Source organism: Neltuma alba, unplaced genomic scaffold (assembly GCF_004799145.2).
Source record: "Neltuma alba isolate B1F8T4 unplaced genomic scaffold, ASM479914v2 tig00011794_pilon, whole genome shotgun sequence".
In the NCBI taxonomy this organism is placed as follows: Eukaryota; Viridiplantae; Streptophyta; class Magnoliopsida; order Fabales; family Fabaceae; genus Neltuma; species Neltuma alba.
Genome location: NW_021636415.1, coordinates 116,184 through 188,272, shown reverse-complemented (window position 1 = coordinate 188,272; position 72,089 = coordinate 116,184). Strand labels below are relative to the sequence as shown.

The 72,089-nt window shown below is 34.2% G+C and overlaps 2 protein-coding genes and 1 pseudogene across 2 annotated transcripts; 1 reads left to right on the top strand and 2 right to left on the bottom strand.

Annotated features, from left to right (window-relative positions):
* Positions 1 to 25,164: 25,164 nt before the first annotated feature.
* On the bottom strand, positions 25,165 to 34,831 carry LOC114718038 (uncharacterized). The gene is made up of 9 exons (XM_028903287.1): positions 34,723 to 34,831; positions 33,434 to 33,891; positions 32,352 to 33,185; positions 31,181 to 31,933; positions 30,239 to 31,078; positions 27,753 to 28,478; positions 26,696 to 27,583; positions 25,700 to 26,422; positions 25,165 to 25,608 (listed from the first exon to the last, which is right to left on the bottom strand). The coding sequence occupies exons 1-9, from the start codon at positions 34,829 to 34,831 to the stop codon at positions 25,165 to 25,167; spliced, it is 5,775 nt and encodes a 1,924-aa protein (XP_028759120.1).
* A 453-nt stretch (positions 34,832 to 35,284) lies between these two features.
* LOC114718036 (probable disease resistance protein At4g27220) lies at positions 35,285 to 37,427 on the bottom strand. Its single transcript, XM_028903286.1, has 2 exons — positions 36,474 to 37,427; positions 35,285 to 36,367 (listed from the first exon to the last, which is right to left on the bottom strand). Exons 1-2 carry the CDS (start codon positions 37,425 to 37,427, stop codon positions 35,285 to 35,287), a joined length of 2,037 nt encoding a protein of 678 aa, XP_028759119.1.
* Positions 37,428 to 55,771: 18,344 nt separating this feature from the next.
* Positions 55,772 to 58,505, top strand: LOC114718035 (probable methyltransferase PMT15; annotated as a pseudogene).
* Positions 58,506 to 72,089: the final 13,584 nt, after the last annotated feature.

Sequence of the window (72,089 nt, the reverse complement as noted above, 5' to 3'; positions counted from 1 at the left end):
TCAACATTGGCGTTTGGTTTTTGACAGCGGAAAATTTCTTTGAACTTACTACAACCCACTCGAAGCTTTTCTAAATCGGGAAGTGATCCCTTTTGAAAGAGTTCGTATGGAAATAGAGTTCGTATGGAAATCTATCTGAATCCTCATGGAAGCATTGCAATATGAGAAATTTCACCCTCTGAATGAAGTTTGCCTCACAATTTCCTTGCCAATCAATATTCACAATGTCTGCCTTGTTCAATGACTATTGCTGTGGGGGTTGGGAACACCCTAGTAAAAACCAAATATCAATAGACAAGGAGAGAGCAATAAGAGGATCTATTTTAGATGATTTCTTAAATTAATCAGTCACATGACCAGTATACAGTAGTTTCAAGTGGGGAGGGAGAAAAAAGCTCAGCTTTTGTTTAGGACAGGCCAAAATATAAAATAAAAGACCAAAATGACAACTATCTTGCCATATAAAATTGAAGAATTAACATATGGAAGGTGGGAAAATACCTTTTCGAATGAGACAATAGCTTCCACATCAAATGGAACACGATCATGACCCTGTGTTGGAAAGATTCTCAATTGATCGCAATGATATACATGAAATACCTTTAACTTTGGCCATTCCAGATCATCTAGTTTGGGAAAGATGTACTTGAGCTGTGGCAAATTCCATAGATACAATGTGGTTAAATTGGGAAACATAATTGAGTTTGAAGCTGTCTCTCTTAATACTGTTTCATCTTTTGCAATAATTTCTACCAATCCCTCACAACATTGCACTTCTAGAAATTCAAGGTTTTCAAGTTTGCGTTGGGACATCGATGCTGTAAATAAGCTCTTGAGGCTTTTGCATATATCGACATCCACATGTTGCAGAGATTAGAAGTTGAGAAATTCTTGAGGGTCCTCGTTCCAAATGTTCTCCAAAGGAGGAAGTTGTTGGAACTCAATGATTTCAAGGGAATAGAGAACGGGAAAGACAATATTCCACTTCAAATATTGCCTTACAGAATCACAATTTCGTACTCGTAAATGTTCCAAGTTACTCACGCAGCCAACCAAACGAAAAGGGATCACATAATTTGATAAAAATGGGTAATCATCCACTATCAAAGTCTTCAACTTGCTGAAACCTCTAATGGGAACTGGCATTACACCATGCCATATATCTCGAAGCTCATGGTAATCTCTCAGCTTTAAATACTGCACAGCGCATGTAAATTCTACAAGCTGCTCCACCAAATTAAACATATAAAATGTTACACAAAAAAAAAGCTTTTCACAAAACTCGTTCGAAGGATAATTTTTGTTAAAGCAGATTGAGATTTTGTTTGGTATTTCCACAGGGTTTTACTTAATTCTAGGACTACTATGTTTTGAAATTGAAGTTAGATTATTGATTGTATAAAATTTTTACCAATATATCTGAACATGACAAATAGTCATGAAAACATTTTATATATGAAGTTACAAATATAGGGAACTACTTGAAATAGAAGACCAAAATGCAAGTAGCTAATGTAAATATGATTTTGTGTGCGGTACAGTCATTGTGGGAAAATAAAATTTCACCTTTACTTCATTTTGAAAGAAGAAGCTTCAATTTTATAGTTCATTTAAAATAAAGCCACAAGAAGGTTGCCCTTCCCAATCATAGGGCGAATTTTGTTTAGAGAAGTCAGAATTCTCTGATATTTTAAAATTAAAATGTGACTGAAAAGAATACAATGGTAACACAGAATGAAAGAGTATGAAAAATGTTTCCTCTCCTTTTGCTTTTCTTATGCTTCAAATGTAATTTATCTCTTGTTTTTTTGGATCAATTTTATCTTTTGATCTGACTTTAGATTAGTATATGGTCGAACCTTATTATAACAGCTTTACTTTAAATCCTTATCACTAGTGTAGAATAATTTCCATCCAATCGACTAGGTCGGCCTAATAGATTAAGGTGATGCTTGAATATGCAGTAGGTTCTTACATAAGGGACTCTTGTAATTGTAAAAAGAAAATAGCTACGATAAGAATTATCGGAAAAAATGTAAGTAGTTGAGCTTCTATACACAAATACCATTACCCAATCAAATTAAGATGCGTGTAATTTCTGTGCCCTCAGACAAACTCTATGTTATAATGAATTCCAATTTACTCTAACAAAGTCAAATAAATAAATAAAGTGTATTGTGTAGTGTGAAATACCAAAAAAATATTAACTAATGACACATTAGATTCATATCACACTTTTTTTTTGGGAAAAAATGTTAAGAAAATTAATGAACACCTAAAACGAACTATAATATAATATAATATAATATATATATATATAGGTATAGCTATGTACGCGTCTATATATTATTGCATGTTCTCCGTTAGAAATTCTTATCTCAAAATAGAAAGTTTGCATGTTTTTAATTACGATGTCTTAAAGAAAGAAATGTAGTATAAAGACAATAATAGCATGATGCACAAACGCACACGCAGTTTTTCTTCTCTTTTCTCGTATTTCATTCTTTCCCCTAACATTTTCCAATTTTTTTAAAATTTATTCTTTAATTTTAGAAGAACCACAATAATTAAAAAAACCACATATAATAACACACAAACAAAGTTGTTCAAACCAAATAATTTCTTATTTATCCACCACTGCCATCTATACTACACATCTCAATCATTAATCATATTTTGAATGGTCTTGATTTAATATTTTATATAATTTTTTTAGTTTTCCATTGCAGTTCTAAATTACTTAGATCAAATTTTAGTAATTTGAATTTATTTACTTATTTTCATAAATTTATATTTTGATAATAATGTTATAAAATATTAAATGAAGAAATTTAAAATAAGATATAATGGTTAAAAGGGGTAGATGAAAGGCAATGCCGCAATGGAAAGAAAGATAAACGGAAAAATTTACAACAATTCAGTATATATCTCAGGAGGATAGGGATGTGCCAAAAAGAAATATTACCAAAATATATTTGTTAAATTTGAAAAAATATTGTAATAATCTCATTTCCGTATCTAAAATATTTTCCCATGATTTGAGTATACATACATATATATTTTAGTTTTTTTTAAAAATAATAACAATGCGTCTAATAGAAATTAGCAAATATCATATCCCAATACCTAACACATAACTCGGCAAATTAAAAGGAAAAAAAGAAATGGGATAACACTTACCTGTGAGGCGAAAAGCAAATTTATGGAGGCATTTAGATTCAAGCAGCAATGTTGTAGAGGAAAAATTGTGTATTTGGTAGGGCTACTTGAAAATTTCATATTCTCTGTTGAATTTATGGCTCCATGAGAGAAAATTCTCATTTTGGGACAATCATGGATAGTGACAAGTTCCAAACACGAAAAGTTCAATGTAGAATCCCCAGGGTGAAAGCAACTGAGTCTTTGGAGAGACACAAGAGACAACGTTTTGAGCTTGTCGAATGTTATATCATCTTCGTCAGATCCATCTCCGTCTTCTTTGGACACTATTTCTTCTATAAATGCACACCTTACAATGAACAGCTTCGCAAGTAAAACTAAGTTCCTTGCAGTTGACAATGCGAACAAATATGCCACTCCATTACAATCATATACATGCAATTCCCTTAATTTTGAGAAAGACACATATGATGGTGCCAAGTTAAACAAACGATGACAATATTGCACTCCAAGAATTCAAGGTTTTCAAGAACTGGGGCAACCCACGATTGCTCTAAACCAATGGATTCGAGACATGGCAGAGAAAATAGTTCCAATCCTTTGAGATGTGCGAACAATATATCATTGTCAACATCGGCATCTGGTTTTTGAGAGCTGAAAATTTCTTTGAACTTACTACGACCCACTCGAAGCTTTTCTAAATTGGGAAGTGATTGCTTTTGAAAGAGTTCATATGGAAATCTGTCTGAATCCTCATGGAAGCATTGCAATATGAGAAATTTCACCCTCTGAATGAGGTTTGCCTCACACTTTCCTCGCCAATCAGTATTCACAATGTCTGCCTTGCTCAATGACAATTGCTCTAGGTTGGGAACACCCCGGTAGAAACGAAATTATCAAGAGACAAGGAAAGAACAATAAGAGGATCTATTTTAGATGATTTCTCAAATTAATCAGTCACATGAACGATGTACAGTTTCAAATGGAGAGCGAGAAAAATGCTCATGCTTTTGTTTAGGACATGCCAAAATATACAATGACAACTATCTTGCCATATAAAATTGAAGAATTAACATATATAGAGGGGGGAAATACCTTTTCGAATGAGACAATAGCTTCCACATCAAATGGAACATGATCGTGCCCCTGTGTTGGAAAGATTCTCAATTGATCGCAATGACATACATGAAATACCTTTAACTTTGGCCATTCCAGATCATCTAGTTTTGGAAAGATGCATGAAGTTGAATTTCCTTTTGATTGTCGCTTTGGGGTCACTCCAAAAATTAACCGAATTAATGCAATATAGTGCACAACTCGGGTCGTTTCACTTTGAGGAGCCGAAAACGAAATTAAACCCTAGAAAATAAATGCAAGTAACCTAAACTATAAAAAGAGATTTTTGATTTTGAAAAGATGTTAATTAAATACTACGAATCAAATTGAAATAACTGAAGATAAAAGAAATGAAAATGAGACACACAAATAACACTGATAAAAATCAATCCTCCAATTCAACAACGCAGGCAATCATCACTCTAAAAGATGTGAGAGTTAAAAACAATGAATTAAGAATTATAATTAAGCTTTTAATCCAACAACCGAGCCACCTCGAGTTGCCACGAAATATTTTCCTAAAATCCCAACTTACTAACTGCAACCAGAATAGTAAAATGGGATTAAGGATGCTTAAAAACCAATGCTTAATTAGAACTCTTAAATCCAAAAATAACAGAATTAAAGCTAGCAAGAGACTATATGATCCAAATTCTAAGCCACCTTAGAAAATCACAATATATTAATTCCAAAATCAATACAAATGTCATAACCACAACATTATAATTGAGATCAAAACTATAAACAGTCCAATGTCAAATGCTAAACAATAATCTAGTCACAATAATCCCCAAATATAATCAGATTAACCAATACAATTATCCCAACAATCAGAAAAACTATCCTAAGACCTAGGAATTGTTAAACAATTATTGGGTAAGAAATTAAAGCAACTAAAACTCTCTTTTGATGATCCAAGCTCCTGCCATTATTGTTGAATTGGAAGATTATGAAATCAGCCACGCACAGCCATGAGAAATACTGTGATTAACGTTCTGTTACAAGGCTCCATGGGAAGAAGGACGGAACGCGAGCTGGGTGGCAAGGAGAAGATGATCGCCGTCGCTGGTCTCCTCTGATTCAGTGAAGAAGACGTTGATGCAGTAGTGAAGAAGGAGAAGATGACGTCGTCGACCTCTGCCTCTCTCCCTCTCTTCCGCTCGTCCACGCTGGTCCTTATGTTGCTTTGTTTGTCTCCGTCGCACGCCCCAACTCTGTTTTTCCTAGAGACCCCGCGCTGTCTGTGCTCGTCCAGCGTTTCTCCTCTGTTTCGTCCCAGCTCGTGTTCAGCTTCCGGATCGGCTCGCTCTCAAGCTCGCTTGGCGTGTTTGTGCTTCGGTCTCCCGCGCCTTACTCTGTTTTCAGCTCGTGTCTTCCGCCTCCAAGCTCGCTGTCGCACTCCTCCAAGCTCGCTGTCGCACTCCTCTCTGCCACCAGGAGGATTCAGCGAAGACGAAGATGGTGGTGATGGAAGACTCTCGTTCGTGCTTCGGTCGGCGTTCAGCTTGTGGATCTCCCCTGTTCAGCTCGTTCGGCCGCCGCTCTCCTCCCCCCCTCTCTGTGTGTTCGGGCTCCCAGCTGAAGAAGATCAATATTGGATATTAGGTTGGGGGAGCAAAACGCAACGTTTTGCTCCCTTTTTTTTTATTTATTTTTTTATTTTATTTTTTTATTTAATTTTCATTTTTATTTTTAAATCTCCCAAAAACCTGCAAACAAAATTTAAGGATAAGGTAGCAATAATTGTCCTCAAAAATCAATTAGTCCCAATTAGACCAAAATATGACAATTTTGCCCCTATAAAATAATAATTCAAAATAAAATAAAATAAATCAATTAAGGCAAAAAGAGAGCAATTAAGCTGACAAAACTCATATAAAAGATACCAAAATATATGAAAATAATTGAGTTTGTCAACTCCTCCACACTTAGCCTTTTGCACTCCTGGGCAAAATTTCATTAAAGAAGAATTCAATAGAGAGACTTAATGCAAGCAAGCATAAAACTAACTAAGCATGAATGTGCAATTAACTCAAGTAACCTTTATTCTTAATTAATCAACAATCATAGATACTTCAGTGCAAAGAAATTAACACAAGAGACATAGCAGGATAAAGGAAGAGAAACACAATAGAGCTCACATAAGGTACAAGTATTTCACTCATCTCTCAAATGGGAAAAATTTCACTCAATCCACCTAGATTAGCACCTACCATAAGCTTGTAGAAATTCTAATATCTCCACCACTAGCATACCTTAGATTCATGATCAAGGGGACTTGAAGGGTTGTAATGTTGGAAACTATGGCCAAGTGAATGAATGGACTAACAAGTGAAATGCATGAGTAATAAAGTATCAACTCAAAGTGAGCTTAAGTACAATCATAAAAGAACACCAAAGTGCAGATTTGAAACTTTTGAAACAGAAATCCTTGCTCTTCAAACCACCATTGAATGCTTTATTTCAAATTTATTCTTTTGTTGCAACTTATTTTCTTTTCTTTTCTTTTTTTTTTCTTTTTTTTTTTTCGGCATCCAAACCCAAAAAAGCAAAGATATGGACTTTAATGATGTACTTTTCAAAATGAAAAACCAAATGTAACTCATGCAAAACACTTGTTAAAAAAAAATGAATGGAAAGAAAGTGTAGGCTCAAAGGGGTGAACAAAGGTTAAATGAAGTGGTTTGTGTTTGGGTAAAGGGTTTAGAAATGAATGCCCCTATCATCTTCATAAACTTAGGTATTAATGCAGCTTTGAAAAAGAATCTAAACAAGTTCTAGAGGTTAGCCAAAACTAGGTGAAAATCACACAAGATGAGAAAATATATGGCTCAACAATCCTTCCATTAAGGCTTTCTCCAAGATGTTTCTTCCTTATGGATCAAGCTATGAAACAAGGTTAATAACACTGCACCAAAAGTATTCTACTATGCTAATCAACTAAGAACAGAATTCACTCGAATCAAATGCAATCAAACTCAGCCGTGCAATATTCACAAGCATTGTTCAAAAAGATTTTAAAAGAGATGCCCAAGGATTACAAAAGTCAAGAGTCAGCAACAGAGAGAACAGCAACTCGCCCATACAGCAGTGCAGAACACTGAGGCGAATGAAAATAGGAGGACACAGAAACCAACAACAAAATTCCTAAGCAAGAATTACTCTCAAATCATGTGATACATTTCAGAAATCAACCAATAAGGCAAAGAAGAGAGCAATTATAGCAGCAATACTTAGGAAACAGGAGCAAATCCAAAGGCAAAAATTTTTTTTTTTTTTTTTTTTTGAAAACAAATCCTAACAAAACATAACACTTACTCCCCCACACTTAATCCTTGCATTGTCCTCAATGCAAGTTTAGACTAAAGATATGAACAATTGGAAGCTCAAAATGTGCAAGGACAAGGTAGGAAAAGTACTGCATGCAACTAATAACAAACAATAAAACAAAACACAAGCTACCTTTTACTACTGGCTATGTCCCTCCCCCACACTCATCTCACAAGACAAGCAAGTAATTCAAAAGATAAGAGTTAAGGAAGGAAAGGGACAACCTTTAGAACGAAATCTCTTCAAACTCTTGTAGGAGAAGTTCTCATCCCCGATGAGAAACATATATATCTTTAGTGTGGTCACTTCTCCATTGACATTTCTTGGTGGTGAGGGTTCCTGCAAGGGAAACATTGAACAAGCAGCAGTATCTAGTCCAAAAAGAAAAACTTGGAAAGATCTAGAGTAGCATAGGTATATCTGAGTGGCAAAATCTTCCAAGTAAATATCACACCCAAGAAAGTCAATAGGATTCCTTTCTATAGGAATCAAATAATCAGAAATATTTTCAGAAATGTCTTGTGTATGCAAAGCGAAAGATGAAGAATCCAACTGACAGTGGTTGGAGTACATCACATCACTTTTACTAACACAAGAAGTGGGTGAAAAAAGAGTGGAAGAAGAAGAAGATTCATGCACAATATGATTATGCAATGCAATATTATTATTTACATAGCTACTTAAATCGGGAGGCAAATCACAAGACAAAACTTGTTGGAAAGACTCATCTACATGCATAATTTTGTCAATCAAAATTTCAGAGTCTTTCTCAACAATACTAGAAGCTACTAACTTAAAGGAAATATCATGCACTTGGTTCTCAAGGCAATGATCATTCTCACATTTGTCATCAATAATTGCACTCAAACAAGATTCAGCAACCTTAATGTTCTCATACTTATCAATAACAGCACTTCCAACACTAGGAAGAGAAACATGGTTGGCATGTGAATCATCACACAAAACAGCATCTTCATCCAAATCACTACCACTAAGAGCAACAAGATGAGTATTAGCATGTTCAAAAACATGAGGAGATTCACAGACAATTTCTTCATCCACCTCAATATCACTCATATTATCAAAAGCTTCAACAGGAATAGTAGTTATAGCACAAGGGTCAATCTCCTCAAGAAGAGGAGCAATATTACCTGATGTAAGGCACGAGTCCTTGCGAGTTTGTGGATGTTCTTGCTTCATCTCAGTCTCTTGCATAAGTGAATTTGGATACTTTGATTCATCCTTCCCCATCCCAGATTCAATTTGCGCTATATCACTCAAGAACTTTCCCAATGCACTTTGACATTCTTCTAACTCTTCCTCTGATTCCTTAGAAATTCCAGATATTTCTACCTCTTCAAGTAATCCATGGTAATATGAATTTAAGCGGTCGTAAGCTTCTCTTAAAAATTGTATCTGTTCATTCTTAGGAATAGTGAGAAATGGGTCAGGTTCACTGAATTCATGTTCATAAGATTGGGGAAGGGGTTGGTATATGGATTGGGACAAGGGTTGGTGGTGGTATTCATATGGAAAAGGAGGTGGTTCTTGGTGGTGTGCATATGGTAGAGATATATGATTAAAGTATGGTTGGTGAGGTGGGAGTGATGGGTTAGGTGATTGATGTGGAGGATGGTTCATCCAAGAGGTGTCATGAGCATAGATGTGATTAGGTGTTTGAGACTCTAGCTGAGCTTGGAAGGAGTCCAACTGTTGTAACAACTCGTCAATCTCTTGAGAATATATTTTTTTTTTTTTGTCGTAACCATCCGGTATCCAACCACCACCTTTTCTGGGCCCCAGCTCATTGGCCAGATGTACCCGAGTGGCTGACTAGTCCGGATTCGGGGTGCAGGGCGCGCCCCCTCCCCAGGTACCCGTTGGAACGAGGAATCGAACCCCTGCCCTAGAGCAGAGGTGCGACCCTTGTGCCTGGTGCGCTACCACCAGACCAGGCGCTCCTGGGTTGAGAATATATTGAATTAGAAGGTGCTTCATTCCACGTACTATTTCCTGCAAAAAATTGAGAATGTGAGAATAGATCATGATTGCTATTAAACCAAGCCATGAAAAACAGAAAACCAAAAACAAATGCAAACTACTTAAAAAAAAACTAACATAAATAAAAACTAAAAAGGCTCAACAAATGAACCCCAATCAAGGCTACTTGACACTTAATTACTAGGGAACCAATTTCTTGGCTCCCCGGCAACGGCGCCATTTTGAAGTTGAATTTCCTTTTGATTGTCGCTTTGGGGTCACTCCAAAAATTAACCGAATTAATGCAATATAGTGCACAACTCGGGTCGTTTCACTTTGAGGAGCCGAAAACGAAATTAAACCCTAGAAAATAAATGCAAGTAACCTAAACTATAAAAGAGATTTTTGATTTTGAAAAGATGTTAATTAAATACTACGAATCAAATTGAAATAACTGAAGATAAAAGAAATGAAAATGAGACACACAAATAACACTGATAAAAATCAATCCTCCAATTCAACAACGCAGGCAATCATCACTCTAAAAGATGTGGGAGTTAAAAACAATGAATTAAGAATTATAATTAAGCTTTTAATCCAACAACCGAGCCACCTCGAGTTGCCACGAAATATTTTCCTAAAATCCCAACTTACTAACTGCAACCAGAATAGTAAAATGGGATTAAGGATGCTTAAAAACCAATGCTTAATTAGAACTCTTAAATCCAAAAATAACAGAATTAAAGCTAGCAAGAGACTATATGATCCAAAATTCTAAGCCACCTTAGAAAATCACAATATATTAATTCCAAAATCAATACAAATGTCATAACCACAACATTATAATTGAGATCAAAACTATAAACAGTCCAATATCAAATGCTAAACAATAATCCAGTCACAATAATCCCCAAATATAATCAGATTAACCAATACAATTATCCCAACAATCAGAAAAACTATCCTAAGACCTAGGAATTGTTAAACAATTATTGGGTAAGAAATTAAAGCAACTAAAACTCTCTTTTGATGATCCAAGCTCCTGCCATTATTGTTGAATTGGAAGATTATGAAATCAGCCACGCACAGCCATGAGAAATACTGTGATTAACGTTCTGTTACAAGGCTCCATGGGAAGAAGGACGGAACGCGAGCTGGGTGGCAAGGAGAAGATGATCGCCGTCGCTGGTCTCCTCTGATTCAGTGAAGAAGACGTTGATGCAGTAGTGAAGAAGGAGAAGATGACGTCGTCGACCTCTGCCTCTCTCCCTCTCTTCCGCTCGTCCACGCTGGTCCTTATGTTGCTTTGTTTGTCTCCGTCGCACGCCCCAACTCTGTTTTTCCTAGAGACCCCGCGCTGTCTGTGCTCGTCCAGCGTTTCTCCTCTGTTTCGTCCCAGCTCGTGTTCAGCTTCCGGATCGGCTCGCTCTCAAGCTCGCTTGGCGTGTTTGTGCTTCGGTCTCCCGCGCCTTACTCTGTTTTCAGCTCGTGTCTTTCGCCTCCAAGCTCGCTGTCGCACTCCTCCAAGCTCGCTGTCGCACTCCTCTCTGCCACCAGGAGGATTCAGCGAAGACGAAGATGGTGGTGATGGAAGACTCTCGTTCGTGCTTCGGTCGGCGTTCAGCTTGTGGATCTCCCCTGTTCAGCTCGTTCGGCCGCCGCTCTCCTCCCCCCCTCTCTGTGTGTTCGGGCTCCCAGCTGAAGAAGATCAATATTGGATATTAGGTTGGGGGAGCAAAACGCAACGTTTTGCTCCCTTTTTTTTTATTTATTTTTTTATTTTATTTTTTTATTTAATTTTCATTTTTATTTTTAAATCTCCCAAAAACCTGCAAACAAAATTTAAGGATAGGGTAGCAATAATTGTCCTCAAAAATCAATTAGTCCCAATTAGACCAAAATATGACAATTTTGCCCCTATAAAATAATAATTCAAAATAAAATAAAATAAATCAATTAAGGCAAAAAGAGAGCAATTAAGCTGACAAAACTCATATAAAAGATACCAAAATATATGAAAATAATTGAGTTTGTCAATGCACTTGAGCTGTGGCAAATTCAGTAGATACAATGTGGTTAAATTGGGAAACATAATTGAGTTTGAAGCTGTTCCTCTTAAGACTGTTTCATCATTTGCAATAATTTCAACCAATCCCTCACAACATTGCACTTCTAGAAATTTAAGGCGTTCAAGTTTGCGTTGGGACATCGAAGCTGTAAATAAGCTCTTGAGGCTTTTGCATCTATCAACATCCACATGTTGCAGAGAATGGAAGTTGAGAAATTCTCGAGGGTCCTTGTTCCAAATGTTCTCCAAAGCAGGAAGTTGTTGCAAGCTCAATGATTCCAAAGGAATATAGAAAGGGGAAGACAAGGATCCCACTTCAAATATTGCCTTAACAGAATCACAATTTCGTACTCGTAAATGTTTCAATTTACTCAGGAAACCAACCAAATGAAAAGGGATCACATAATTTGATAAAAATTGGCAACCATCCACTATCAAAGTCTTCAACTTATTGAAGCCTCTAATTGGGACTTTCATTGCACCATGCCAAATGTCTCCAGGCTCAGGGTTATCTCCAAGGTTTAAATATTGCACACCTGTAAGTAGCACAAGCTGCTCCAAAAAATAGTCGATATATTAGATGGTTATCTATTACTTTTTTGAGTTTCATTATATGCAAATGGAAGATAAATTCCAAATGCACTATGATATATTGTAATTGCAACATTAATTCTTGAAATTGACGGAATTTATTATGTTTGACACATAAGAAACCATTTTAATATTTTAAAGAAATTCTAATATTTTAAGATTGAAGATCCATTTGGAATTTCGCTAGAGTTTAGCCCATTTTTTAGACAAATATTCTTTAAATTGATTACTATACCCCACGATGACTCATTCAGTTAAACAACACGTAATATTATCTCTTAATATTAACAACATGCAAGCTAGAACATAGACCAGGCCACGTGTCAAAGTGTAAGCAACGAGAAACTGATCAGCATGTTATGCATAAGATACAAGTTGAGTAGTTGAGATGGAGGAAGGAATTATAACTTTTCTTGTGATTGAAATTTTAGAGAAAAGTTTTACCAAACTGTTATTTTTACCAAACTGTTATAAGACTGATAATGCCACGTGATAATGAATGTTTGGCTTTGATGCTATATGTTGTAAAGAACAATGGGCAAGTGACAGGAGCCAAAAATTAGGGTAGTTGAGATTAAGGTATTGAAATGTATGTGGGGTTCAACAAGAATTGACATGATAGAAAATGATTATACATGAAAAACTTTTGGCTAATTAAAATGGCAGAAAAAACGTATAATATATATGGTTCATTATAATAAGTTAATTTAAAAAGTATTAACAATCAATTAAAACTAGAAATTAAAAAATAATTTCGGTCGCGTGTGTGTGTGTTTTCCATTGAGACAAAAGGGACATAGAATGATATGTTGATGCACAAAAACCACAAAAAATTCTAGCCACAGCTAAAACAAATATGGGGAATGAATAGGTACCTTCTCATTGAACAATTTCTGCACTGTGGTGTTGATATCATCGCAGTTCAGCCAAACATAGTCGTTAGTTGAAGTATATGTTGCTACAAGGTTGGGCGCTCTTATAACTCCTTGAGAGAAACATTTAATCTTTGGGCAATTTTCTATAGTCGGTGTTAACAAAGCTGAAAATTCTAAAGTGGCATTCCCCGAGTAAAAACTCATTAAGATTGGCAAATGACTCAAAGTTATAAACTCAAGCCTTTCAAATATTATCTCATCTGAAGCTGATTCCTTTTTCTCATGGCTCACTATATGTGTTATTGATCTACATTCAATTACCTCCATTTTATGAAGTTGCACCATACTCTTGGCCACTGAAGATGAGAATAGAGAAACTAACCCTGGCATCGCCTTATTTTCAATTTTCCCAAATTGCAAAATGATACTGTAGAAGAAGACACCAGAATATTCAAATGAGGACAATCACTTATTTTCAGGACGCTGGATTCTTACGAACTGGGTCCACTCAGGAGTTACCAAACCCAATGGATGAGACCAAAGGCACCGATTCTAGAACTAATCGTCTCACTTGCGCAAGTACACTGATGATATGATCAATATCCTTGGGGCATTGAGAGGGGAACATCTCATGTAGTGCATTGAAATTCCTTATCATAAGAGCTTCTAAATTAGGTACCTTCTCAAAGAATTTAAAAGGCAAAGTAGCTCCTCCTTCATAGGAATTACCGAAGCACAACTTCAGAAATTTCAGTTTCTGAAGCAAGTTATCAGGAAAATGTCCATGTGATAACATCATCTTTTCTTTTAGGGTTAAAGATTCCAAGTTCGAAATAACCTATTAGTGAAAGCAGACAACAAAGAATAAGAATAAGGATTAAGTAGATTGATACTTCGTCTTCACAATACAAGGGAAAAAGAAAAGAAAGTAAAGGAATGATGGAAATGAAGATCACATTGCCTTTTCAGCCGTGAAAAGTGATTGTCTGCTAGTTGCAATATTAGCTTCATCCTCACATCCTACTGCTCCTTGACGGCTTTGAAAATCAGGTGCAAATATTTTCAACTCATTACAATTAAACAAGCATAGATTCTCCAAGCTGAAAAATTCCAGAATGTTTCTTCCAGGATAAAAGGACTTGAGGATTGGTAAATGACACAGAGTCAAAGTAGTTAAATAATGGAATTCAAATTTTCCGCTAGCTCCCTCTGAATCTAAAATATTTTCATAATAAAATATACGAAATTTTTTTAAAAAGATGCATAAGATTCCAGAATATAGTTTGTCAGTTATAAATAATATAATTTTTTCGGTTTGGAGTTATTAAAATAAGTAAAAAATAATAATAAATTTAAGAATTAAATAAAAATTCAAAAAAGTTATACTATTAGTGCGATGTAAGTAACAAATTGGAAGAACCATATGAGTAATATTATATTACATATTTTTCGTGAATATTTAATATTGCCTTTACGAAAATGTCTCTTATAAACATCTATCGAATTTCCTAATTTATAACAGAAACTAATAACTATGGTGGGTCCATGGACAAAATTAAAAAAAAAAAATACTACATCTGGTTTTTAATATAAGAACTAGTTTGATATTTAATTTGATCCTAAATACAAAAATTTATATCTAATATTTATATATTTTTTCCTTAAATAACCCTTATAGTAGTTGCATATGTTAAGGAGTTATTATCAATAGGTACTTTGTACACATATAATTAATAAAAGTATTTTAGAAAAGATAACATTTATTTTCTACAAATAACTAATTTAACTAACTTTTTTAATCTTTTCAAATTAATTAACTAGCTTTTATAGTAAACACTAAAACTAGAGGGGTAGTAGTTTCACAGTCCCCAAAACATGCATGAATATTACGAGAATCACGCGTGAATGTTTGTCTTCTATTATTTAGTGCGAATCTCCATGATCAAGGGATAGACTAAGGACGCTTCAAATAAAACAATTCATATGTTTTGTAACCTTAATCTTGTTAGAAGAGGCAAAATTATTCTTGATCTTCTATATAATTAATATGTCTCGCAACCTTAATCTTGTTAGAAGAGGCAAAACTTATTCTTGATCTTTTATGTCTGGCAAAGCATTGTCGACTGAATGTATCTTTGGTGTGCATAAAAGATCACAAGAATAAGTTTGCCTCTTCTAACAAGATTAAGGTTGCGAGACATATTAATTATCTTATTTGAAGCATCCTTAATCTATTTCGGGATCATGGAGATTCGCATTAAATAATAAAAAATTGAAGCAAGAGATTTTGATTATTCCTAAAATTTAACCTCATTTTGGTTTTCATACTACCTCTTGTTTTTAATATAAGAGCTAGTTGACTGATTTGAGTTAATTAAGAAAATTAAACTAGTTAAAGTAATTATTTATAACAAATAGGTATTATCTTTCCTAAAATATCTTTACTAATTAAGTATATTGACTAGAACTAACATTATTACAAAGATTACTTTAAAAAAATAGATAAATATAAGAGACAAAACAGACTGTGGTTTTATATTTAGGACTAAAATAAAAGTAAAACTAACTCTTATATTAAATACCAGAGGCAATAAATCAAATATGGGCTTTTGATGATCAATGAGATGTTCTACCACCAAAAGAAAAAACGCAAAACCACTGGTATTAACCCACATATCTATTTAAACTGGTGAACGCTGAATTTGCATGGGCCTACTAATAAATAATAAATCAAATATATAAAAAATAAAAAAATGCTCAAAAATTTAAAGAGCCACCGTTAGTGGAAAAAAGGCCGACCATATTGCAGTTAACGCCCCGTTGCCCCAGATCTTTGATGAAAGAGAATCCATTTCCACAAAATTTAAAGAGCTTTTGCATTATTTCTTTCCCTATGTAACTCAATCTCAATGGAGGGTAATTCTTTCATGAAAATTCGTAAGAAAAAATTAATTAACCTATAAATCTTTATGATCTTACTGGATTTTTAATCAGATCTATGGAATATCTTATTAGGTTTTGATAGTTTTACCTGCTTCTTTTAGGTCCCTATAATTTTTTAAATTAAGTCCTTGTAGTTTCACTTAATGTCTAATTAGATTTTTTTGCGAGAGTCCTTATACCCATGCTATAGCTCATATATATTTTCATTTTCATTTTATTTTATTTTTATAACTGAAGCTCCTATCTTTTTTACATTGTTTGCCGATAAAATTAAAAAACTCACGCATTGTAATAAAATATATGAAAAGTTTTAAAAAAGATACGTAAAATTCCAGAAAATTATACTATTAGTCAATTATAAATAATATATTCTTGTAAATTCTATATTTGACATCTATGTCTATTTATGTTTTATTATTAGCATTATCATCCTCATCGGCAAATTATTTACTGTTATAGTCAGATAGTCTCTCATTAAAGCCGGAAGTTGTCAAATTGTGACTTTAAAAAGGGGCCATGAATTGTTGGGTGCCACCACCTTCTGGCGTGGTGAAGGTGAACGTTGACGGTGCCGCGTCTCCCCGAGGGGCTTCTGCAGCCTGTGGAGGAGTGATACGAGACTATAAAGGGGATGTGCTGGGTGGGTTCCTGTATAAATTAGATGCAGGTAGCAGCTACATGGCTGAGTTGAGTGGTGTTTTATGGGGGCTGAAGGTTGCATGGGATCGTGGGTATCGTCGTATCGTGCTAGAAACGGATTGCTTGGAGTTAGTGGAGCGAGTACATAACTGTGGCGTGACTGGGGAAGCGGAAGATGTCATCATGCAGGAGATCTTGAGTCTAATGAACAGAGAGTGGGATGCCAACCTCACATGGTGCTGTCGTGAAGGGAATGAGGTCGCAGACGCTATCGCTAAGGAGGGTTTGAAAAGTGTTAACGGCTTCTTTTATTTCTCTCAAACTCCTGCTTTTATTGTTGATATTGTGAGGAGGGACAGCTATCATCTGACGTGATAGGCTCATGTGGTTTTTTTACTCATCAAAAAAAAAAAAAAAAAAAGGGGCAAGGGATGGACACAAGAAAAGAGGAAACAGAGGTGGAAACCCGCGGGCAATTTCGTTACCTACATACTTTAATTTTTTTTTTAATTAAAGACCAAATGCCAAACATAAAAAAATAAAGTTAAAAGGACAAATAAATGCTCCTAAACTATTGGTCAAGACAAAAATTAGCCTCCCAAAAATATAAAATCCCTAACAAATCAATTCGGCCGCAATGAAATTTCTGAATTTGGTGAAGTGACCTTATTGCCCCTCACATAAAAATACTCAGACCTCCAGTGGTTGGCGGCAGCGACCACCGACCACCAGTTAGAGAATCTTTGGCAAAGAGTGATCAAAGTAGGACTGGAGGTCTCAAATTATTACCCATAACTAAAAAAGAGTCACCAAAGGTCAAAATATAATTAGATTTACGTTGATTTAGCACTTTAAAATATTTTTTTAATAGCATTCAATATTTTAAAGTAAATTTTGGCACTATTTTACCTTTAAAATTATTTTTTCAGTGACAACTGATAATCAACACCCTAAACTATTTTTTTTTTCAATTTTTTTCTTTTATTATTATTTATATTAAAATTATAAAGAAATTACCTTTCACCTTCTCCCTTTTATTTTTTCACATACTTTTCTTTCCATTTAAACAAGGGATCACCGTCAAAAATTTACCTTTTCGATATTGACTTACATTACTTCCAAATATATGAGTAGGCAATATAATTTTGGAAAAATACATACATATCTACAAGCTTTTTTTGTACGTATTGTAAATATTCTAAATTATGGCAGCCGGCCACCAATGCTTTTTTTTTTTTTGGGATAACAAGGGAAAGAGAAAAACAAGCTGCTAGTCTCCGGTGTCTGCATCCATGACTTCCCTTAGCGTGTGCGCGTTATAGATTGTCAGGCCCAAGGCGTTGCTCAGCGCACGTTTGGCTAATCCGTCAGCAATCAAGTTGTCCATTCGATCGGTGACCTGGAAGCTTACTCGCCAATCCCGTTGGGTCATGAGTTTGAGCTGTTGGATGAGCATCCATTCGTCATGAGTGTCAGGGGTTTGGGCCTAAAAAGAGCTTGGGAGAACAACGTGAAATACGTCAACATTCGCTCTAACTCGGATGAAGTGGTAGACTTAGTTAGCAATCAAACCCCTGACACTCACGACAAATGGATGCTCATCCAACAGCTCAAACTCATGACCCAACGGGATTGGCGAGTAAGCTTCCAGGTCACCAATCGAATGGACAACTTGATTGCTGACGGATTAGCCAAACATGCGCTGAGCAACGCCTTGGGCCTGACGATCTATAACGCGCACACGCTAAGGGAAGTCATGGATGCAGACACCGGAGACTGGTAGCTTGTTTTTCTCTTTCCCTTGTTATAAAAAAAAAAAAAAAAAGCTCTAGTGGCATTGCGGGTTAAGATAGTTTTTTTTTTTTTTTTTTAAGTGAAGGGCTGTTTCCTAAACCATTAGGGGTACCTGGCTTTTTTTTTTTTTTGCCATGATTTCAAAATTGTACTTTGTGTTTCCTAACCAATTAATAAGGATTGCACAAATCCCAATCACCCGTCTGAATTTTATAGATTTTGAAATTTTTTTAATGACAATATGTAATTAGACCCATAGTTAATTTTTTTTGTTAGAAATAAGAAAAATCACATTTTTGTAAAGAAAGCATTAAATATTCGAGGAAAGTTGTAATAATAGCTAATATATTCGATAATAAAGGATTCTGTTAGAGATGTAAAGTGTCATCAGTTTGTTAAAGTAGGCTCTATATATATAAAAGGTCTTTAGTTTGTGTGATCAGTGTGATGGGATGTGCATCCCAGCAATAATGAGATAGGGTAACTTGGGTTTCTCTTTAAATAGAGGATAAGGTCTCTTCCTCCCCAAATCTTGGGATCAGTCCATTGTGAATTGTTGCTCAATAGTTAACGAAGATGCTTTTCCCTTTCTATTATGTTTATTCTTCAATTAATATGCTTTACAGATTCTTCTAATTTATTGCTCAGATAAATCGAAGGAGTATTCAGCTTTAAGAAGAAATCAAATTAAATTATTAAACTAAAGAGAGACTCATCAACTGTACGTACTTATAGAAATTGAAAGATATTGCTTTTGGTTGACTATAAAATTGAAAGATAGCCGACCATTTATATTGCTCTCCGTGAAAGAGAATACATTATTTCCTTAAAATTGGAAGAGGCTTTGTATTATTTTGCTTTCCTGTCCACTCAATATCACTGTTGTGAATAATTTCATTTACTAAAATAATTTTAAATTATTTAGATATGTATATATATATATGTATATCATATTATAAAATAGTATTTTAAATTTTAAATTTATCAAAATCAACAACTTAGTCATAAAAATACAACAATAGTTGAAATTACTAGAGCTTTTCATGTTTTTTCTCCGACTAAAATAATGACTTTGATTCCCAAAACTTGTTTAATCTAAATGAGAGTTGAAATTATGAGAATTTGTAGTAGTTGCTTATGTTAAAGGTTTCATCAAATGATAACTCTAACTAATGTACATGATTAGCAAGGGTATTTTAAAAAAGATAACATATTTATTACAAATAACCAACTTAATAAACTTCTTTAACCTACTTAGATTAATCAATTAGCTCTTATATTAAGAGTGAAAGTTGTAGTTGAAGTTACAAGAGCTTTTAATTAATGTTTTTTTTCCTTCGCAACTAAAACATAACGACTTTCATTCCCAAAAGGAGGGTTAGCTGATAACTTTCTACAAGTAGTTTTGTCAGATAACAAAAGACCGCAAAGAGGGGCTGGGGGCATCAAACCCAACCAAAAGGCCTCAACCCCTTAACCAAGTACTTCCTCTGTTTCTTATTAGAAGTTTCAAATAATTAATTTACAGATAACCAACAAACAGTTAAACTAGTTAAAAAAAGTTAGAAATATATTTTTGTTTTCAAATATGCCCTTGTAATAAATGAGAAAAAAGAGGAAAGAAAATGCGATAAAAGAGATTATGGCAAAAGAGAGAGAATGAATTATTAAGGGTAAAATTGTAAAATGTGCATTAAATATTACAACAAATACTAAATTGAAGCTTATAAAATAGACCACACTTCTTCCTCAGTTTGAAGCTTATAAATAAACAGGACCGGAGGGAATAGTCTTTACAACTAGCTCTCCATGAAAATCTGTATTAGAAAGAAACAGATTCCTAATATCTGACACTAAAACCCCGCCTAGCTTCCAGTCCGGGCAAGAGGCAACATCCCTTGCAACCTGAACAAGACGCAGACAATCGGATTCAACAAAAACTTTTCCTAAGCCACCATCTTAATTTCCACTTGCCAACAGCACCAAGAAGAGCTTTCTCCTCGCATTCAAAAGCTAAAGACGCCAACCCTTGTTGGCAAAAGATGCCAACCGCATCACCATTCTCGTCCCTAATAGTAAAGCCAAATCCGCACTTTCCTGTGGAAGGAATAAATGAACCATCAATATTAAGCTTAGGTCCGTTTGGTACAAAGCTTTGAAAATAAGGAATAAAAATTAGGATTGGGATTGAGAAAAACTATTAAAGAGTATTTAGTATGAGTAATTTCTTATTACATGAGGTTAGATAATCCCATTAGGCGGGATTGAAGAATTTAGTCCATCTTAAAACATTAGTTTTTGGAGGTGTTACAATATCAATATTTGCTGAAATATTATAAATGGTGTTAAAGTAGTGACGTGGATTCACCAGATGGGACTTAGCTGGATTTTGTGTACGGCTAACATATTATGTGGAGGGGGAATGAGATTTCAAAATACATCGCAGTGAATAGCTTCTCCAACGAACAATGAGAAGAAAAACAAAGGAAGCTAAACAACTACATTTTGAGGACCTATTCTTTGTTTTTTTCCTCATTATTATTTATACAAGATCCAACTGGGTGTCATCTTGTGATTCATATTACCACTTTAATGTAATTTATGACATTTTAGAAGATTTTAACATTATTAAACCTCCAAGGACTAACATTTTAAGATAGTCTATGGGCTTGAAATTTGAAAGACCAAAACCAAAGTAGTCTCAAATTCCAGGGACAAAAATTATATTAACCCTATTAGTTATTATTGGAAGAAGCAAAATTTAAGATGCATTGCATTTTAAAAAAATAAACATTATATTACAAATAGGATTCATATAAGGAGCATATTTAGAAATAAGTCCCATAAATTTGCTAACACGCGGTAAGGCTCTATCATCCTTAGTACTCCCTCTGTCTCTTTTATAAGAAACGATTAAGCGAACGAGAAATCTTTATGTAATTTACTCTATTAACGAAGGTACAAGGCAGCAACACAAGTTGGCCAAAAAAAAAAACAAAGAAAGAAAGGCACCGAGATAATTCCGATTTTTTTTTTTTTTAATATCCGTCAAGTTTTCATAGGCAGATATGAAATATTTCAGTGCATATTTAAATTATAGTTTTCATCATTTAATTGTGTGAGACTCCCTAAAAAATTTATCAGCTGAAAGAACTGCTATCTGTATTATATGCAAGAAAAATAAACAAAATGAACCAGTATTATATGCAAGAAAAATAAACAAAATGAACCAGTATTATATGCAAGAAAAATAAACAAAATGAACCAGTAGCAGCAAATATGGTTCTCCATGTATGGTTTCTATAAAGAAAACTATATACATAGAATTTGATATCAGTCCCGTTATTAGCTGTAATTTTTTTATAAACTCTATATATTGCATATTGTTCTCGATAATCTTTTCTCTCATTCTACTAACAATCTTGACTCTTCTCAGCAGGCTTTTTATTCTGGCCAACAATTTTAGGGTAGAGACTATATGTCCAACTTCATCAAATTCTGTAACTTTATAACAATTTTCGATTGGGAATGGAATGGAAAAATAACCAATGAGGCTAATATTAAAATGAGTTTCAATTTCAGATCATTTCTTTTTCTTTGGTATGGTAGAATATTAATAGATTGCTCAATCACAAGCAGGCATTATAATAACTTATGGGAGAACTTGAATATCGACACTATGTAGAAGCCATCTAGAGATCAAGTTTTGAGCGTGGTAAATGCTACTCCTTCGGTAATTAAAACCTAACTAACTAATTTGAGCAGATTAAGGATGTTAGCTAAATTAGTTAATATGATTTTTTTTTCTAAAATATCCTAATTATTTTTCTTAATTTCCTCTCTCCCCTCCTACTTAATTATTGTTGAGGAAATATCAATAAGATTGATTTAATAAAAACTGATAAATATGTGAAATGGGTCTTACATATAAGACCAACGTTAACTCTCAAATTAGGTCCTACATTAAGGATAGGAGGAGTATTCTACTAATATCCATCTCATTTAGCCACTATTTCTCGAATTTTTGGATGAATTTGAGTTTTAATTATTACTAAGTTAATATATTACTTCTTTTTTCAATTTATACTCTGTCTACCCTTGTTTTTTAAGATAACCAAAAAAGATCTAACCCAGAAAAAATATTAAAAGACATGGTTAAGGGCATAAGCGAATGATATTAGCTGGTCGAGGTCATTCAGTTCCATGCTGAAAATTGCTTCAAATTAGCTTCAGATTTTAATATGAATGTCATATACTCCAAATGGGATTTAGAAAAGTTTATAGCCTGGTGGATAAGTATTAAAAGAAAATTACAACTAGCAATTTGCAATAGAAACACCATGGACACTTAAGTGGTCCTCAACTTTTAAATAATATAATCTTGCATGAAGAGGTCAGCTTTATCCTTGATAACCTCTCAAAATTCCTACCAATTCAACTTGTTTTAACACTCTTTTTTGGGTTTTAGAAGCTAATTGTGCAGGGTTATTCCCTCAAAGCTAGAAAATATGGCTTGAAAAAGTAAACTTTTATTTATGCTAACAATTGGGGATTATTTGTGCAATGCTTCTAAGATTCTTGTTGCAAGAAATAGCAAGAGCAGGAAGATGAATGACAAGGACAAAGATTCAACCAATTTTGGTTGATCAGAAGAAGATCAAGGATCCAGAGCGAGCATAGATGGAAGACCAAAGGTAGAGAGGCTAAAAAGTATCATCCGCGGTGTCTCCAACAGAAAGGAAGGAGAGGTATTCTGTATAAGGTGCTGGGGCACCTATATATATCCACCGTGACGCCCAATCTTTCCTGAGAAGCTTGCCATTTTGTAATAGGCACCGCAGTGCCTGTCCATATCCGTTGTGGTGCCCAACCCTTTCCAAGAAATTCCCATTTTGTGTAATCTACTGCGACAGATGAGTATATCCGCTGCGACGTCTATCCCCTTGCAGCTATGCATTTTGCATTGTAACTTAATAAGTAGGGCATATAGGAGGCGGAACTCATGATTTTCAGGCATTCTTCAACTTAGGGCTTATTTGGAGGTGTTCTTTGCTAGGGTTTGGTGGTTTTGAAGATTGGAAATATTGGGCTTGAGGTTGCAAGAGATTAGAAGCTTCTTCTTTTATTTTCCTTGGTTTTCTTCTCCTCTTCTCCTTTGTTTCCGTAATGGATGCGAAATGTCTATGTATTTGTAGCTCTTTACCGAAATGTGTAGCTAGAGCAGTCATTCTAGGGTTATTTTGATCTATTGTATGGATTAAGACTTATTTTAACTCTCTCTTTAGTGTTAATGATAATGTTATGTTGTTTTTATCTTGAGCTTAATGCTTTCTTGTGATTGGCCACCATTTGGAATGATTTGTTGATTGGTTGAAGCTTGAGAAAGTTAAATCGATCTTTGAACTTAGGTAAAAACATGCTAAATTAGAAATTTATCCTATTAAATGGATGTTTTGTTGATAGAATAGAGACATATCTATTGATCTAGCATTATCCAAAAAGGGTTTTGGTTTTCAAAGTGTAATCTTTTTAAACAAAAGCAAGAGATTGAGAAGTTTTACTAAGATTGCAAGACTTGGTTTTGACCTGAGAAAGCTTAATCAATATTTGTGAATCTTGGGCTAACTTAACTCATCGTTAAACACCAAATGAGAAGTTACTAATCAAGTTTTATCAAGTACAATAGTGAGAATAACTCTAGATCCTTATTTGTTTCCAAGTCAAGTTTGTTTTATTTCGAGTTTAATCTTTGTTTTCAAAGTACATTACACAACTTTATTTACAACAATTATTTCACTTAACCTAATCAAGAAGATAATTATGATTTTTAACTCGTCTGGCCTTAGTCTATGAAGGAACGATACTTTTTATACTACTTGCTACGTCTGCTTGCTGTTAAGCTAATCGGCGAACAATTCTTCAACCTAAATCAGAAAACGATATGGACAGTTCCGAGCAACCTCAACCTGTAGAATTTTAAAAAGTGATAATACTAATTAGATTAAACACATTACTTTGAGTTGTTATTCTTCATCTAATCATCAATATTATTGCAAGTCTATCATTTAGTGAACGAATTGGCTTTAAAGCAGTACGAGAGAAGAGCAAAACCAAAATACTTGTCTTGCGCCAAAAGATGATTTCCTGAAACAATTAACAGAACTGATTTAAGAAAGACTGTGTAAAAGTAACTATCAGCATAAATAATAGATTTCCTAATCAGAAGTAGGTCTTTAAATGGCTAGCTAGTTAAACTACTTACCTGCCAGCAACGTTGCAAAATGTTTCAATTATGATAATTATTCAAGTTGCCTTCTTAAAAGCCTTCTTTATCATGTATCTGAGATCATCATCCGAAGCAATAGTCACATTATCCGGTGCACATACATCAGCATGAGAAAAAACCTTCATTTGGGAGCAATCATTTATTGAAACTTGTTCCAAGCATGGAAATTTCAAATGGTACGACCCTGTGTAAAAGCTACCAAGACTCCGGAGAGACTTGAGCTTCAGCTTTTTGAGATTCTCAAATGTTATCTGATCATCTTCATCTGATTCATCTTGTTCAGCCACTATTTCTTCCATTGCTTCACATTCCCATACGCATAACTCTTCAAGTAAAGCTAAACTTTTAGCCATTGAGAATGTGAACAAATATACCAATCCATCTCAATAATTCACATCAAGACCCCTTAGATTTGTGAAAGACACAGTGGATGGAGCCAAGCTAATCAAACTGTGACAGTATCTCACTTTCAAGATTTCAAGGTTTTCAGGTAGGGAGGTGTGCTCTAATCCAATAGAACTGAGATTCGACAGAGAAATCAGTTCCAAAGTTTTTAGCTGTGAAAAGAACTCATTAGCACAGCCATCCAGATCTGATATTTCAGAGGTAAATATCTGTCTGAAATTACAACGAGACACTGCAAACCCTTCAACATGGGGAAGTGATTCCCTTTCTAAGAATCCATATGGTAATACGTCTGAATCATCACAAAAGCCTAGCAGTTTGAGGAATTTTGCTCTCTGAAGAAGCTTTGCAGGAAATGGTGCTTGCTGAATCTGCACAATGTCTTCCTTGCAAAGCGACACATGGTCAAGGTTGGGAAAAACCTGGGGTCAAAAATATTATCATTAGAAAACGACAATGATAAAAGAATACAGGTTTTTTTTTTTTAACAAAAAGTTGTAACAGCAGCATTACCTCTTCTAATGTTATATTGGCTTCCATTATAAGCGAAAAATAATCAAGACCCTCCACTCCAATATTCGTTAGGTGACCACATTGATATACAATCAATTCTCTTAACTTTGGCCATTCCATATTGTTCACTCCTGAATAGATGCACTTGAGCTCTGGCAATTCCAATAGTTTCAACTCAGTTAAGCTAGGGAAGATAATTAAATTTCTTACTGATTCTTCTGAGGCTATTTCTTCGCTTGCAACAATCTCTACTAATCCCTCACAACATTCAACTAGTAGAAATTCAAGGCTTTCAAGTTTGCATTGGGCCATTGATGCTGGAAACAAGCTCCTGAGGCTTCTACATTTATGAATATACACATGTTGTAGAGATGGGAAGCTGAGAACTTCCTGAGGATCCTCATTCCAAACATTCTCCAAATGGGGGAGTTGTTGCAAGGTCAATCTTTTTACGGGAATAAAGAAGGGGAACAAGGATCCCACCTCAAATATTGCCTTTATGGAATCACAATTTCGTACTTGTAAATCTTCCAAGTTCCTTAGGAAGGGAACCAAATGACAAGGGATCACATAATGTGACAAAAATTGGCAACCATCCACTTTCAAATACTTCAAGTTACTGAAGCCTCCGTCTGGGACCAGGGTAAGGCCCTCCCATATTTCCTGTAGCTCTGGGTGACCACTAAGCTGCAAATTTGATGCATCACGTGCAAAGTTTGCAAGCTGCACAAGAAAAACAATTGATTCTATAGATGACTGGTAATATTTGGCAAATAAAATTCCTTAGATACCGTAATTGAGAAGTAGGTCAACTAGACTCATATTTATGATTCATTTTCAACAAATACTTTCCCAATATGTAAATATACAAATCGCCTAGTAACTAAAAAGACTTGATAAATCAACTTAAGTTCTGCCCAAAGCATGTTGTCACAAAAAAAAAAAATCAAAATGAAAGCAAGATTGAAAAAATGAAAAAAAAAAAAAAACACTTACCTGTGTGGAAAAAATCAATCCTATGGAGACATTTAAATCCAAGCCAGTGAATTGATGGCTCGATTGAAACTTCATGCCAGTTTGCTGGGGAGCAAAATTTGTGACGAATTCGATAACTCCAGTTGAAACTTGTAGATGCTCAGGCGAATTTATAGCTCCATCAGAGAAAATTCTCATTTTGGGGCATTGATGGACAAAGACAAGTTCTAAGCATGGAAGGTTCAATGTAGAATTCCCAGAATGAAAGCAACCAAGCCTTTGAAGAGACACAAGCCACAATCTTTTGAGCTTCTTGAATGATACATCATCTTGATCAGATCCATCTCCTTCTTTAAACAATATTTCTTGTATGGATTCACATCTTACAATGTACAACTCCTCAAGTAAAACTAAACTCCTTGCAGTTGACAATGTGAACAAATATACCAATCCTTCACAATCAAATACACGCAATTCTCTTAATTTTGACAAAGATACAACAAATGGTTCCAAGCTCCTCAAACGATGACATTGCTCTACTAGCAAGGTTTCTAGGTTTTCAAGAATTGGGGCTTCCCATGAGTGCTCTAGTCCAATGGATTCGAGATACCACAAACAAACTAGTTCCAGTCCTTTGAGATGCGGAAACATGTCATTATCAAGATCCACATCAAGTATTTGAGAGCTGAAAATTCCTTTGAAACTGCAACAAAAAACTTGAAGTATTTCTAAATTGGGAAATGATCCCTTCCGGAACAGTTCGCATGGAAATTCATCTGCATCATCGTGGAAGCACTGCAATGTGAGTGATTTCACTCTTTGAATAAAGTTTACTTGACATTTTCCTCTCCAATTAATATTCATGATATCTGCCTTGTTCAGTGACAATTGCTCAAGGTTGGGAAATCCCTGGTGAGAACCAAATTATTATTAGGCTAGGAAAAAACAATAATAAGATCTATTTCGGACATTTTCTTATTAATCACCTGAACAATATATAAAATGAAAACTATGGAGGATACCATTCTTGCAACGTCAAATCGAAGAATCAACACTTATATAAGAGGGAAAAAAATACCTTTTCAAACGAGACAATGGTTTCCATGTCAACTGGAACATGACCGAGACCTTTTGTTGGAAGGATTATCAATTGATCACAATGGTATAAATGAAATAGCTTCAACTTTGGCCATTCCAGATCATCTAGTCCTGGACAAATGCACTTAAGCTGTGGCAAAACCCATAGTTGCAACGTGGTTAAGTTTGGAAACATAATTGAGTTTGAAGTTGCTCCTCTTGGCACTGTTTCATAATTTGCGACGATTTCCACTAATCCCTCACAAATTTGCACTCGTAGTATCTCAAGGCTTTCAAGTTTGCGTCGTGACATTGATGCTGGAAACAAGCTCCTGAGGCTTCTACATCCATCAACTAACACATGTTGCAGAGACTGGAAGCTGAGAAATTCTTGAGGGTCATTATTCCAAACATTCTCCAAACCAGGGAGTTTCTGTAAGGTCAATGTTTTCAAGGGAATTGAGAAAAGGGAAGACAAGGATCCCACCTCAAATATTGCCTTTACGGAATCACAATTTCGTACTTGTAAATCTTCCAAGTTACTCAGTAAGCCAAGCAAATGAAAAGGGATCACATAATGTGATAAAAATGGGCAACCATCCACTATCAGAGTCTTCAACTTACTAAAGCCTCCTTCAGGAACAGCCATTATGCCATGCCATATATTTCCAAGCTGAGGGTAATCTCCAAGCTTTAAATCTTGCACACCACGTGTAAATTGTGCAAGCTGCTCCAACAAAATAAAACAGTTGAAACATTATTAGACGGTTATGTATTATCAAAAATTGAACTTTGTACTTTCCTCGACAACAAAATAAAAACGCATTATTGGAACCTAAATGCATTTTAGCAAGCTTACCGTTAAGCTATTCACATAGTACTAATTTTTTATTTAATTAAATGTAATTTATAAAATTGTATATAACAATATTTAATTGTAACAATACATTGAAACAAAATTAGCATTGGCTATATGATATTGTAATTGTACCAGAATTTTTTAAATTGACAGGGATTTAATATTTTTGACAGGATAAACCATTTTTAAGGATTGAAGATCCATTTGGAATTTCCCTAGAATTTTGCCCATTTTTAAGAAAGATATGCTTTCAATTGATTACTAAACACCACGAACGTACTGGTCATACAATAAAACAACATACGTAAGACTATTTGCCCTTAAGATTAACAACATGCAAGTTAGAAACAATTTAGGGGCAAGCAAGAATAATTAAAGATTGGACATGCCACGTGTCAAAGTGCAAGTAACCAGGATTGTTATGCATATACAAGCTGCGTAATTGAGATGGAGGAAGGAATTCAATATTATGTATGATGCAAAATTTATCAAACTGTTATAAGACTGACGATGCCATTTGACAATGAAAGTTAGGCGTTGGAAGGGGGGAAAAAAAAGAATATGAAAGTTAGGCATAGATGCTACTACCGCCGGTCTTTAATATAAGACCCAGTTAAGTAATTTAAAAAAATTAAGAAAATTACTAAATTACTTAATTATAGCATATGTTACATGATTTTTTAAAAATACTTATTTATGTCATTAGATTATATATCAATTTATAACTAAAGAAAATTAGTTTGGAGGAAAAAGATAAATATAAATACTTTAAGATAATTTGGTAACTTCCTTAATTTCTCTAAATTAATTAATTAGGTTTTATATTAAGGACTAGATGTAGTATATTGTATTGAATGTTGGGAAGGCAATAAGCCAAAAAAAAAAAGTGGCTAAGATTAAGGTTAAAATGGATGTGGGGTTAAATAAAAATTGACATGATAAACAATCGCTATACAAAAAAAAAAAAGAAGAAAGAAATTGGCATTGCTTCTATAAAGGTTGAAATGGCGGCAAAACCAATACGTAACACATACAAAATAAGAAGCATAAGTAAGGAATTGAATAGGTATAACCTTTTAGCTCTATGATAAAGTTTGTTGTTGATTTAAAAATAAAATAAAATAACCCGCTTCCTTCATTATCTTAAAGCTAAAGTGTACGTTCAGTTATTGAAGTTTATACCAACTTCAGTTTAGTTCTCGAGATATAAAGTATACTTTCAGTTACTTAATTTTAACATTTTTAGTCTCATTAATAAAGAATACCGATTAACGAATTGAATGATAACTTCATAATTAAATACTGACATATTTATCTTTAATTTAAAATGAAGGTGCGGTATGCATTTAATTTGCAAAGTTACTATTTAAATTCACTGAATCAACATTTAGCATGTTAAGATTATTAAGAGATTTATAAACTTAACAGAATAAACTAAAAAATATAAAATAAGTTAATTAAACTATTAACAAACAATCAAAAACTAGAAATTGAAAATATCATTTCGGTCATATATATGTAGATGTATTCAATTAAGACAGAAGGATATAGAATGAAATGTCGATGCATAGAAATAACCACTCAAGATTCCGCCTATACCAAGCTATCTGGGAACAAGATATGCTTACCTCGAACAATTTCTGCACTGTGGTATTGAGATCCCTGTAGTTGTGCAAATCATATTCGACCCTTGAAGCATTTATTGCAAAAAAGTTGTTGGCTCTTACAAATCCTGGAGAGAAACATTTCATCTTTGGGCATTGTTCTATGATCGTCATTAAAAGAGTTGAGAATTCTAAAGTGGCATTCCCCCAATAAAAACTCTCTAGTCTTGGTAAATGACTCAAAGTTACATATTCAAGACTTTCAAATATCATCTCATCTGAAGCTGATTCATCATTCCCATCATTCACTATTTGTGTTATTGATCCACATTCGGCTATCACCATTTTACGAAGTTGAACCAAACTCTTGGCTACTGAAGATGAGAATAGAGAAACAAAGCCATGGCACCGCATTATTGTCAATTCTTTCAAACTACAAAATGATACTGCAGAAGGAGGCACCAGAATAGTCAGTTGAGGACAATCAACTATTTGCAGGAGTATGAGATTCTTGGCAACCGGGTCCGCCCAGGAGTTATCTAACCCAATGGAGGAGAGCAGAGGCAGCGAATCTAATGCTAATTCTCTTACTCGTGCAAGTGTATTGATGATATGATCAATATCTTCAGGTCTTTGAGTGGGGACAATCTCATCCAATGCAGTGAAATTACTTATCACAAGACGTTGTAAATTAGGTACCTTTTTAAAGAATTTAAAAGGCAAAGTAGCTCCAGCTTCATAGGAATCACCAAACCACAGCTCCAGAAATTTCAGTTTATGAAGCAGGCCATCAGGAAAATGCCCATGTGATAACATCTTCATGTCTTTCCCATTGAGTGTCAAAGTTTCCAAGTTCGGAATAAACTATTAATGAAAATAGACAAAAAAGAATAACAAGTATTACGCTGATAGATACGAGAGGGGAAAAAAAAAGTAAAGGGATAATGCAAAGGAAGATTAAATTGCCTTGTCAGCGATGCAAAGAGATTGTCTGCTAGTTGTAATGTTAGATACATCCTCACATTCTACTGCTCCTTGGTGGTTTTGAAAATCTGATGCGAATGTGTCTAACTTACCACAACCAAACACACATAGATTCTCCAAGCTGGGAAATTTTAGATTGTATCTTCTAGGATAGAAGAACTTGAGGCTTGGTAAATGAGCCAAAGTCAAAGTGGTTAAGTAATGGAATTCAATTATGCTAACTCCATCTGCCACTGCTTCTTCTTTTCCAACAATTTCTTCCAACGCGTGACATCGCCTTATTTCAATTTTCTTGACTCTCACCAGATTTCTTGCCAAAGATGCTGGGAAAAGAGTTTTTATACCCGCACAATCATTAACAACTATTTCTTTTAGATTCGGAAAACTTACAATACTTTGAGGATCTTTGTTCCACATACACTTCAAATTCTGCAAGCCATTCAAAGTCATTCCTGTCAAATGAAAGGGTTTTCCCTTCGTTTCTGTCAAACTGCTGCCATCAATATCAAAAATAACCTCCACTGGACTCGAACTTACTTGCAATTCCTCCAGGTTCTCAAAGCAAGGAAGTAATCTAGTAGGAAATACTGCTGTTGACAGAAACGAACAGTTCTCCACTACCAATTCTCTTAGATTGTTAAAGCAGTTTCCTGGTGGGGAAATTTCACCGTACCATAGTTGTTGTAGCTCAGGATGATAGGAAAGTTTCAAATTTTGACAGAACTCAAAAAGAACCTACAAAATCAAATAAATTTAGACATCATTAGACTAGTCTCAATAAAATACTAGGAAAAAAATTTTTTCCACCACAAGAATAAAAGTCTTTCCCTTGACTTGGATGATTAATTATACTATTCTAAGAACATGGAGATAGCTCTGGAAGTGGGTATTTGAGAGACAGGAAATGTGAAGATTATAAACGCAAGGAAAAAAGGTAACAAAATAAAAGAAGATATATAATACAGAAACGAAGGGAATTAATAGCCTTTAGAATTCAGACTATCATGTAAAATAGCCTTTAGAATTCAGACTATCATGTAAAATAATATTGATACCTGAATTTAAATTCTCACAGTAATTAATCCTGCCATTTAAACACTTGCAATATATATTGATATCTAATAAAAAATTTATAACCACTTTTTGCACGTACCTCATGTGTAAAAATCTTTTGGATTGTAGCATTCAAATCACCTTCCCATAACCATTTATTTCCCTCTTCTCCTTCTAAGATATCAACTTTATCTAAGCTTGGTGTGCTAATTTTCTCGGAAAATTTTTCTAACTTAAGGCACTCGCTCACTTTCACCCTTTCAAGAGACGGAAACGTAAAGACAGCTTTACTCTGGGAGTTAGAAAAACTTGTAAGGTTTCTCAAAGACACAAGTTCTAAACTTTTCAATTTGCAAAAAACAACCTCATCTTGTTTCTCTCCTTCATTCTCCTCCACTGTGACAATTTCCTCCATCATTGCACATTGAGCAACCTTCATGGTAGTAAGTCGAACCAGGGATTTTGCAGTTGATGAAGTCAATAAACTCCTTAATCCGTCACACTTGCTGACTTCAAGATATGACAAGTAAGTCAATTCTAGGGAGGATGGAATTAATTTTGTCGAGTAGTAGCATTCCACAATGCATAGATTCTCAACTCTTTGAAGAATGGCGCCATTTTCAAAGCCTATATTCAATGGAATATCTGAGAACTCTACAGTCATGTTTTTAGGTTGTACAACAGTTCCAATTTCCTCGAGGGAAACATGACCTCCTTTAGGCATCACCTCTTTGGTAGAATTCCTCAAATTTAGGCTTTCTAGATTAGGACATCTATGGAGAAACCAAAAGAGAATTTCAATGCTGCTTAATCCATCAAAAGTTAGGTCTTTCATTGAAAGCATCAGATTAACATTATTGCCAATGATGGTGTCCCGCAACCTCTTTATTTCCTTCAGCCCAAATATGGCTACTGTTTCCAAGTTGGATATCACCTAAAAATCATCATGGCAAAAAGAGAAAAGCATAACTTTAGAAGAAGAAAACATATATATGCTATTACATAGATAAAGAAAATCATAGGTTTAAACATATGTACTTTTTTGCCATCATGTTGCAAAAGGAACAAAAAAAAAAAGAAAAAAAGAAAAAACATAGCACAAGTGTGAGTAAAGTAGATGTACTGCCTTTAAAAAATTTATATATACTTCCAAATATCTTGTCAATAATGATGCTCTTCTACCTTTACTAAAGATGAGAGAAACGGTTTCACTTCAGAGCATTTTGTTCCAGCACCCAATGTTTCCAGCTTGTCACAACGACCAAATAACAAACAAGTCAATACTTGAAACTCTATAGTATGTGTTCCCTGATAGAAGCGCCTTAGCTCTGGTAGATTTAACAATAGAAGTGTGGTTAGCTTAGGAAACTTAAACATGAAGTTGCTTCCATCTGATGCATAACTCCTGGCTACAATTTCCTTCATCCCATCACAACGCCTTATCTGAATGGTCTCCAGTTTCATTAGATCATTGGCAATAGAAAGTGGAAACAGATATTCTCGCCTTGGGCAACCAGTGACAACTACATGTTGTGGACCTTTAAAGTTCAAAGGTGCTTGAGGTGTAAACTGCAAGTCGAATATCTCTTCCATTGACTTACAATCATTGACCTCTAATATGCTAAGATTATGAAATCTTCCTGCCATGTAAGGAAGGAAAATAGTGACAAGTTTGTGACAGTCGTCAATTATCAAAGACTCCAAACTGCAAAAGGAATTCATGCTAGCTCGGGCATGCCATATAGTTTTCAATTCCTCCATGTTGGTGATTTTAATTTTCTTCAATTGAGGAAAGACGTCAACCTCCTATGTATGAATCAAAGTAGTCATTATGTAACCAAAATAATTAACAAAAGAAAAATAATGCCTAATTTTTGTGTCTAATCAAATCCAATGCAGCTACATACCTGGCCTGTGCTAATGTCTTTCGGTTCAAAAATATCTTTCATCATGTCACATCCACTTACAAAAAGGCTTTGCAATTTCATTAAATTCCCAACCATTGATAATGAAAATAAGTATTTTAAACCACCACAATTATTCACATTCAAGTTGGTCAAATTTTGAAAGGAGGAACTTGGCAACGGTTGGTCACCCCACACTTTCTTGATATTGATTGAGGACAACTCCAAGCTCTCTAGGTTGGGAACGAAAACCTACAAAAGCTCACAAGAAATTCCATCCTCTAAAATAACTGAAATAATTTTCATAAATCAAGTTCTATAGAAGAGTAAAACTTTATAAGCCAAGCCATCTTCATTGATTTTAAGGTGAATATGATTTAAAACGTATAAATTGAAAAGTAAAGAGAAATATATGTATTGAAAGTTCATTGCATATACATATCTTTGTGTTAAAGAGTGGAATCCATTCAGTAATTGTCTCGACCTTGTCATTTGCGTAGAAACAAGTTAATTTTGATAGAGAGTGCAACGTTAAATAACGTAATAGAGGAAATGAAATTCTACTGCCTTCTGCATCATTGCCAATATTCTCTTGCCTTTCTACATCAACAATGTCCTCCAAAGAATCACATTCAGAAACTTCAAGTGTTTCAAGCTCTTTGAGAAGTCTAGCCATGTCAGGTGAGAATAGATGTTTTACTTGGCCACAAATGTTGATCTTCATGGTTTTTAAATTGCACAAAGAGTCATCTATGAGTTGACAATTGCATATTTCCTCTAGGCTCTCTAGTTTGTACAAACATATTGACTCCAAAATGGGAAAAGCAGTCACTCAATGTTTCCTGTTTGGTGAGAAGATAATATTTTGTATGTCAGAATTTTTTCTAATGGTTAGATGCTTAAGATTCTGAAATCCTTCCACATTTAACTCATAGGTAACATAATGAACACCATCTGCTTCCCCTAAAAGCAATTGCTCAACACCTTTAAACAACTTTTTAATCCCTCTTTGCAAATGAATGTCATCGCCTTTTTTTAGATGCAATGCCAAAACTCTTGAAGTCTTATATTGATGAGACATATGAAAATCTTCCAACAAAAGCATCTTAGAGTCTCCAATCACAATGTTTTAGCTATCCAACTTGTCAAAGTCCAAGCTACTGGGCAAAGTAGTAATATCTTCTATGTGCATATCAAGACTTCTCAACTGTTGAAGAGATTCCAATTCGGCAAGGGTAGCAATTTCATCATGATTTGTTTTTCGTTGAACACCCCATTGGATGAAGGTTTTTCCCATGTACAACTCTTCCAAATTATTCAACTTTGATATTACATTAGATGGAATCACTTTAAGTTTACTACAAAGACTAATGTCAAACAATTGTAGCTTGCTCAATTGCGTAAATTCGCTTGGCAATAATTCAAATTTAGATCCCAAAAGGCTTAGAATTCTTAAACTCCTCAACTCACCAATGATGGATATGTTGTCATCTAGCACACATTGCTCCAAACAAAGCATTCTAAGCTTTATTAGGCATTTAACCGAAGAAGGGAACTTTGATAGATCAATACCTGTCAATATTAACGCTCTCAATTCTTTCATTCCTTCAAAAAGCTTGTCTGGTATTTTCATGGAAGGATCTTTACTACCAAGATGGAAGACTTCGAGTTGAGGGAAATTTACATCTTCTGGAATCCCATCAATGATGTCACAATATTGCAAAGAGATAACAGTGCACTTTTCAAATATATCCTTTCTAGGCCATTCATCAAGTTTGACATATCTCTGGGTAAAAAAATGTTCCTCCTTGTGCGCTATAATTAAGGTAGCATCACGGATCATATCATGCATAGTAACACAATCCGGAGAATTAGTATCCAACAACAAGCTTGAGTCTTTTAACTTCTTTATAGATTCGTTTGCTCTATCTTGAGCTTCTTTTATTGCATTGACTCCTTTAAATATGCTTAACCCGATGCAATATTTCACCAAATACATAATTGATGAATCATTACCCAGGTGAGCGCAAAGCAAGAAAATAGACTTCTCTTCACTTAGTAGGAAGTCATAACTTAACTTCACAGAAATCTCCACCGGTCCTAATACTTCAGTCATATCTTGCCTTTCAAATCGTTGCAGTGCATTTCCCCAGAAGACTTTGTTCTTACTATTCTTCAAAGCTTTTCCAGCTGCTTCTATTGCTAACGGCAACTTTGCACATTTTTGAACATTTTTGAACAATCTCGGATTCCTCTTCCTCCATGACGTTCACTTTAAAAATTGAATCCTCCCTTACTTTCATTTCACTCGACAATACCTCTTTGCGTCGAGAAGTCAACAAAATCTTGAACCATTTGGAATCACTCGCCATCTTGTTGTCTTTCAATTGGTTGTGACTAATATTTGGCATATTAGCTATTGTTTTCTGGTTGATGTCATCATTCTTCAATGGAATGCCCAACATACTCATGTCAAATCGAGGCCAAAGATCATCCAAGATGACTAAGATGTTCTCCTTCTCCTTCCTCAATCTCTGTTTCAAATGACCCGCTCGTCCATTCTTGCTCTCATCATCCAATCTCAAGCCCAGCATGTCCGCTATTTCTCCTTGTATCCTTCTTACATCAGTTTCTTTTGTAATATTCGCCATAACCACAACATTAAATAGCCTTTCTGATTTAGCTTTCCTTGCAATTGCTTTAACTAAAGTGGTTTTGCCGACACCGCCTTGTCCATAGATACCAATCATTTTAATTTTGGGATCACTCAGCGCTTTCATAACCTGCTCCACAATGGCATCTCTTGATTTAAATGACTCATAACCATCATCATGAAGAGCAACATTTGATGCTTCTGGCTCTGGACGGTAAGAAAAGGCAGGAAAGTTTGACTCTTCCAGCAGATCATCGCACTGTTGAACCATCTTCTGCGCTTGTTTACCAAGCTTACGCCCCAAATATAGGTTGGGAAACGAACCACTGGAGCTCCTTGTCCTCTTCTGGCCTTTATTAGTTAGGAACTTCTGAATTTCATCAATCTTCTCATCTGTCTTCGTCAACCAGGTAGTGACAGGATCGTGAATGTTCTCAGCATTTCTTTCAGCTTCTTCAACTTGAGCCATGACGCTGGTCTTTCGATCACGGAGATCCTGTACACGACTTTGCAGCTTCTGAACATTGCTTCTGTAGTTGCGAATGTAGTGTAGTTGTCGTTTAACAGGTTCCACCATGCCACCCAGCACTGTCCCGAAAAAGGTCGCTAAAAACTCCATTCTTCTTAATCCTTTTTTGGGTTTTCTTCTTTAGTTTTTCTTGGATTTTTTTTTTTTTTGGGATTTTCTTCGGGTACTCTGGAATAACTTTCTTTCTAAGATAGGAAAACTAGACGGCAAACAAGGACGAACTAGAACATGAACAAACGGAATGCGCTGTGGTTTTGAAAGGGTGAGTGACTGAAGTGAAGTCACTGGGCAAGCACTGCGCAGAAGACAAACACAAAGGGATGACCAACACGAAGAACGCGGTGGAAAAAGCAAGTGATGCAGGTTCAGAAAGTAAAGATCAGAGAGAAATAGAAAGGCGTTAGGAGAGAATGGTGGTTTGGTTCGACTTGCAGATAGCAACGTATGGTTTGAGGCTACAACAAAGGGAGGAGGGAAGACTTCAAGTATTCAATATTTGAAGGAATATCTTAATTTTTATTTTGAATTGTCATAATCGAAGCTCCAATCTTTTTCCATTGTTTGGGAATAAAATTAAACAACTTGCACATTCTAATAAAATATATGAATTTTTTAAAAAAAATGCATAAAATTCCAGAATATAATACTGTCTGTCAGTTATAACTAATATAATTTTTCCCGTAAATTTTATATTTTATACCAATTTATTTTAATTCATTATTAGTAAAACTGTTCTTTCATATTGATTTTGATTGTTGCCGGCAAAAAATTGATTTTAACTGTTAAGTAATGTGAAAATCGGCACAAAATAAATATATAAATTTAAAAAATTAAGAATTACAGAAAATTCAAGAAAATTATACTGTTACAGATATAAGTAATATTTTTTTTATATTTTATATCAATATTTTTCAACTTATAGAACAAAAGAAAAGAATCAAATTTTGCAAGGAAAAAGACAGTTAAACCGCTGAATAATTCAAAATTCAAATCATTCCCCAAAATGAAAAATGCAATACAAATCCTAGGGAATTAAATTGGAATTTCAAATTTTGGTGAATTGATTTTGCTGCTCTTTCAATTTCATGGAATTGAGCAGGAAAAAACCAGTACAAAAGCTCTGTCAATGTTATGGAAACGAATTCTCTTTCATGGATGGCACCTGGGTGGTCACATGCAACATGGTCAGCCATCTTTCAATTTTATATTTAGCCAAAAGCAGAAACATTTTTACGAGTAAAGTTGATGAGTGTCTATTTAGTTTAAAAAATTCAAGTTAATTTAATTTAGTTTCTTTCTTAAAGCTAAATACTCCTTCTATTATGAAAATATAAGCAATAAATTACTAGAATCCTTTATCATCAGATATAAGCAATACTACAAATTTTCAAGAATATTTAATTAATATATTGTCTTGACAAAAATGTCTCTTATAGATATCTATAAAAGGATTTTCTAATTTCTAACAGAAAATAATAACGATGGTCTATTGGCCCAATTACATATTTTTATTGGGCAATATTAAAAAGATTAAAATACTGAGGGTTGGTAAATTCACAGTCTCCAACACATGCATGTGGGCAAGGGTTAGGGATGCTTCAAATAAGACAAAAGGCTTCACTGCCTAGCAAGTACCAGGAAGCTCATTGGATCACTCCATTTCAGTAATCAAATCTTATCCCCCCCCCCCCCCAAAAAAACAAAAGAAAAACACCTTTTACTAATGTTTGCTTTTCCCACAATAACTTGCTTAACAACACTTGGAATATCCGGCCAAAAGGACATAATCTTCTTTATAAGTTATTTTACAAAATTTATGAAGCAATTTTCATAAAATCGATCGATCAACTTTCCTGATCAACAATAAAGTTCAACACAGATGACTGAGTTCTCTTGACAGGGGATTAAATTCCTGGCTATGTGTATGTGGGGGGAAAAAACTTGTTGGGAGAGGCAAAGCTTATTGTTGTGATATCAATATCTCAAAAGGCTTTGTCGACTGAGGATATCTTTGGAGAGCACCAAAAAAAAAAAGAAAGAATAAAAGCCACCCATATAAAGAATTAGAGGTAGTGTTTACATTGATATTAAAACTAGGATAGTGTTAGAAAAAAAAAAAAAATTAATTGTCTTGTTTGAAGCATCCCTAATCTCGTGATTATGGAGATTCTCACTAAATAATGCAAGATCAACGTTCACGCGTGATCCTCGTAACCTTAACTATGACTCTGTGCCCACATGCATATGTTTTGGAGACTGTGAAATTACGACCCCTCCTTTCCATTTTATTTTTTTTTTTTGGCCAGCGCCTCCTTTCCATTATTAAACGCTACGAACAAGTAAATTAAATTGAATTTTGATAGCGGAGACAATGGAACTAGAACCCCCGCTGGCCCCATATATGTTTTGATACTGGAAGAAGTATTCAGCTTTAATTTTGGAATTAATTAACTTGTAAATATAAGCTGTTTAAATTGCAAATCTAAGAATTTAATTTACTTGTAAATCTATTTGTAAAATTTGAATAAGGGGTAATTCACTTTTTTGCAAATGTAAAAGAAGACATTCAAGACCTTGAGACTTCTCCATGTTTCAACAAATTTGCGGGATTAATTTTCAAATAAATCTCTTAACAATAGCTATATATCAATTGTTTGTTTTTTTGTTGTCTAGTTTGATCAGCTATATATCCATTGGACTCTTCGCATGTCTTTCAATATCCAAATTGATATTTAGAAACTATGTCGCCCTTTGGTTATCAATGTAATATTCTACCAACAAAAAATGAAAAGAAACACACAAAGCTAAAAGAGCTATCACTATTATAGATACATCATATTTGCTCCGAATAAATGCTTCATGGTTTCAAAGCATTAAATATTAGGAAAATCCTCAAAAAAATACCTCTTAAATTTCAAAATTTCAAATCAGAAATTACTACAAAATTGTTCTGTCATTTGCTTTTAAAAGATAGTCAATTATTATAAAATAAAGTATAGTAAACTAAACAAGACTTATTTAGAATTTTGAAATTCAATAGATTTTTTTAGGAATTTTTCCTTAAATATTTGAAGACATTTTTTTCCAAAAATTTGAAGACATATTTAACTGTCAGGTGACAATAACTTTTAAATAAAGTTTCCTTAATCCAGCCAAAAAGGACACGTATGCAACATAAGGGCTATTTTCATTCTAGGGTTAATTAATCCGCAAGTCCTTATAGTTTCAACGAATTTTGAATCAGGTCCCTATAATTTTTTTTCTTTTTATCAGGTCTTTATACTCTTACCTTTTTTTAATTAGGTCCTTGTATTTATTTTTCTTTTAATTAAGTCCTTATAATTTCACTAAATTTTTAATCAGGTCCATATAGTTTTAATTTTTATTTATTAATTAAATATAAGCTTAATTAAATAGATTAATACTGAAATATAAAATATTAATAATTAAATTAAATTAATAATTATGCAATAAAAAAGTAATAGAATTAATTAATTCAGGAAATTTTTTTAGAACAATTAATTTTTTTGCTGAAAAAATTAAAATCATTATAATAATTCAATATCTTTAGAATATTATTGTTTATAAACTAATATTAAATAATATATACTATTTTATACTTATATAATAGTACTATTAGAATTTATAAAATAAAGAATAAAAAATTCAGGGACTTAATTAAAAATAAGGTGAACTTATAAGGACTTGATAAAAAGAAAAATAAATACAAAGACCTAATTAAAAACAGGCGAAAGTATAAAGACCTGATAAAAAGAAAAAAAAACTATAAAGACCTAATTCAAAATTAGTTAAAACTATAAGAAGTTGTGGATTAATTATCCCTTCATTCTATTTATAAGTTATTTTCTAAAAAAAATTTATAATCTTATTTATAAGTTCATTCACAAAATTTATGACACAATTTTTATGAAATTGATTCTCTTTCTTGATCACCAACAAAATTCAACACACATAACTGAGTTCACTTATTAGGGGATTCAATTCCTAGTCATGTATGTGCACCAAAAAACAGAAAATCTTATTGGAAAAGACAAATCTTGGCTTATACTATCCTCTATTCTAAATATAAGAGTTAGTTTAACATTTAATTTGGTTCTGGATATAAGATCTCTAATCCAATTTGTCTGTTATATTTATTCTTTTTTTTATAAAATAGTCTTTATATTAGTTGTACATATTAAATGTTTCATCAAATAGTAATTCTAACAAATACACGTAATTAACAAAAGTATTCTAGAGAAAATAACATATATTTATTACAAATAATTAACTTAACAAACTTTCTTAATCTATTTAAATCAGACAACTAGCTCTTATATTAAGGCTGAAATGTGGCATCTTCTCGTGATCTCTCTATGTGTCGAAAGGCATTGTCAATTAGCGATATGTACACACACAGATTGTTGCGCATCAAAAAAATAAATAAAAGTAATTTACACCAGGGATTAGCGGAAGTGTTTATATTGAATATTAACACCACCTCATGGAGATTCGCACAGGATACTATAAGAGCAACGTTCACGCGTGATCCTCGCAACCTTACCTGTGCCTCTGCACCCACATGCATATGCTTTGGAGACTGTGCTCCGCTCCATCATTGAATACCACGAACAAGTAAATTCAATTAAATTTTTATTACGGAGGCTGAAATTAGCAAACCACCCCCGGCCCATATTTTGATAAGAGAACATTACCCCAAAAAAAAAAATAACTTTCAGTGATGACTTTCAGTATGGTGACACTTGCTGCTGAAAATCTTACTTTCAATAATAACTTTTTAGAGTTGTCACTAAAAGTTAATTTTTAAAAAATAAGACTTTCAGTGGCGACTCCTAATATCATTGTTGAAAAAGACTTTCAACAGTGACTGCTTTCAGCGGTGGCATTTGTATCACTACTGAAAATTACTTTCAATGGCGACACTAAATATCACCACAGGAATTCTATTTTAACTTTTTAATAAAAAAAATTTAGACAATAATTTTTTTATTAATATGATTTGTTATGACAAAATAAAGTATTTTTACATGTTGTTGTATTAGAGAGAGAGAAAGAGAGGGTTAGAGAGATAATATGGGATGTATGTGAGAGAGAGAAAAAGAGAAAGGAATAAGTGTGTATGAAAGTGAGATATGATAATTATGTGTGTGTGAGGGAGTTAAATAATCATGATAAAATTTATAATTAAATTTTATTATTTTTATATACTATTTTCATATTTCATAATTATAAATATAATACAAATATTAAAATAAATAATATAACAGCTTAAATAATTAGAAACAAAAAATATAAGAAATAATATTTTATAAACAATATTTTTTAAGACAAAATGGATATTATAAATAAATATTTTAATCAAATAAGAAAATTAAATATAAATATTTAATAATAGCATTATTATTTAATAATATTTAATATAATAGCCTCTAGCAGTCACTTTTTATGAAGGACACTTTCAACGATGACATTTTTAGTCATCGCTAAAGAATAGTTTTTGAGTTTCAATATTTTATTATATATATTTAATTTTAGGACAATTATCATTAAATTCATTCCAACTCAATGGTAAGAAGAATGATGCAGAAGAAAGAGTTGAGGAATTTGAATCATAGAAGGATCATATTTATGATTATAATTCTATTTTCTCTGCTGATTTCAGCGACAGTCGTTATGGACTTGTTTATCGTCACTAAAAACTTTCAATAATGACTTTTTGAGTTGCCGCTAAAAATCAATTTTTTTTGTAGTGGAAGAAGTATTTAGCCAAAAAAAATCCAATCAGATTAAATTAACTTTTTATATGGTTCAATATAAAGCTGAAAGGTAGCCGACAATGTTGCATGCATGAAAGATAATCCATTTCCAAAGGAATTGAAACACCATTTGTATTATTTTGTCCGTATTCAACTCAATCTTAGTCGGACTAACCCTTCCCTAAAATTTCTAGGGAATTTTCAATCTGTAAATCCTTAACTCTCACTAAAATTTTAATCAAATTCATGTCGTTTTTTTTAAAAAAAATCAGATTCGTCTAGTTTTATCCTTTTTTTTGTTGTTAACTGGATTGTTCCGTTGCGCGAACAAAAGAATTGGGCCAAAGAAGGCCAGCGTCCAGATATTGCGCCAGATATACCAGTGGTTGAACAACAAAAGGAATGCTTTGTCACTGATAAGAATTAGTCTAGTTACCAAGAAGTAGACTTATAATTCAAGACCGTAAATTTGAATTTTACTATCAATGTGAGCACCTTATTAATGAGCAATCTATAAATACTTTTGTAAGCGCTTTCTAAGCATGAAGTCACACCCTGACAAATCCCCAAAACTCAACTTACTTAAACTTTTAATTTAACCCAAAAAAAAAAAAACAATGCTTTGTCTTGTTTTTTTCACCTGTTCAATTCAATATCAGTAGGAATACATCTTTCATAAAATTTTTTATAGAAATCACTTTTGTGCATAATTTCATTCATTTTTAATTTTAAATTATTTAGATATATATCACCTAACTTGTAAATCCATACATTACATACTCTTCTAAGTAAAAAAAAAAATCAAATTTATTTTGTAAATATAAGTTGTTTAAGTTGTAAATCTAAGAAGTTAACTGGTAATTCCATATGTAAAGTTTGAATAAGGGGAAACTTAACTTCTTTGCACATGTAAGAGATGGAAGCCAAGACCTTGAGATTCTCCCTAATTTCAACAATTTTGCGAGATTTATTTATAAATAAGTTTATTAACCGATAGCTCTATAAATTGTATGCCTTTTATATTGTCTCTCTTGGCTCAGTTTTGTATTTGCATTGGACTTTTCAAAACAAGTGGCAATCCTTCAGTGTCCAAATTGATATTTAGAAGCTAAATGGCCCTTTGTTTTTTTTTTTTTTTGTGGAGCAAAAAGCTATATGGCCTTTTGATTATCAATTTAATGTTCTACCAACACCCCCCCCCCAAAAAAAAACAGACAAAACTACCTTTCTTGTTTGGAAAAAAAATCACCCCCGCAGTTGGTAATATGTACCTGAACTCTGTACAGAAATATTAGAAACCCGTATTTAAGTATCTAATCTGACGACGCAACATTAATTTAAAAAGGTAAAAATCACGAATGCATGAAAAGAGCCATAGTTGATCGGGAAGGAAATTTTGTTCTTTGAAGTTATGCAAGATGCTTATGGAAAAGAGCCATACTTGGTAAAGATGAAAAATTTTGTTCTTTAAAGTTATGGAAGATGTATAGGCTACATGGTTTTAACGTCAAATGAATGGAATTATGAAGCTTTGATAGCCTAGCTAGTAATTAAGAAATGCTTATGAAGTGAGCTCTTGCTTTTCCTCAAAATTCATAAACAAAGAATGCTATCAAATGTCAACGATGTATGATGCTAATATGGTTCATGATTGGAGTGATTGCAACTTAATGAATATAGGAGAGGAACCATGTGTGCTAAATATGAAAAGAGTAGGAATTCTAGGACAATGAAGAATTTAAAGCTTTTATGACATTAAGTCGAAAGAAAGGACTTTAAACTTATCAAGTCATCTATGTGAAAAGTCATAAGTAGTCAATAGAAAAAATAGACTAATAAATAGTTAAACAAAAGTAATCATCAGAATTAGAATAATCAATAAATAAGTGTAGTTACCAAAACTTTAACAACCGGCTGCCGGGAATTATTAGTGGAGTCATTTGGCAACATTTCAAAATTTTGAAGAAAATAGTACAAAAAGGTTTGATTTGATATTTTGAATATCAAACTTATTGATTTGATATTTAGTATTTATAAAGGTATTATTTTGTCATTTTTCCCAGGTGAAAATTGAATCCAAAAGTAAATCATTTTCTGGCTGGATAAGTTTCTTATAAATCCTAACTCATCACAAAATGTAAAATTTTTAGGGTAGTATTTTTGTAAAGACTTCCAATCCATTATCAGTACTATTTTCTTCTATTATTTAAGAGTGTCTATGTTATAAACCGGATTTTGAAGCAAATGGATGACGGAAAAATAGAGCATAGAGAAATATTTGAGATTTTTTTGGTAAGAATATTTGAGATTTTTAGTGTAGAGCCATTTTTCAGATAAGTTTTTTGGCATGTGAATTTGTTTCGCAAAAAAAAAAAGAAAACAAAGACCCGGAGCTGTACGTTGGGCCAGTGAATGGGCAAGTTGGGCTGAAATATGATAAATTTTTTCGTGATAGGCCGGAATTCATGTATGCATGCATGCGTGAGGGTCATGGACAAACAAGTATGCCATTGTAAATTAACAGGATTTGAGTTTGGCAGAAAAAGTTAATCTCTCATAATGTGATAAATTTATGGTTAAATTTGTACTGAGAGATGCTAATATTTAATACCTGATAGTATTTCAAATAAGATTATCTCCAATAAAAAAAACCTACTAGTAAAAAAAAAATGCAAGCCATGGTGAAACTAAATGTGCAAGTATTGTTAAATTTCTAAATTTTTTTTTTACTTAAACATGTTTACCTGAGAAAAACGACATACTATTAGAACTATAAAACAAATGCGCCCCAGGATCTGAAATCCATGACACTTTCTTTAGTAAGAAAAATACTCATCCGGTTCTTAATATAAAACCCATTTAACTAATTTGATTATATTAAGGAAATTAGATAAGTTAGTTAATTATAAGAAAAGTGACACATTTTTCCTAAAACACCATAATCATCTTTCTTAATACTCCCTCTCCCTCTTCTACTTGATTATGGTTGAGGGAGTATCTATAGGGGTAATTTAGAGAAAATTGATAAATATGAGAAATGTGTCTTATATTTGGAAGCAAAACCAAGTCAACAATTAGGTCCTATATTAAGAAACGGAGGAGTAACACTATGTCTACAAAATTTAATTAGGTTTTGTTTTAAATCCCCATACAAATTAATGTTTCGTTCCTTTATTATTTTGAATTGCTTAAGACTATAAGCTGACCCAAATAATGTTAAGTTTGCTAATATAGACAACGTTAAACTCATCAGATGATTAGTTAAAAAATGCAGACCTAAACAAATTATAAAATTGTCTAATTAAAATTTTGTTTTGATTAAACAAAAAAAAAATGAATCACACTTCTGGAAAATGAAAACATGCTGGTGAGAGGTGGAATGGCAATATCGTTGGACCAACTCATGGTATTTTTTGAAATAAGAGACTAACATTCAAACCAAACAAATAAAAGGGATAAAAATCATGAAAATAAATTACATAGGTTATAAACAAAACACGATTAAAATATGAGGAGCCGGGGTTAGTATTTTCTCTCTTTCCTACTTATTTTATATTTTTAATTAAAAACGAACTAGAGATTTTATCCTGCTCCCATTATGTGGAATAACGATTATAGTCCATTGGCTTATATTTCACCTTGACCTTGTTCCATAGCCAACATTGAAAAATCACAATTTAACTTGTAAAAATAAAATGAGCCGAGATTTTGCATGTTTCAAGACTCGGGATGCCTTGTAGCCAAAATGATACCACGCGCCCCTTTTGAAACTTCCGTCAATGTGAAGTTGTGAGTTCAGACCTTTTAATGAACATATAATAAGCGTGAGTTATGAAAAAAAATCATGATATAGAAAAATGTTACTCCTTCAATTCTTAATATAAGATATATTTAACTAATTTTATTAAATTAAGGAAGTTAGGTAAATTAATTAATTATAAGAAATATGACATGTTTTTCCTAAAACACCATAATCATTTTTCTTAATATCTCCTCTCCTTTTTCCACTTGATTATGACTGAGGAAGTATCCATATGAGTAATTTAGAAAAAATTGATAAATATGATAAATAGATCTTATATTTTAGAATAAAAATCAACTCAATAATTAGATTATATATCAAGGACTGGAAGAGTATTATAGGGATTTATAATATTTTAGTACCCCAAAATCTACAAAATCTGTGTCTAATAACTCATGAAAACTGCACTGCTTTTTCCTAGAATTCGCAATCAATTTAAACTCCCTAATCAATTAAAGCTCTGTGCTTTTGAAATGCCGGAAATGAATTTTTCAGCCAATGTAGGAAAAAAATTACTTTATTTTATGCTCATTTGCCCCCTCAACTGTGTAAACAGATTACAAGGAATCCTATTATCCTCATACCATATTCACACGGTGAAGGTATAGGAAATCATTAATTCGTTGTCATCCAATCTTTATTCATTGAATATTTATAAGGGTAGCGTACCAAATATGCTAAGCGTCACTAACGAAGGTTGGGTCTAGCAGAAAAGGCTAATTCCTCATAATATGGTAAACTAATGTTCAAATCCCCACTGGAAGAAGTGTCCACATTTAGTGCCTGATAGTGCCTCAAATAGGGTTGCCTCTAATTAGAGGATACCTATGCTTTAGGGGGGAAAAAAGTGAAGTGCAACTAAAGTTAAGTCGTTAAACGCTATGAGTACAAATTCCAAAAGGAGAAAACTAACAAATCTAAGGCAAAATCTCAAAAAAATGCCACTTTAATTCTAAAATTTCGAAAAATTCACTCTAACAAACAAAAGGACACATTGGTCAAAGAATTGGAGTTTGAATAAGGAACAAAAGACCGGACTGAAGACTAAACCAGTTGAGATAGTAGTTCAAAGATTAGTTGGTCGGATTAGAGTCAACTCAAAGTCATCATATTAAAATAATATAATTTAATTAAAAATAAAAAAATATAACAACATAAATAATCACTAATAACAAAATATAAAAAAAATATAATAATAGTTTAATTGTAACAATATTAAAATATAATAATATTGAGAATTTTGATCTTTACGATTCATCAATAACTAAAAGTAATAATTATTGATGCCAAAATTATCATTAAAATTCATTTAAATCTATCATGATTGAGATATTACGAGCTAAATGAGGAAAAAATAGAACCAATAGCAACATAATTATTCAAACTGGTTCATTATTGATTCACACTAATTTTCACTAGTTCACCCCAATTTAACTAGTTCGATACCGGTTTAACTCCTAACCAGTTTAATGTCCAAACCTGACCATTGTCCAGCTCTCCAGTTTTTTGGTTGAAATAACCGATTCGATCTGTTTTTTTTCCTTTTATCCTTAAACTATTACCTCAACCAGTTTAATATTCAGTTCAGTTTTTTGTTTCTTGCCTGTGAGTGGCCCATACTCCCCTCCTCTAACTTTTTCCCTCCTAAACATTGGTATCTTTCAATTGAAAATAATCATGTGCTATATGTTAGTACTTAAAAAAAAAAAAATAATGCGTGCAAGGGGAGTCCCCTTAAAATACATAATGAACAATTTTTAAAATTTCATGAACGGTGAATCCTTTTCCCTCAAATGACATACTTTTCACGTTTAACCTCATCCATATTTTTCTAAATTTCACATTTCAAATATCAGAGTGGACTTGGTACTATGAGTTACTAAATGTAGACACCTTATTAAATGGGAATTTGAATCTTGATTTGCTATTTTGTGAGAACTAGTTTTTTTTCCTTGACTAAATTCTTATTACTTATTAGCTCCTCCAACTTCTTTTCCTAAAGAGGTATGCGTATCTCAAAAGAGGTATATAGAGACTTGGATGTTTTCTCCAAAGCCCAATTTGCTCGAGGCTCGTTCTGCCGCCTAATTTCGGTCCATTTTTTTAATTATTCTCAATTAATCTTATAAATCAATTTTATAAGTCAATCAACTTAATTTTGAATTCATAATTAATTTTAACATGTACACAGAGTGTTTTGACATTTTCTAAGAAAATCATTATGGGAGCGAACCCAATAATGGGCCAAACCGCTCCAATTTTTTTTCCCGCCCTCCTAGAATTCAAAGCTAGTTACGCTATACCTAATTTTTAATTTTACTTTTTAACTAAACTCAAAATTAATTTTATAAATCAATTACAACCAACCTCAATTTTTTAACTCAAATTCAAACACCGTACCCTCTGTATTTCAACCCGTGACATTGAAGCTTTTGAAAGATTTTCTGTCAAGAATGCTGGGCAAAAAAGCAGTTTTGATGCTAATACAGTGAGGATACGAAAACAGAAAATCCTAAAAATATCTCTTGAATTTTAAAATTCTAAATCAGTCTTATTTACTATATTTTAATAGCAATTGACTATATTTAAAAAATAAATGACAACATATTTTCGTATTAATTCCTTATTTGGGACTTTGAAATTTAAAAGTTTTTTTTTTAAGATTTTCCATATAAAAGCTACATGTTTTAGACTAAGTAAGCAGATATACTGCTAGGGCCCTAAATATAAATTTAGTTTGCACGACAAACTACATCTTATATTTAGAAGAAAAATTCTCTACAATGCTCATCCAAAGTCATTGATCCTTCAGGTTTTTGCTAATTTGACAGGTTGTGGGTGAAGTATAATGGAGGGGAAAGCTCAAACATTCAAGTTCAATTCCTAGCCTCCAACAAGTTATTGCTTGGAGTTTCAACTTTTAAGTTTTAACCGTGTAACTTTCGCCAGTTTTATTATTTATGTATTTAAGTAATAACATTATTATTGGTGGCCAACGATACCATTATTATTATTAGTATTATTATTATTATTTTACAATAAAAATATTTTTTTTGAGATGATGGATTAAAAAATAAAGCCATTCTAATTAAATTAGTTTCGTACATATTTATTGTTGTTGTTGAAATTATTTGGTGAACAAGATGAAGCCGTCGGATAGGTTGGAGCTTGCCTTCCATGAAATAGTTTAAAATTAATTAAAGTTTGTCATTTTGCATGAACCAGTTGGAAACCAGCATATTGTTATCTAACTCCACGCACAAGATGAAGCCCTCCCAAGTTTTCAAATTATTTTTTAATTGTCATATGTTATATATATATATGCTCCTCCAACACTTGGTTAAACACCCACACACATATTCGCCTTCCTTGCAATTAAATGCTTACTCTACTTGTGTCTATGCATGCATTATAATTAAGGAGAATTAAAATAAGAGCCCAAGTAAAAAATATAATTACTAAAAAATCCTAATGATAAATGAGTAGTTGTGATTTACTACCCTCAAACATGTTATTGTAGGTTGCTCTGTTATTATTGGGACTATTTAATAATTATGTTTCTTAGTTGAGATCTCATTACAGTTCTACTTTAATACCTTATAATTATTACAAAACAATTAATCACGTCATGGTTTTGTGTCCATCACGCAATGATTTATAATCATGCAGTATTAACTCCCGTTGTTAGCGGAGGTATTATTATTTGGAGTTTTCATCTAAATTTATTTCAAAAATATTCACTGAGGAGCGTTAGGCATTCTAAAATTTTTTTTAGCACAAATTTAGCTTGAAAGTTTAAAATCGTAACAATTTTGTCTTTTACTATTAAAAACTTTCCCTCCATTACTTTTGTATAAGAGACATTCCTTTTAATTACTTATATTATTATATTTAATTCTCACACATTCTCTCTTCCACATAAATGAGAGTATTTTTGGTAAAAAAGTTATATTTTTTTACATATTTATTGCATATAACTTATGTTAACCACCATTTTGAACAACGCAATTTAGTTAAGTGTCTCTTGTATTAAAAAAATGAAGGAAGTAATATTGACCGTTAAAATAGTGATAATGATAGTTAACATTTTTAATAGTATGAGGCAAAATTACCACAATTTTAAGCTTTTGGGACAAATTTGCGTTAAAAAAAAAAAACTTTCAGATGCCCAACGCTCCTAAGTAAAAACTTTTGAGGATAAATTTGCACCTTAACTCTATTATTTTAATTCTCAAATTCTTACTTTCTTCTAAACCTTTTTTATGGGTTTTTTACTCTTCATACAATAAACAGTTAAAAAAATCCTCCAAGGTGGGAAATATTTTCCGAAATACTGCAATGAAAATCGTTCACATATTGACTGAATCAGGATTTATATAGAAATCAGTCATTCAAACCACCATTTTAACCCTTATCATATGCGACATTTTTCGTTTTTAATTGAAAAAGTCAAATCATTCACTTTCAATTTTGACTTGAAGTGTGCCATTTTCTTCATTAACTTCTTATTATTATAAAAAAAAAATTAAGTTTAGTCATCTGCTAAACTGAAATGATCCACTAGGTTGGTTATGCTTTCAATCAAATATTTTGACAAAACATTACTTTCATTATTCTCTTGGTTTTATTTTTTATCGCGTCAAAACTATCATTAGGTCTTCATGATTCCAAAAATGTTTAATTCGTTTCTAACTAACAACCAGGTTAGACTTTTAATACATCACGGAATGACCCAGATAATGAATTCCTTAATATGAATTACGTAATTAATAATATTATTTTTATAATATTTTTCTAATTTTGTATTTTAAATTCAAAATAATGTAAGAACTAAGAAACATAGGCGTTGTATGTTTTTGTTTTTGTTTTTTGTTTTAATATTTTTAGAATAGTTTTATAAAATTACTTTTTAAATAAGTTTTGAAAAAAAAATTTAGATAATTGTTCTAAAAAATTGCATTTGGAAAAAAACATAAAAACTTGTTTAGAACAATTGTTCTGAAAATTAACTTGGAGAACAAATAGAAGATGAGAGGCAGAGTGAAGAGTGCGACGATGACAGAAACGACGTAGGCACCAACTTGCGCGAGTGAAGAGGAGTATTAGAAAAAATAGAAAAATAAAATAAAATACGTAAAATTGTTTTTAAGTTTTTGTTTTAACAACGTAACATGTTTCTATTTTTTATTTTTGCAAAACACTTAATTAAACATTAATAATGAAACATTTTTTCTTTTTTTTTTGCTTTTAAAATAAATTATTTTTCAAATAAGAAAACAAACAGGTCCATAATAGAGAGAATCCCATTTAAATCCAACTGAAATACTAAAATTCAAAATAAAGCATACACTTTGAACAAATTTCTAAATAACCTAAGAGGCCTATATAAAAATTTATAAATGTTGTTATAAGTGTAGAGTACCCTTCTATGATTATAATGAGCTGTTATGTTTATTTTTTTTCCTCTCATAAATTCGTTTTCTGAAATTTTTGTGATTTTCCTAAAATTTGAAAATAATAAATTTTTAATAGATAACAAAAAATGACAATAAAGTCGTTGATTCACATTAATAATTACTCCAACACTCTCATCAATATAACTATTAGATTTTAATTTTGGATATGCTTAATTTCTGTGCAGTTTTATTATTAATCCATCCTTCATATAAAATACCTATACATTTTAAGAGTGGAAAACTTATTCGTTTTTGGGCCAAAGAGTGGAAAACTTATTCAGACAATGAACGTTTTATAGAATTTGACTTGAGAATACTGTTGTAATTTATTATTTTCATATTTTAAGAAAAGAATTTGTAAAGGAAAAATATAAAAGTAATAGCTCATATTTTAATTATAGAGGGACATTTTGACTTTTCAACAACATTCTTAAATCTCTAATTAGACCTCTTGGCCTAATTAGAAATTCGTTTAAAGTAAAAACCTGATTTTTGAATTTTAGTATTTTAACTAGATTTAAATTAATTCTTCCCCATGATATTCTAAAATTCTGTCAACTTTTTTAGGACCAACATTTTGTCCACAAGTTAGCATTATAACATTACGCTACCTTTATTTAAAAAAAAAATGCTCAATTGAGAGATGAAAATTCAAAATTAATAAGATCAGAGGCTGACTATTGAGATGAAGAACTAGCTAGTAAGGTTGGTGGGTTATCCATATATACGACAACGGAAGCACATGGAACATGAAATTTAGCCCTCAAATTGAGAAAGCTCAAAAGTACATCTATAACACATTTTCTTTTACACTCAAATAGCATAACATTGGTGAAAGTGTTTGAAGGTAAGAGTATGGCAAATTCATGACTTATTGATAAATAGATTCAACAGATAATGTGGGTTTATAGATATCCCCAGGGCCCCAAAAAAAATAGATTTTGAGAAGAGAAGAAAATATTTTTACCACCCATATTTGATCCTAAATATGGGAAATTAAAAAATTCTAATTTAAAATACTATAAAATCAATTGATAAAGTTTTAAAAGAATAATTAAAAGAAAATTAAGACAACATCCCATTGAAAGTGTTAAAATTCCAAATGAATGATCCAAAATTGAATAATCTCAAAAGTTAATTGGACTCATTTGGAAGTATAAAATGCTTGAAAAGAGACAATCATTGCCCCTCACATTTTAGGAACCTCCGCATTTGAATAAATTCATGGAAAGGCCCCTGTTGCTAACTATTTATTATATTTACTTTGTTATTGAATACTTTGGTTTCATTATTTCCTATTTTGTTTAAAAATTTAAAAAATGTATTAAGAACTCCCATATATACTCGAATAAATTCATGGAGAAGACCTCTATTGCTGGCTATTTCCTACACTTTCTTTGCTATTTACTATTATTACTCATGTTTCACAAATTCGAAAGATATATTAAGAACTCTTATGCTTGAATAAATTTATAAAAAAGTCTCATATTTCCGACTGTCTATTCTTAATCTATTATTTACTACTTTGGTTTCCATGTTTACTATTCTTGTCCATACAAATTCAACACAAAAAAAAAAAAGTATTAGAAACTCTTGAATCAATTCATGGAGAATGTGCCCTGTTACTAACTATTTACTACATTTATTTTTCTATTTACTATTTTGGTTCGGGTATTTACTACTCATATTTCACAAAGTCGAAAAAAGTAGCAGGAACACCCACACTTCAATAAATCCATAGAGAAGGTCCTAGTAACTAATTGCTATGTTTACTTGGTTATTGAGTACTTTGATTTTGTTATTTACTCTTCTTATTTCGAATATTAGAAAATATAACAAGAATTTTATTGACAGCGTTGGCAGGGTCTCGCGAAGGTAATGAGCCTCTTCACTGATACTCGTATTTCAAAATGTCAAATTACTCCAATGCCATCAGTCCAATGGATTACAAATTTTGAATCATTGGTTTGGGATTTCAACACTTCAATAGTATTTTCTGTCATTTTTATTAGATTAAATTAAAAATATACTTTAAGCCCTAAGTTGCAGGCTTACTTCATTTTAGACTTTCAAAATAATCTTCAACAAAGAAGAATGACTTTTGTAATAGGGACACCTTTTATATCATTATTAAAATATTAAATTTATTTACAAATGAGTGAATGTTATTGATAAAAAAATTTAATTATTATTTCATAGAACATCTGAGTTAAATAAAGTTTTCAAGTAATACTTCCTTATTTGCAAGATTGTTTTGGGAATTAGATTTTTTGAAACGTTACTGTCATCTCCCTTTTCTTAACGGAGAATCATTAAATGTAGGTCTCAAATTTCTACATAGATATATATACACATAAATTTTTTTTTATTTATGTGTAATTAATTAGGATCTATATAATGATTTTTTTTTTCAGACTAATGATCTATAATTCTTCCTGTATTTAACTGTTTTTGGCTAAACTTCAATTCCTTTATTTAAATTAGTTGCTCTCCCTTGTGACACATAATTTAAAAAATAAATCATACAATTCAAGCTTGAAAAAGCAGTATGATTTACGTGTGAAAGTCTATATTTTTACATTTGATCATGCTAGTATTCTGGCAGCAGAATGTTCGTGTGTTGCATTTGATGATGAAATATAATTCTGGGTGAAATATATTTTTAAATGATTATTAATATATATAATAAAATGAAATACGTATCAAATAATACAATTTACAAATTATATCTTCTAGTCCTTAATGTAAGATCTAACTGGAAAGTTAATGTTAGTCTTATATGTAAGACTTATTTTATATATTTATCAAATTTTTTCAAGTTAACCTTATTGTTATTGATATTTTCTTACCAATAATCAAGTAGAAGATGGAGGAAGAAAATTAAAAATGGTGCTTATAGTGTTTTAAGAGGGGAAAAAAACATATTAGATTAGCTAATTTAACTAACATCTTTAATCTACTTAGATTAATTAATTTAGTTATACATTAAGAACTCGAAGAGTATCACATCACCTCAAAAAACAACAAAAACAAATTTAATTAGCACATGACATCCTTTTTCTATATATATAGTGTGAGGTAGAGTACACTGCTTAAGGTTATTGAATATCCTTATTTATTATAAATTTATATGATTTTTTTCTTGCAATTTTGTTAGATTTTTCATTAATTAGTTAGTTAATAGAAGGAATATTCCCGTAAATAAAATTAATTTAAAAAAGAAGAAGAAGAAGAAAGAGACGTTAACTGATAACTAACAACTAACATGCACTTACTATTTGCACTCTATTTCTCTTAGAAATATGCCTTTCTTCTTCTTCTAAACCAGCAAAACAAGAAGCCAAGAACTCCATAACAACATTCTCGTTCTTCACTTCTGATCATTATATTCAAACAAGAATGGCCAATTATCCTACTATTCCTCTTTACAATCCTCATGTCATCAAGAATCTTCACTATTTCATCGTCACCACTGTCTTCTGCACTATATTTTACCTCCTCAGCCTCTGGCAGCATTCACCCCTGGTTAGCCTCCGATCAACCGCCGGAGTCAAAGCCAATTCCGGCGTCCCGGTTCCCTTCTGCATTGACCACAATTCGAGCACATCAATCTCGCCGGCGCCTTTGAATGTCAATCTCGACTTCTCCTCCCAACATTACCTCCCTGACCCACGTCCCACGGCGGAGCGTCCTTTTCATTTCTCTCCCTGCGACGCGTCGTTCTCTGAGTACACTCCTTGTCAGGACGTTCAGAGGTCCCTGAAATTCGACAGGGACAGGCTCATCTACTGTGAAAGGCATTGCCCAGAGAAGGAGGAGCTAATGAAGTGCCGGATTCCGGCGCCCTTTGGGTACCGACTTCCGTTCCGGTGGCCGACGAGTCGGGACTTTGTCTGGTACGCTATCGTGCCTCACAAGGAGCTGACAATTGAGAAGGCGAAGCAGAATTGGGTCCGATTCGAAAAGGATCGGTTCAGGTTCCACGGCGGTGGGGCCATGTTTCCACGTGGCGCCGGTGCGTACATCGACGACATCGGAAAACTGATCAACCTGAAAGATGGGTCTATCAGAACCGCCATAGACACCGGTTGTGGGGCACGGAATTCTTCTCCTTTCTCGATTCTTGAACCGAACACTATTTCGGATTCCATAATCGGATTAGTAATATCAAGCATTTCTTTTAAATTTTCTTTGTGAACCGCCGGTTTTTGCTCGTTGAACCGGATGGTTCGCCTTTCTGCTGCGGGTAGTTTAACAACTTTTAGAGCAGCAATGGCCAAGTCCACCAGGTAGAAGGAGATCCAATAATTGAACTTGCTCTGTTATTTGTTTTCACCGAGCAGTTTACTAAATGCTTTATTTTATATATATATATATATATATATATATCAATTTTTATGTTGGAATGAGTGAGAGTGAGAAGACCAATAGGAATCTGGGTTAGAGAAAGATTAAATTTTTAAAATTTATAATTATTTGGCATGGGAAACTTTTAATTTGAAGTTCTAGATTATATATTGTTTGGCTTTGATGCTGGGAGGGTAGGATCATTTATGAGACTACACAATTCAGGTAAATCAGGGCGAGGGCTGTAAAGGAAAATTAATGAAGATCATTCCATGCTTACCACATATAAGAGTTCTATCAGATAGACATGACAAATCGGCAAATCCCATTAATTATAGTATTTTTAATATATTTTCCAATGTTATTCGACAGGACTTCCGCGCACACTTTTCCATCGGGGAGCTTACCTTGTATCTTGAGACATTTTAATAGTGTCATTTGCCCGAAAAGACACACATGAAGCCCAGGTTCAATTTGCTCTTGAACGTGGAGTTCCTGCTTTCATTGGAGTTCTTGCATCCATGAGACTTCTTTACCCTTCTAGAGCCTTTGACATGGCTCACTGCTCACGTTGCCTCATTCCCTGGGGCCAATATGGTACACCCCATTTCCTTTATCACGTAGATACTGTTTGAACAGTTCTGAACTTTTGGAGAACTTTGTTACTGAATTGCTTATGGTTTTACAGATGGGATTTACCTAACTGAAGTCGATCGAGTTTTGCGTCCTGGTGGGTATTGGATTCTGTCGGGGCCACCGATCAACTGGGAAAAGCACTGGAGAGGGTGGGAGAGAACACCTGAGAGTCTTAAAGAAGAACAGGATGTGATTGAGAAGGTCGCAAGGAGCCTGTGCTGGAAGAAATTGGTACAGAAGGATGATCTTGCAATATGGCAGAAACCCAGAAATCATGTATATTGTAAGAATACCAGAAAGGTCTTTCAGAATAGGGGAAATTTCCCACTCTATAGGTTTAGTTTTAAGAGAGCTTTCTCGGTAGAAGAGATGTCATGAGCTAGATTAATACATTAGGCTCGTAACTGATTTGAAAAAAGGGCAAAGGAAAAAAAAAAAAAAAACACTTTATGGAATGATCATGAGGATTTACTTATGTAACGAGTAGGTGCATCTTTCTGGAGTCATATATAGATCTCCTAAAACATGGGTTTCCCACCAAATAGCAGTTTCATGGAGAGGAGTCTAAAATTTTTTTTATAGAAAAAATGAAGTCTAGACAAATAGGCATATCAAGTTCTGCCCTGTATCAAGTTTCATTAGTAACTATGAAGTCACTAGTAACTACGTTTATCTGTTCTCAGGTGTGAAGCCATGTCCACCTCCTCGCGAACTTATGACTTCATACATGGTGATTCAGTTTTTAGCCTTTGTCAGAAGAGGTAATGGCAAAAGTAAACTCTGAAACTCATCAATTTTAATGGTGAAAACAGAAATACATCTAACACGTGCCACGGGTATTCTAATTGCATCTAACACGTGCTACAGATGCAATATGGAAGATATTCTTCTAGAAATGGATAGGATTTTGAGGCCAAAGGGTAGTGTCATTGTGCGTGATGATGTAGATGTGTTGGTAAAGGTGAAAAGCATTGCAGATGCAATGCAGTGGGAAACCAGAATTGCAAACCATGAAGAGGGTCCACACCAGAGAGAGAAGATACTATTAGCAGCCAAGCAGTATTGGACTGTGCCATTCGAACAAAGCAAGAGCAAGTTTCATCCATCCCTTAATTCAGAATTTTCTAATTTTCTGTCAAAATTTTTCTAGAAAATTCCACTCTTTTCCAACCCCAATTCTGTTGGGTGCAAAGTGAACATTTACACGCAACAATTAAGTCATTGAAACTCTCATATCAAATATCTGATTTCAATACAAGCTGCTGAAATTACAATCACCTCTCTGCTTATTCAAGCAATTGCACCAATAATCCTTGTGCTGAATTTTTATCAGGCAAATAATTCTCGTTTTCTCATACACAAGTACCCTCTTTGCAGCATTTCATATTGTCGGAAAATCAAAGGCAAGGGTGTTTCTGATTGGGATTAAGACAGTTCCAAGACCTAAAACTACTCAATTCTACTGATCGTCCTCTTATCTTTTAAATTTCAAAAGAATAAAATGGAGACAAATAGTTTAAAACTAAAATGCTTGATTCGATGTATAACTATAAACTTATAGCTTTATGAAGATATGTTATAATCCTTTGTAAAATACATGCTTCTTAAAATTTGTTAAAAGGCAAAAGAACATTCAAATTAGGGCAGATGAAGACTATCTGTGAATAAGAATATGCACAATAGTTCTGTTAGATCAATGCCATCTTTCTGAACTATTATCTATACAAACACAAATACTTACAGGGAACATGTAAATCTAAATTAATTCCAGAAACAATGCTTCATGCCTGCTGGTCAGGCCTACTTTACTCAAGGCAAATGAGCTATCATCCATGCTGAAAGATTGTGGGGGGTATGACTTCACCTATTCACCAAATGTACAAGAAATTATTGTCATTTATGATCTCAAACACAAGCATCCAATGATATGAAATATAATGGACGAATAAAAATAATTCCTTCGCATATTCAAATACCCATGTAATCCAATTATATGTTATTAGAAAGAATTAGACCTGGCTAAGTTTCTCTATGCATTTGCTATCAGCTTCTTCCATTTGCTATTAGGTTCTTTCATAAACTAATTTGTAAGTTTTTAGAAACCTAACCAATTAGTACAATGATGTTTAAAAAAAAAACAACCACTAGTACAGAAAATGAAATGTATTTCAGATTACTGGAATTAAATCCAATCAAGTATTAAGCAAAACAATAAAATACGTGAAATTTTTTTTTTTTTGCATTGCAAAAAATGACTGTGTTCCATTTATGACGTCCTTTCAAGATAAGAGTGGTTTTTTGCCTGATGACCAATGTAAATGATACTAAGGGTCTGTTTGGTTCAATGGAATGAAGGGGAGGGAAGGGATTTTAATGGAGAGTTTTGTCTCAACTTACATGAATTTGCTTAAAAGTCTATTTTGAACGGAATTCCAAATAAGCCCATAATATACACACACGCGCAGACATAACTCATTGAAAGAATCAATTTTTATGGCACTATTAGTGAACAATTTTTTTTACTATAATCAGTCAACCGTCAGGTTTTTAATTAATGGTTTTTGCTTAACATTGGTCTGAGTATTTTGACACTGGAATACAATTTTACACTTTTAACGTTTTAATTTAGAATTTCCATTGATAATTTTTAATTGAAATAATATATTTTAAAAAATTTGACAGTTAAATGAACGCAAATAAATATATGACTATATACAAATTGGGTGGGATGAGATGAGCAAGAAAGGCAAAAGGATAGGATGAAAATATTAAAAATAGCCATGGACAATTTAGTCAAAACAAGATAAAAATATACCTTTTCCCTCCAAATCCTCTAGTTTTGGAGGGGAGGGTTATAAGGGGAGGGGAGGGGAAACTTTGAAATTTTCCCTCCCCTCCTACAAATTTTAGATTGCCAAACAAGGGACGGAGAGCAAAATCCATCTCTTTTCCTTCCCTTCCCTCTAAATTCCTCATACCAAACCAAACGCACCCTAACTTCTACACAAAATTGAGGACACAAGCATTTTCCCCAGTGAACATACACATTTCTGTCTGTGTGTGTGTGAAAGGAAAAATTCAATCACTTCAACACTTTTTATTAAATACCACAAGAGAAGGGAATATTACACAACTAAAGAACTTCTTTGGTTACTCAGTTGTAAGAAATCATGCCACATTAGACGTCAAAGAAGGTTCAATCCAGAAAATCAGACCACAAAGAAAGGAACACTTACAATTCTATTGGTGCCAGGCTTCAGTTCTGCGCCAATTTCTACGAAATCAAAAATAAGCTACATAGTTGCACAATCATAGGCTGTTAGCCATACATGCCAACTAAACAACAACGTATAATAAGTGCATTAATCTGCAAAAGTCTCCCTCTGACATGCTCTACGCACCTTATCTCATGTGATTGTTATCAGAGAATCCGTAAGGTAAATAAAGAGGATCCAGACTTGAACATTTTCTCCCAAATGGGTTAAATTTGAAAAATAAGATAAGCAATTATTTTCCTCCGAATTAAGGAATATAAAACAGTTCCGTATATGCCTGTGTGACAAAGTGAGAACATCAAATAGGATATGGGAACTGCAGTTTTATATATTAACTTTTTTCAATACTTGATCTCATTCATCATCAAGATTATTTGAATTATAATGAACGTCGACTCTGCAGCTTTGAAATTCTAATAATAGTTTACCTTGAGCTTGTCAGTCTTAAGAAATCGATGCCCATGCCGACTACCATCTAGCATTTGAATGACAATAGTAACTGCATTCTCATCATCGATGGGGGGTTCCTCAGGAAGAAAAGTTTCTTTCTTACCAAACATTTTCTCCTCCTACAACCGTCAGCAGATACATAAATAACCCAGAAAGAAAAAAGGTACATGACTTGAAAATTTAATAGTTCCATATATTTCATCAGTATAAAGACCAAAACTATCTGCTATGATGTTCACCCCAAGAAAACCTTCTCAGACCATGCTAAAGCCAGAATACTACAGAACAGGACAAATTTCTTCCCTGCAAGGCTATATCAGTAACCACAAATGGAAGACTACAGAAAGCAACAATTAGTGTATTAATGTTATCCCCCAGACCAATCCCTTTAAAATGTTGTCAAGGAATTCCCTCGCTTCGCATCATTTAATACGATCAACAAAGAAGACAATCATGCAATTTTCCACCAAAAGAACAGTATAGGTAAGATGGAGTCTACTCTTTGGTCAGACAAAACTACATTTAAATGAAGTTATGACTAGAACCACATATTCATCTTCAGAAGATTTTAGTTCTCCAAATAATAGTTTGCAATCAACATGTCAACATACTTCTACTAAATTATTTTGATAAAACAGCATATTTGTTCAAAATTAAATTTAGAATTATTGTTTGATACATCGGAAGTCATTCTAACTCAAGGCATCAGCCCATAGCCCTATACACAAGACCACATCATCCTCTGATCAAGGCCAATGTGGCAATTACCAGCATGATTCAATATCAGAAACAAGGATGATGTCAGTTGTATAATGCTGAAATTCTTCTAGACAAACCATCAAGGAGGCAATTACTCTCATTGTTATTTACCACTAGTTATGCTCATGTTATTGAATTCTACATTAATATCTAACCAGCATTACTGATTGGTAAGATACCACAAATGAACGCTTGAAAGTCAAGCAACTGAGAAAATCTACAACCCTGAGCAATATTACATCCTAATAAAAAAGGAATAAAAGTTTTAAGCTTACACCAACAAAACAATTTAACAAGCAAGAAACTCAACGAATTTATTACCTTCCTTTCAAGCTTCTTGCATGATTCTTCTTCCTTTAAGCGCTGAGTTTCAATTTTTCGTAGAGCATTCAATTCTTTTTGTTCATCAGCCACCAGTGATGCTTGATACTCAACATCCTGCATGAAAGTTAGAAATATCATGCAATCCTGTCACAAACATTGTCCACACTAAACACAAAAATAGCCAACCTGGGCAAGAATTTAAAACCTGTTGTTCTCTTAGCAACCGAGTAGCTGTTAATGACAGAGGAACTGCAGTTGGGGAAAACTGCACATTAGGATCCACAATTCCTTCTGGACAACGTTGCAGATCACGGAAAGGTGACACATTCTGTGAAGTGTGATCAGGCATATCACCAAAAATTGCAGTCTCAAGCAAAACTGCTTCATTAAGCTCTTCATATGACATATTACCCCACTATATTGCCAAAAGGAGCCAACAAATATCAGCATAACATCGATGGTTTTTACCTGCAAATTTTCAAGAGTAAATCAAATTATCTTGGGTTTCTATTGCTACCTCTTCAGTGATAAATACGTCTTCATTGCCTTGAAGATGACTACCAGTAGTGCTGCTCAATGGAGCACCTATCATAGGCTGTGCCACATTTTGGGTTCCACCTCTGTTGGATGAGGTTCCTGGCTTTACTTGGAAAATATTCATTTGTTAGAAGAAACATCTGTAGAGCTTTTTAACCGCACAGGTCCATAGAAAAATACACAATAAGAACAAGTATGCTGACTGAAATTAAGTTTCAAGCGGGCAACTTCACATTAGATATCATAATTCTGCGATCTCTGCCCCAATCATCCAAATAAGTTTACTTTAGATTTGCAAGATTAAGTTCATAGAATCAAGACAAATCCTATATATTGAAATAATTTTAGCAGTATTTGCCTAGCCTTTCGATCATTATACATTATGCATGTCAACAGCAAGAACTGGAAATAGAATGTGGGAACAGCCGGAATGAATAATGTTGACGGTTTATGAGAAATGATATAAATTTCTGCGGTGGCCAGATTTTCAGAAAAGGGAGGGAGAAGTAAAAAGTAGATGAGTTTTTTTCCCCCTTTCAGTTGCAAACTTTTGAGGACTATGGCCTCCCAAAGTCTCAATATAGGTCTTTACCTGCTGTAGCCAAAGCATGCCAGTATTTCATCTTAAGCGCACAAGTATCTTGTTATGTTGAAAAACAATCATCAGCTAACAAAGTATGCACCTGCCATCCACGAATGCTGGCATTCTCCCTCATGGTTGGCTGATCATGTACTTCTCCTAGTCTTTCATTTTCCAGTTTAGCCAGATGTTCATACATTGCTTGCTCTTGCTTTGCCATCTGAGTTCATTGGTAATTAAATAAAGGACCAAGAAGATGAAGAAAGCATATAATAAAAATACTAGTATGATTTCAAAACCTTCAAGGACAATGAAATTGCACAAGCTAAATCTTCATCTTCTTGGTGAAGATTACTTTGGGGAAGCCTACCATCTACTGAATCATGAAAGAATATTAATAGAGAGAGAAGGGAGAGACTTTAGAGAGCATAAAGAAAGAGGTGAAAATCTAGGCTTTAAGATTTAATATACATTAAGAGTGCCCAATTGCCTCCTTGAAGCACTCTCTTTGCTCTCCAACTTTGAAGCCTCGATTGCAGCTTGAATCATTGCCTCCTCTGCAGCATTATTTGGTATGTGTGAGAAATTTGGCTGAGTTAAGTTCAAATTGCTTTGAAAATCACTAGCCCCATAAATTCCTTGACCATATGATAAGGCATTTCCCGTCACGTCTACACTTGAAGAGCTCAATCCTGAATAATGGAATTGCTCATATGTACTATTGATCCCCACAGGATCTCCCCTCACTTCTCCTGGGTATGGAGCATATGGAGCATGACTGTTATGGGGAGCAGCGCTAATCCTGTTATACAAGTAGCAGTGAAGGTCGAAACCTTCTCGCAGCAGAGAGTAAAGGCAAAAGTCCACGTGATCCAGCATGGTTTTGATTATTTACATCCATGTGATTATACTGAGGACCAGCAGTAAGATTTTGCCCATTGCTGGACAACATAGTTGCAACAAACGTGTCAATAAAAGAAAAGGTGATGAAAACTCAGAATTTCTTATGGCATCTGAAGTACCATCATTTAGGTTCTACCAAAAATATTGAAAGGAAATAGGAAAAAGATTATGAATTATTTTCCATACAAGCGTTTATTCCCTTCAATAAAATGAGCATTGACAGCTTCATTAAGATTGCCTCCATACTTCTGCTTACCAATCAAAATATGAAAGTGTAAGGGTTTGGACTTATGCTAAAAATACCCGGTATTTAACTAACCCAAATGATAGTGTTAAACCATGAAATTAATTATAAGCAAAATAATACAATAATAATGGACATGGACAATGTACAAAGAAGACTAGTAATAGTTACAGAAAAAGGACATGCTCTTATTACAAACCCAATCATAGTAATTCCCAATTTGAAACGTGATTTCATTTACAGATTTGATCTTTCTAAATACTTTCCAAAAAGAAATTCCTGAGAATGTAAATAGCCATGGCTACACTCCTATGATCTATTAGCTAGTTCTAAAGCATGATAAGTAAAAGAGAAGAACACATCCACCAAGTTCACCTCCGAATCCATTAAATACAGGTAGAAACCAGTATTTCAATAGGCAAGGACAACTTGCCTTAACCTTTAAAATACAGAGCTGGCATTCATTACAACCTCCAAATTTTAAAAAGAATTTCCTCGGTGAAGAAGCCCCGACATTCATTCAAAAAAAAAAGTCTTTGTAAAGATATGAAATATTATTGTAATTAGTATAGGATATCAGATATGATAGCATAGGATCAGATTAGATATGATACGATATTATCTCCTAATAATGAGCCATTAATGCCTAGGCTCCTTCCTTGTGTATATATCTCCTCATTCTCAATGTGAATAATACAAGAAACATATTTTATATTATTTCCAAAGCAATATGGTATCAGAGCAGTCCGTTTAGGAGTAATTTCCCTCTGTTTAAACGTTGCTGCGCCGTACACGTACTGTTCCTACCGTCCAGCTTTGTGCCCATCATTAGGGCTTCTGTATTTGGCCTCTGAACGGAGCACGCGCCGGCCAGGGAGGATCGCACGGCGCCGACCGGCCGATCCCTGAAGTTTCGCGGCCGTTCGAGCAGCGCGTGACCGTCACGCGCCGTCACCCGCGGCGGTACTGTTCACGCGCCGCCGCGTTTTTCACCGTCCGAGCATTTCGTTGACTTCGTCTTGCATTTTCCGGCGCATCCCTGGTACTTTTCAGGTCTGGATCTGTCCCCTGTGTGTTGATTCAGAGCTGCTTGGTTACTGTGCCCTGTGAACAGTAACGTTTCAGACTGGTATTGCTGTTCCTGCCTTCTATAGATTGTAGGAGGTGTTGTTTGGTCCCTGGAGTGATCATTTGTGGCTACTTATTCTTTCCTGTCATTGCTAGACTTATTATCTCTTTTCTATTTATCTCTCATAGGTGATACTAAGTCTACAGTTACCTCTGAGGTGGTTCCCGTAGTCGTTAAGATTACTGAGCACAAATTAAACTGGACGAATTATCTAGATTGGAGTAAAACTATTCGTATCTACTTACGGAGCATTGAGAAGGAGAATCATTTAACTGAAGACCCTCCGACCACAGACACCCGTCAATCGTGGTTAAGGGATGATGCTCGGCTCTTCTTACAGATTCGCAACTCCATTGACAGTGAGATTATTCCTTCTATTTCTCACTGTGAATTTGTTAAGGAACTGATGAATTATTTAGAATTTTTATACTCAGGCAAGGGTAATATTTCTCGTGTTTATGAGGTTTGCAAAGCGTTTTATCGCGCAGAGAAGCAGAATCGCCCTCTCAAGACCTACTTCATGGATTTTAAATGAATGTATAAAGAATTGAATGTTCTTATGCCTCTTAGTACTGATCTGAAGGTCCAACAGGCCCAACGAGAGAACATGGCCATTATGAGTTTTCTCACTGGTCTTTCGCCTGAATATGAAACTGTTCGCTCTCAAATTCTGTCTGGGTCTGAGATTCCTACCCTTTAGGAGGTGTTCTCTCGTCTGATGAGGACTGAGAATCTTTCATCACTGCCTACCACTGCTCCTGTTAGTGCACTAATCAGTCGAGGCCAAAATGATGGTCGTGGAATGACTAACCGTGGGAATTCAAGGCAAGGGGGAGCGACTCCAGAGTCGAGTGGAGTGATATGCTACTACTGCAAAGAACCGGGCCATACGAAGCGTACGTGTCGTAAGCTGCAAAATAAGCAGCAACGTAATAATTTTGCACATGTGGCAACGCTAGCCAAGGACACGGTCACGATTTCCGCTGATGAATATGCCCAATTAAAATCCTCCACATCATCCGTGAGTGCTCCTGCTGCTACAGGTAATCAGGCTACTGCTCTTGTCTCTTCTTCCTCCAAATGGATCATAGATTCTGGTGCTACTGACCATATGACAGGTAACCGCCATCTCTTTTCCACTTATAATTCTTACGCCAATCCTTCAACTATCACTATTGCTAATGGCTCCCATTCCCGAGTAGTTGGATCTGGCACTATTAAACCTACCCCTTCTATTCCCTTGTCATCTGTGCTAGATGTCCCTGACCTTGCATTTAACCTGCTTTCCCCTAGTAAACTTACTCGCCAATTAAACTGCTGGGTCTCACTCTTTCCTGATCATTGCTTGATACAGGATCTTTTGACGAAGAAGATTATTGGTAGGGGCTATGAATCTGGTGGACACTATTTCCTTGACGAGCAGGGTTCGCATGCAGTAGCCTGTACCGGTGGTGTCACTCCCTTTGAAGCACATTGCCGTTTGGGTCACTTGTCTTTGTCTTCTTTAAAAAGGATTTATCCTCATTTTCAATATTTGTCATCTTTAGATTGTGAGTCGTGTCAGTTTGCTAAACATCATCGTCTTCCTTTAGTCTCTCGAGTCAATAAACGGGTTTCATCCCCTTTTGAGTTAGTTCATTCTGATGTTTGGGGTCCATGTCCTACTGTGTCCACTGCTGGTTTCAAATACTTTGTTACGTTTGTTGATGATTATTCCCGTACAACTTGGTTATATTTAATGAAAAATCGTTCTAAATTATTTTCTCACTTTTGTGCCTTTTCTGCTGAGATTAAGAATCAATTTAATCCTTCCATTGGTACCTTACGAAGTGATAACGCCAAAGAATACTTCTCTGCTTCATTCCAGTCCTACATGCTTCAAAACGGCATCCTCTATCAATCCTCTTGTGTTGATACACCAGCTCAAAATGGTGTTGCCGAACGTAAAAATCGTCATCTCCTAGAGGTGGCACGAGCACTTTTGTTTCACATGAAGGTTCCGAAACCTTTCTGGGCTGATGCTGTCTCCACTGCTTGCTTCCTCATTAATCGCATGCCCTCTTCCGTCCTTGATGGTGCCATTCCCTACACCACCCTTTTTCCTTCCAAACCTTTGTTTCCCATTGATCCTAGGATTTTTGGGTGCGTTTGCTTTGTCCGAGATGTGCGACCCTCTGTCTCTAAATTAGATCCAAAGTCTCTTAAGTGTGTCTTCCTTGGTTACTCTCGGGTTCAAAAGGGCTACCGATGTTTCTCTCCTACTCTTAATCGTTATCTTGTTTTTGCAGATGTCACCTTTCAAGAATCCGTTCCCTATTTTTCTCCTTCCACTTCTCCTGTACCTCCTCCCTCTGCGGAAGAGGATGATCTTCTAGTATACCCTGTTGTCCCACTGTCAACTCCACCACCTCCGGTTCTGGCTCCTACTCAGCCTCCTGCACGACCACCCGTGTCTCATGTTTACACAAGACGTTCAAAGGAAACCCTTGTTACTACACCAGGTTCTGCCCCTCCATTATCTGCTTCGTCATCAGATCCTGAGTTGAGTATCTTGCATCCTGAGCCGACACCTATCTCCCACTTCGAGACACCTCCGGTTCCTGAACCAGACCCTTCCCTTGACTTGCCCATTGCTCTTCGCAAAGGTACACGTACTTGCACCCATCCTATTTCTTCATTTGTTTCATATAACCACCTCTCCCCTGTTTCTCGTGCCTTTGTCTCTTCCTTAGATTCTGTCTCCGTGCCTAAGACCCTTCATGAAGCTTTGGCCCACCCGAGTTGGCGTGCAACTATGAAGGAGGAGATGGCGGCCCTTGACCAGGCTGGCACTTGGACTTTAGTTGACTTACCAGCAGGGAAGAAGGCTATTGGGTGTAAATGGGTCTTAACCCCTAAAACCCGTGCTGATGGTTCTCTTGATCGCCTTAAAGCGCGCTTGGTTGCTAAAGGCTACGCTCAAACCTATGGTATAGATTATTCTGAGACTTTCTCCCCTGTCGCAAAACTTTCCTCTGTTCGTCTCTTTATTTCTCTGGCAGCAACTTATGGCTGGGATCTCCATCAGTTGGATATCAAAAATGCCTTCTTGCATGGTGATCTTCTTGAGGAAGTTTACATAGAGCAACCGCCAGGCTTTGTTGCTCAGGGGGAGCGTGGGAAAGTATGTCATCTCAAGAGATCCTTATATGGCTTGAAACAGAGTCCCCGGGCATGGTTCAACAGGTTTAGTACTGTTGTGCAGAAGTTTGGCATGTGTCAAAGCAAGTGTGATCACTCTGTGTTCTATCAGAGAACAGACATCGGCATGATTCTATTAGTTGTGTATGTGGATGATATTGTGATTACAGGGAGTAATTCCTCAGGGATCTCATCACTCAAATCCTTTCTTAACTCTCACTTTCAAACAAAAGATCTGGGTCCATTGAAGTACTTCCTCGGAATTGAGGTCTTGAGGAGTAAGAAAGGCATACTATTGACACAGAGGAAGTATGTCCTCGATCTGTTAAAGGAAACAGGGAAGCTGGGGGCTGCACCAAACAGTTTTCCTATGGTTTATAATCCATTGCTTGATGCTGATGGGAGCATACCAGTTGAGAATCCCATTGATGCTGCTAAGAGCAAACCGTTTGAGAATCCGGAAAGGTATCGTAGATTGATTGGAAAATTGAATTATCTGACTGTGACCCGTCTTGATATTACCTATCCAGTTAGTGTACTTAGCCAGTTTATGGTCTCACCTACTATCATACAATGGGAAGCCTTAGAACATGTACTTCATTACTTGAAAGGTTCCCCAGGTCGCGGGATATTATACAGAAATCATGGTCACACAGATATTGAGTGCTTTTGTGATGCTGATCATGGTGGTTCAAAAGCCACTAGAAGATCCACTACAGGATATTGCGTCTTTGTAGGGGAAACTTGGTATCCTGGAGGAGCAAGAAGCAAAATGTGGTGTCACGGTCAAGTGCAGAGGCAGAATATAGAGCTATGGCACAATCTGTGTGTGAGATAGTCTGGATATATCAATTATTGAAGGAGGTTGGTCTTAAAACCTCATTACCAGCAAAACTATGGTGTGACAATAAAGCAGCTTTACACATAGCATCTAATTCGGTGTTCCATGAACGCACAAAACACATCGAGATTGACTGTCATTTTGTTCGGGATAAGCTCAAGGAAAACTTCATTTCAACAGGACATGTGAAATCCAGTGATCAGCTGGGTGACCTCCTTACTAAAGCTTTAAATGGGGTTCGGGTTAACTATCTTTGTAACAAGTTGGGCATGATTGACATTTATGCTCCAACTTGAGGGGGAGTGTAAAGATATGAAATATTATTGTAATTAGTATAGGATATCAGATATGATAGCATAGGATCAGATTAGATATGATACGATATTATCTCCTAATAATGAGCCATTAATGCCTAGGCTCCTTCCTTGTGTATATATCTCCTCATTCTCAATGTGAATAATACAAGAAACATATTTCATATTATTTCCAAAGCAATAGTCTTATAAATCACTAATCTTATCAGATATAAATTTCAAAAGTCCTCCAATCTTCTTTTCGACTCCATTTTCACATAAATCACTGTTGCCTCCCCATTTTTCATCCAAGCACGCCATGCTTAATGTCATATTTTCAAGACCATTTGTCCATCAAGAAAAATAGAACCTTCTACGGCTACTTAATACCCCATAGCACATGTAGCAGACCAGGCATGAGTTCCTTCGAATTTGATGTATACTGCCCTTAAAAAATAGTTCTGAATCTGACCCTATACATGGTGAAAACTGATGAGTAGTTGTATGACCCAACCTTGCTATATCCCCAGTTAGTTTCATTCAGGCTTTTCTTGACTGTCCCCATAGCAGTAAACAGTAGTCTTACCAGACCCAAAGAACTGGGGTCACCAAAAATTTTCATCCCTAATTTCCATGCGTATGAACGACCAGGAAATAACTACTCAACTAATATACATGTGAAATATAATTACCCACTTGTACTTCAGTGAGAAACGAAACTTAATCAGATTAATTCATCCTAAATCATAGACATTTTAACCATACCTTTCATTAAAGAATCATACTTCTGACCAGCCATCAGTCAAAGCATTGACATTGGGTATCTATATCATGTCCATTGACGTTTTCTTCTCTCTATTGCTTCCTTCCTCACCTTCCTTCCTATCTAATTTTTCAAAACTCACTGCTCATGGAGTCTTCTTTTAAAATGACCTCCGGCATAAATGAGTAGATTTTTTTCGGAAAGCAGTGTAAGTAAAGTAATGAAAATAAACTAAAAGAATTAATATATATAATTCAACCGCACCCTTATACTTTATCCACAATCACAAATTATCCCTCCCTGTAAACTATCAACTTCAGCCCAATAAATATGCTCATTTTTTGTACCATTTTGCCACCTTTTCTCCTGTTTTGATATTTAGCTCACTAGCCATGTGATGCATTTCTAGAATGTCTGCTTAGCCAGAAAAATGAATCAGACAAAGAAACCACAAAGCGAAAATGAACTAAAACGGTACCACTATGCTGCCTGATAAAATAATGAACAGTGCATTTATCCAAATGGAAAACGGATTTAACAATAATTTCTTGTTAATAAGAGGATATGGCATATTAGACAGAGAAACTCACCTCCAACTTCCAAACAGCGATGAACTCGGAAGATCCGGTGATTCTCATGAAGGTTTCGTGGCTTCCGGTGTGGGAGTCGCCATTGCGGCCCCAGATCTTTGCAAGTAGAGATATAGATTGCAGATGCAGAGTACAAGAGAAGTCGAGTGGAGTCCAATTTAATTAAAAAAAAATTGAAACTGAAACTCATTCTAAGTTCTAACATCACGCTCCTATATTTTAACATTCCATTGCCAATTGTGACAGGATCATGCTAGAACTTCCATCTTGTTTGAGTGCATCAGAAGAAGCATGCTGCACAACTTCCATTGTTGCACGAGTTCTTGTGCCTTCGTCACCAATCATCACTCTCTTTATCACCATCGCAATCTCTTCCCTTTCCACTATTCCCTTCTCATTAACCTTTGGCCTCACTGCTACATTCAAGCCATCGCTGAGCATCGCAGCGATTGTTCTCTGCTCAGCAAACAGTGGCCAAGTTATGATCGGCAAGCCATGGACGACAGCCTCAGGTGTTGAGTTCCAACCACAATGAGTTAAAAAACCCTCCTGTGGCTTTGTGTCTAAGAATCTCAACTTGGGGGGCCCAACATGGAACCGCCAAGCCTGTCCCTTTCATCTTCTCCATAAAGCCATTTGGTAAGAATCACAAAGTGTTGGCATGTTGTGATGATCCAGTGAAATAATTAGCACTTGGTAAGTCATTTGGTTCTCTTACAACCCACAGAAATTTTTGACCACTCAGCTCCAATCCTAGTGCTAGCTCATTCATTTGGTTCTGAGACAATGTCCTACCACTTCCAAAAGAAACATACAATACAGACTTAGGTTCTTATTTATCCAACCACCTTAAACACTCAGAATCA

Coding starts and splice junctions, on each gene's coding strand:
- LOC114718038 (XM_028903287.1), bottom strand. CDS start 34,831: ATGGCTAGACTTCTCAAAGAGCTTGAAACACTTGAAGTTTCTGAATGT. Junction 33,186..33,433: donor TTCTCTCATCTTTAGTAAAG/GTAGAAGAGCAT, acceptor GATGATTTTTAG/GTGATATCCAACTTGGAAAC. Junction 31,934..32,351: donor AAAAGATTTTTACACATGAG/GTACGTGCAAAA, acceptor TTGATTTTGTAG/GTTCTTTTTGAGTTCTGTCA.
- LOC114718036 (XM_028903286.1), bottom strand. CDS start 37,427: ATGGAGTTTTTAGCGACCTTTTTCGGGACAGTGCTGGGTGGCATGGTG. Junction 36,368..36,473: donor TGACTTCTCGACGCAAAGAG/GTATTGTCGAGT, acceptor AAATGTGCAAAG/TTGCCGTTAGCAATAGAAGC.